Source organism: Osmerus eperlanus, chromosome 11 (assembly GCF_963692335.1).
Source record: "Osmerus eperlanus chromosome 11, fOsmEpe2.1, whole genome shotgun sequence".
NCBI lineage: Eukaryota > Metazoa > Chordata > Actinopteri > Osmeriformes > Osmeridae > Osmerus > Osmerus eperlanus.
This window is the reverse complement of record NC_085028.1, coordinates 2,050,210-2,122,298: the sequence shown is the minus strand read 5'-3', so window position 1 is coordinate 2,122,298 and position 72,089 is coordinate 2,050,210. Positions and strand designations below refer to the sequence as shown.

The 72,089-nt window shown below is 42.6% G+C and overlaps 1 protein-coding gene and 2 long non-coding RNA genes across 3 annotated transcripts; 2 read left to right on the top strand and 1 right to left on the bottom strand.

The window, feature by feature from the left end:
• Positions 1 to 36,148: 36,148 nt before the first annotated feature.
• On the bottom strand, positions 36,149 to 36,639 carry LOC134028973 (uncharacterized). Its single transcript, XR_009931598.1, has 2 exons — positions 36,520 to 36,639; positions 36,149 to 36,376 (listed from the first exon to the last, which is right to left on the bottom strand). It is a non-coding gene; the product is annotated as an uncharacterized LOC134028973 (long non-coding RNA).
• A 13,500-nt stretch (positions 36,640 to 50,139) lies between these two features.
• LOC134029464 (uncharacterized) lies at positions 50,140 to 50,558 on the top strand. The gene is made up of 2 exons (XR_009931636.1): positions 50,140 to 50,171; positions 50,320 to 50,558. It is a non-coding gene; the product is annotated as an uncharacterized LOC134029464 (long non-coding RNA).
• Positions 50,559 to 58,478: 7,920 nt separating this feature from the next.
• LOC134029324 (glutamic acid-rich protein-like) lies at positions 58,479 to 70,295 on the top strand (the record flags this gene model as incomplete). The annotated part of the gene is given in 5 exon segments (XM_062473412.1): positions 58,479 to 58,483; positions 68,067 to 68,361; positions 68,364 to 68,393; positions 68,746 to 68,855; positions 70,241 to 70,295. Coding segments are annotated over 5 exon segments (495 nt in total), but the record flags the coding sequence as incomplete, so codon positions are not given.
• Between the last annotated feature and the right edge of the window lie 1,794 nt (positions 70,296 to 72,089).

Here is a 72,089-nt window from a genome sequence, read left to right as displayed (position 1 = left end):
GTTCTTGCTTTTTCAACCACATGTAGAAAAGATTAAGACTCAGTAGAATACATCATGCAGATTCAAACATAAAACAACTTACTTAACATGCAAATATATATATGAATGAGAGAGAGTATTTGTATTTTAAAATATAGTTTCCTAGCTTTGGGCCATGTATTTTTATCAGGGCACTTCTGCTCTGCTTCAGCATCCTTTCTAAGATTCTTTCCCCCTTCACACTCTCCCCCTCTCCTCTCCTCCTCCTCACATACTCCTATTTATCCTTTCACACTATGGCTGAGATGATAACAGCAGACCACAGACGAACACGAGAGGTTGGAGGAAGGAGGGACAGGAGAGGAGAGAGGCAGAGGAGTGGTATCCATGTTGACCGTGCTGTGGTTTTGCCCTCCGGCATGCCTCTTAACCTTAATTGGCCCTTGCAGAATGGAATGCTTTGGAATGTTTCCAGTAGAAAATGGTAATGGATTGCAATCTTTAATGGATGTGTGTGACTGTTTGTGTATATGTTTTTAAAGTGCAAAACCATGCCTGTTGGTGTGTGTGTGGGCACGCGTGCATGCATTCATGAAAATACATGTGCTACCCGTGGAAGTTGTCCAATCATTAGCCTTCTTTCTCAGCTGGAGACCCTGGCTTCTGGGAAGGTTCACCGGGCATGGCGTAGCTCCTCAACCTTCCTCATCACAAACGCTCCACAGATGCACAATAACCGTACTCGGAGAGGAAAGCACCGTTTGCCACTGTCCTCGTTAGCATTTCAGTCATCGGCGTCACCACAATCATCATTACAGTCACTACCGTCATTATCGTCATCGCTGCCACAACGTGCTACTTCCTATCTTCCTCTGTTGGTCATAGCACATTGTGTGATTGGGTTGGGAGGTGCAGGACATGGATTAAAGACCTGCCGGTTCCCCATGTCCCCTGACTGACTTCCTCACTCCCAGTCTCTCCCTTATCCGGTGAGAGCTGAGAGCACAACTGTTTTCCCTGACACGAAAGAGCATGGAACTTTTGGTAGAGAGGGAAATACAATTCTCGAAGAAAGTGATTTAGAGGGGAGAGCAAAAATCCTTTGCCGTCCTTGTGCTTTCCCTTAAGTAAAACGACAAAGTTTTAGAGAGTCTGCTCAATATTTTACATTTCAGAGCAATTACAGTTTTTTAAATGAGCATGGCTTAGTTGAAATATGCAAGAGCTCTGAAAGGCATTAGGGACAGTGCCAAACAACTGGGATGAGAGTGAGACCCAATTACCTCATCTATACATCTGTCCGTCTGTTCGTCTGTCCATCTGTCTGTCTGTCTGTCTGTCTGTCTTGTGGCCTGCTTGCCTGCCTGCCTGATGGTTTAGTTATTTAGATACACACATACACACACACAGAGAAGAAGAGGAATATGATTTCATTGTTTCACAGGCTCTGACCCTTTGCAGAGCCCCCTGTCAATCAAGTGTGGACCAAATCACAGAGCGGACCTAAACAAAGGACAGGGTCAGCACTTTCTGTTCTGCTGACCACACTGGCCATCCACTCAGGCCAGTCCGGCAGGGATGAGACACCAACTGCACACACACGCACATGTGCACGCACGCACAGACACATGCACTCACAAACTCTCTCTCCCTCACACGGGTCTATAAGCACATACGCACATCAAAGCTTTGGTGCTGGATTTAGAGGAGTTCTGCTGGATCAGTTTAGTTTTGTTTGTTGGGGGGAGGACAGGGGGGCAGGGTACAGTATCTGGGACAAGCCCCATTTATGAGGTGCGTCTGCATGCTCCAGCTTTCTCCCCTACAGAGGAGACCACAACCCAGTTCATGTATAATTCATCCTGCTGCTACTGTGTCTTGAGAGAGACAGAGAAAGAGAGAGAGAGAGAGAGAGAGAGAGAGAGAGAGAGAGAGAGAGAGAGAGAGAGAGAGAGAGAGAGAGAGAGAATGAGAGAGAGAGAAAGATGTACAGCGAGAGAGAGATGGAGATATGGAGAGAGAGAGGCAGAGAAAAGAGAAAAAGAACATGTAGAAGTGGAGAGATACAGTACCCGGGATGCAGGAACGAGAGGGATGACAGAGAAGAGAGGCAGACCTGGGGAAGGATGTACTGTGCTGTAGCAAGGTGAACGAACAGGCAAATGGACAATGTGAAACTCTGAAAGAGATTACTTTAGAAATAACAGTAATTTCCATCTTAATGTTATTGTCCACATTCTGCACTCACTGCTCCCCAGTGCCTTTATCTGAGTTCAGAAATGTTAAAACAATTTCCAGATATTGAGTCAGACAAGAGGTCTCCCGCATTAAGCTTTCGTAATAGAATCTTGACATTTGAAAACAATTATTGGTGTTTGTTTTGTCGTCCTGACCAGCAGAAGACCAGGCCACATGATACACGACGCATTACAATCATGGATCGGGCTGGTAACAACCGATACGTTTCAGAGGTTGAAAAAAGCTCAGATTGATGCTCTTTATCCTCAATAGTGAACAGGAAACCAATCATGTCTGTTCATGATTGGTGCAGAGACACGCTCTCCCTCCTCCGCTCAGTAGGAGTAGGGAAGTGCCGGGAGCATCTTTGGGATTTGACCCTCTGAGACGGGAAAGTGCAAGAGTAAACTGGATTCTGGGATGTGTGTGCAGGTGTATGGGTTGTGTGTCTGTGTTGGAGTGTGTGTGCGTGTGTGTGTATACATGTGTGTGGACTGCATGCCTCATGCCTCCCTTCCGTGGCCGCAGAATTTAAATGCAAAGCCAGAGTTGTAAATGCTGGACCACTCAACTGAAGTCAAGCATGTACAGTGGCACACGTGTGTGAGTGTGTGCTTAAGTCAGACTTCTTGCGTGTGCCTGGTTGTTCTGTATGGGAAGGATTTAAAATCTCCTTGATGCACAGGAAGGAAAAATGTCACTGGGCTGACTCTGCATTCGTTATTTTTTTCCTTCTATTTTGCCTCTTACGACATTTTTGCTTCCATTCAACAACGACCAGAGAGATTTTCCTTGGTCCTCATAAGTCAGGAATTTCCTGCAGGCTGAGAATTCATTGCTTTAGAATTATCACGGCTGTGTTCCGGAGTGCAATGAGAACGAAAATCTACGGAAAGGTACTGAGGGTTAGTATGTAGAACACTCTCCCTGTGACTTTTGCGTACGTATGTGTGTGTGACAGGAGGAGGTCTATAAATAGGCAGTTTAAATCATGCCAAATGACAGGAGGGACAGGGAGCAGTCCCATCTGAAATATGTCTCAAGCAGAGCAGGGTGTGACACCAGAACACTAAAACAAGCACATCTGACTGAGAGATTTATCCAGTGTCAGTCTTTGAATTATGTTTGTCATTATGTACAAGCTGGTGCAATTGCATACATTTGCACCTTATTCTGAGTACAAGACCAATACATGTTTTTGTGTGTATGTGTGTGAACCATATCACCCATCCAAATTTAAATCCTAATGATTTCTTACACTCATGTGCGTCTGAGTTTATGTGTGTGTGTGTGTGTTTGTGTGTGTGTGTGAGATGTCTGTACCCTTGTGCATCTGCATTGCTTGCAAAATACTTGAATTTTTTATAAATATGTACAACGGAATTAGCAAATTCAAATGAAGCGTATCCTATGTGTGTGTGTGTTCATTTGTGACTCATTAAACATTCTCCAGTGGTGGTATTTGTTTCGCTGCCCAGCTCATTCCTGTTCTCAGGTGGACTTGGCTCAGTCTCTGTCTCCTAATTCTCTCAGACTAATGCAATGCTGCTGGATTCTCAACAGGCACACACTCAGCATCACTGCTGTCCACTCGCCAGGACAGAGCTGGCTAATACACCACCTCAGGTACTTGGCTGTGTCTATGTGTTCGTGTGTGTGTGTGTGTGTGTGTGCACGCAGGAGCATGTCTAAGAGTGTGTTTGAGCGTGTGCCAGACAGCCTGATTTTACAAGGCACTGTAAGATTAATCTATGAAGTCTCCGTTCAGGCACGTCAGCCCTCTCTCTCGGCCATCACCACGGCACAGGTCTAGCTTGCACTGCCACCCTCATGGCTTTAGAGTGAGAGCTACACATCAGTCTCTCACCCCCATCCTGCTTCCCCGCTTCTCCTCTTTGTCCTGCCTCTGATCCAGCCTTCCGCCCGTTCTTTTTTCGTTTGGCAAAGCCGAACCCTAATTTCACAGCCGACGAGACAAACACAGGCAGTTCTTTGTCTTGGCTCAAATATAGGAAGGTGAACCTAGACTTCTTGTCAGTGTTTAGACGACATGATGATGTCCACTGCAGGTGTGAACCTGTCCTTGGATGTCCACCCACACTAACATACTTTTAGTGCTGTTCCATGCTATAAGGCGTGCATCATGACATCTCAATGGATGCATCTGTCATGCTGTATTTATAGTATATAGGCTTATGCAAAAGTTTGCATCCAGTATGTATACACAATGTGGTACATACATCAAATATAATATAGTGCATTGTATGGATTAGTGTGCTTGTCTGTGTGTGTGACTGTTTTGATAGAATGTTGTGCTTGTTCATGTTTATATTTCAGGTATCCCCAATGTTGCCTTTGCCATCTGGTGCCATGTATACATTATAATATCTCTGCCTGTGTGTGTGTGTGTGTGTGTGTATGCATATGTGTGCGTGTGTTGCAGGCATAATCCCCCTCATGTCCAAGGGCTTCTGTCATTGTCATTCAGATGCCATACATATTTCTCCTCTCCATGCTCTTGGGATGGCTTATGTTACTTTGCTGCCATGGCCCAAGGTCTCTGTGATTGATTGGCGCAAGCCAGCCTCTCCCAGCGTATTTATCAAACGTCCGGCTCTCAAGATAGGTATCTCTCTCTCACACATACACAAACACGCACACACAAACACACACACCACCTCCACTACTCAGATATGCATCTGTCTGCTTTCTCCAGTGACCTTTTTTACGGCCCTCAGAATTGAGAAAGATGGTGAGAAGTTTGGATGTGTGCATGTGTGTGTGTGAGTGTGTGTGTGTGCATGCGTATGGGGTGTAATTATGGGGTGTAATCAGTGTTAGCGTAGCTGCACACAGTGCGTTCACCGGGTACCTGATCCGGGTGAATTACGCGTAGGCTACTCTGGAGAGTTTTAGAACGCGCGGAATACTACACCATACAGTTTGATAGGAAATTTGGTGTGCGTAAAAACAGGTGAAATCTGTGCATATTACATTTGATAAGCGTACGCACAGGTAGGTGACATGTGTGCATTAAAAACATAATTTTGAAACAGCGATCTAAGCCATGCCTTACAGTTTTTAACAAGTGTTAACACACAAAAAACAATTTGGCACAATTTTTACAACCTTCACTTCATGTACCAATTGGTCGACCAAATTTGTCACTACTTCACACTCCCTTATCTGCATTAGACTCTGACTTTCCTTGTTTACACACTGATGTCAATTACACAACACCTTGTTGTCAAAACACTACACACAATGTTCAGTTGTTGCACACACTTCTCAAGTAAAGTCTCAAAGCATCAACCTACAACACACAACTATTCAAATCTCTAAACACTCAGGTCTGGTGAGCAATTTGCGATCAGGACTGCAGCATAAAAAGGGCCTTGAGCCTCTGTTTTGTTTGGTGAACAATGGAGAACATAGAACATATCGACAACCAGGGAAGGAGGGGTAAGAGTGAGAGGAGGACAAGGAAGAGGACAAGGAAGAGGATGGAGAGGAAGAGGAGGACAAGAAGGAGGAGGAAGAGGAGGACAAGGAGGAGGAGGACAAGGAAGAGGAGAAGGACAAGGAGAAGAAGAAGGAGGAGGAGAAAGAAGGAGAACGGTTGTCTCTAATGAGATTCGGGCCACTGTGGTAGACCATGTGCTCAGGTTTGAGCATGAGGGAGGCTGGCCAGAAGGTCCAACCAAATCTCAGCCACTTCACAGTTGCTGCCATCATTAGAATCTTCAGGATGGAGAACAAGTACAAAATCTATTTGCCTTGTGTGCTGTAATACTGCAAATCAATAGAATACACAGTGTGCCGTATTTTGCAGGACTGAAAGAGAACCACACTGTGGAGGAAGAACACACACTTTCACAGCCGAACAGGAGACTGAAATTGTAAATATGGTTAGTGAGAACAACGCTATCACACTCCAACAAATACAAACTAGGATCCTGGCTGACCATGCTACATTCAGGAACGTCCAGACCGTCAGCCTGTTCTCTGTGTGTACCGAAATAAAACTTTTTTTTTGCTGCATATTTATGTGCTGTTTTATGTTTGACTATGAAAAAAGTAGGCCTACACTGAGATATTTTACAAAAGGAGAAATGGCTCATTCTCCAGAGCCATTGTCATTCATATGGTGTGTTCCATTTATATAACAGTGTGCTGTGAATGCTTGGTAGTGTGCAGCAAATGCTTAGTTGTGTGTACTGTTATGAATGGTATGTGTGTGTCATTTGAAAATATGGCTGTGTGTACCAAATGAGAAAACGAGTTCCATTTTGTGAACAGATAAGAGATTTGATGGCAAAGAGTCATCTTGCAAAGGGAGTGTCAAAGGGAGTGGTTTTCAGTTTTGTGTGTGCAGTTTTGAGAAAGCCGTTATTGTTTTGAGAAACGTGTGTTAACAATTGTGAAAAACTTTAAGCCAAAGAGCAGAACACTGCATCCCTGAGACCAGGAAGTTGCAGCCTAAACACACGCACACTGACACACGTTCGCGCTCGTACACACATACTCGCGCACACATTTAGCAGTCCAACAATATCCTCTTTGACATACAAATGAGGTACTTCAAAGGTTTTTTTCCTCTCAGAAAGCTACTTCCTCTGATACCTTAAACAACTCCCCTGTGCCCCTGACACTCACACACTTTCACACACTCTCACAGACACCCTCACACACTCTCACATATTCCTCTATCTCAGCAAAATATCACTGATTGGTCCCTGTGCTGAGCCATTGAGAGCAAGAAAGAGAGTTGAGCGAGTGAGTGTGTGAGCACGTTTTGAAGTTCTGTTTTTTACATTCACTTTCTTTCCAACAGCTTCATCGTTAGCTGTTCTCCCCAAAACTCAACGGTGTTCCTTTTCTGTATTTTTTTTCTGTTTCTAAATTATAAATGAAGCTGCTCTTATATGCAAAGCCAATTCAATTTCCTGCCCAACTTTCATCTGGTCATGTTCGGTGAATTGGATCTCAACCGTGACTTTCCAGAAGTGCCTTAGGGTGGTCCGCTGTCATTGCCCAGAGCTGGTCTGGTTCTGGCACTTCGAAGATCCGTTTTGGATTGCCACCTGGTCAATGTAAAATCTATGAAAACAGAGTTATGGAAAAAAAACAGAGCATGATATGGAAAAATTCTAGCGGCACTGTGTAGATTTGAATAGTCAAGAGATGGCGGTTACAATAAATTTATTTTGCTTATACAGATCATGATTTAACAAAGTACTTTGTGATCAGTCATAACAAAGGAGGTGCTAGCCACAGGTCGTTCGCCAGAGTGATACAGAACAACCCTAAAACCCTGCCTTATATAAACTTTAGATCAAATGATTCCTCTGAACTCTGTTGATTGGTCAGCACTGCTCAGTGACAGTTTGAAACAATACATCTCTGGTGACAGTTTGACTTCATATCAAGTTCCCACGGTTCTTTAATGTGGCCTCTCTCCCCAAACCAGTAGATAGTAAAACCACAGGGGTTCACCAGTCAAATGGTCAACTGTCCTTTGTGTGGGCACTTCAAACAAGTATTTGATTAACCCCACCCAATGCAACAGGAAGGGTCAGAGCAGCAGATCACAATAACAATACAGTTGAATCCACATTGTCTCCAGACCAGCCGTTTCTTCCCCCCAGGTGTCATAAACTGCAAATGGCATCTCTACCAAATGGAGTTGACTCTTCTTAGACTTCCGTTCCTCATATATGAAACACACACATTATAACTGTATTCCAAAATTTCCACGACAAGCAGCATCCATCTCAACAGCTGCTCTGTGGGTTTATCACTATAAATGTCCCTGGCTCCGGCTTCCTGGACTCCAAGCCACTCCTACATTCTTTGTTGCTGTGTCACTCCCCTGGGAGGGATGTTACTGTTGGCTACAAGGTGCACCATGGTGAGTTGCTGGTCCTGCTTCTGAAAAAGAAAGTGGGCACAGGAAGTAGGCAAAGGAAGTGAGCACAGGATGGTTGGATCAAGGTAGAGATGACAAGTTCATCACAACATGGAACACAACTAACAATCTCGCCTAATCACACAATTTGTTATCACACAGTCTTGAAAACAAAATCAATTTTATTTTATTTTTTTATATATATTTATTGATTTTCCAATGAATAAACAGGAGCACAGGTACATGGAATGTATAACAAAAAAGTATCAAATACCCCTCCCACCTACTTACCCTCCCCAGCCCACCCAAGTCCCTCCCCCCACTCACCCCCCCCAACCCACCCAAGTCCCTCCCCCCCACCCCACCCAAGCCCCTCCCCCAGCCCACCCAAGCCCCCCAGCCCACCCCCAACCCATCCACAGGTTCACTGGTTATGAGCAGTGTACTGCCTATTGACTCAGACATTCATACAAAAAAAATAAAAAATAAATGTGTACATATTTTAAGAGAGAAAGAGAGAGGGGGGGGGGGAGAAAGGGGGTCACCACTCCGCCAAGATGTGCATGTCTAAACTATGGGCCTTGCCTAATCATTGTCAAGGGGCTCCTGTAAGGAGTCGTAGAAATCTAAAAATGGCTTCCACGTTTTTAGAAAAGCTTGTGAGGTTTTCCTAAGTGTGTATTCTATTTTTTCCAGCTTCAAGAAGAACATTACATCTTTAACTCAGTACGACAATGAGGGAGGGGCGCACTGTTTCCATTTTAAGAGAATCAGGCGCCTGGCCAGGAGTGTAGTGAAGGCTATTACCACATGAGCTTTACTTGGAAGATTATCACGAGATTCCTCAGGTGTTACACCAAAGAGGGCACAGATTGGGTCAGGGTTGAGTTGGACACCAAACATATCGCTAAAAGCTTTGAAGATATTTCCCCAATAGTTATGGAGATGTGGGCAAAGCCAAAACATATGCATTAAGTCAGCTGGCTGACCACTACATCGAGGGCAGGAAGGATCAATATTGGGGTAGATCTTTGCCAAGCTAGCATTGGTATAATGAACTCTATGGACAATTTTCATTTGTATCACTCCATGTTTAGCAGATGCAGAGGAGGTGTGGACCAGGTCCAAGATAGAATTCCACTGATCGACCCTCAACGCAACCCCCAGGTCGGAGTCCCAAGCCTCTTTCACCTTTCCCATGGCGTCTGGGGTGATATTGTTAATGAGCTTATAAATCTGGGAGATCAATCCTCTACTGTCAGGGTTAAGTTCAAAAATGCAGTCAACAAGTGATTTGGAGGGTTTTGCTGGGAAGGAGGTGAACATCTTTTTGACAAATTGTCTGATTTGTAGATAACGAAAAAAGTGGCTATGTGGCAAACCATACGCTTCAGAGAGTTGAACGAAAATATGTCTTTAACATAAAGATCCTGAATAAATGTGATTTGACTTAATGGGAGAGAGGATCGATGCACCCTGTAGCCCAAAATGTCTTCTGAGTTGAGTCCAGATCTTAACGGAGTGTTCAACTACTATACTAGAACTGCGGACATTGACAAACGTCAGGGCTGCACAAACCACAGAACCCAAGTTGTGTTTGCATGAGGCAAGTTCCAGTTGTACCCAGTCCGCCCTTTCCGCAATGGGTCTGTCCTCAAACCAATGAAGCAGTTTTGGGATGTTACACGCCCAGTAATAGTAGAGGAAGTTGGGCAAGGCCAGGCCTCCTGCACGTTTTGACCTCTGAAGGTGGGTTTTATTAATTCTACTGTGTTTGTTCTGCCATATAAAGGGGACTATACTTTTGTCAAGCGTTTTGAAAAAAGACTTCCTAATTAAGATGGGGATGTTTTGAAAAATATATAAAAACTTAGGTAGGACAATCATTTTAATAGGGTTGATGCACCCAGCTAATGAGAGTGGTAGGGAAGTCCATCGGGCCATATCCTGTTTGCACCGGGTGAGAAGAGCAGTAAAGTTTTTAGTAAAAGTTGATGTGTAAGAGCGAGTTACTTCTATTCCTAGGTATTTAAAGCCATTCTGTACCTTTTTAAAGGGGAGAAGGTTAGAGGGGATAACACCCGCCTCAGAGTTCAAAGGAAAAAGTTCACTCTTTTGCAGATTTAGTTTGTATCCAGAAATTGCCCCAAACTTGTTTAGGATGTCTAGGATATATGGAAATGACTGCAACGGGTCTGAGACATACAGAAGCAAGTCATCAGCATAAAGTGAGACTTTGAAATCTAGCCCACTACGAGTAAGACCTCTAAAGCCTTTGCAAAGACGAAGTGAGATGGCCAGAGGCTCGATGGCCAGTGCAAATAGAAGAGGGGAGAGTGGACAACCTTGTCTTGTCCCTCTTCCAAGGGGGAAGTAGCTGGACTGAGTGCTGTTAGAGAGCACAGATGCCAGGGGACCGGAATATAGTAATTTGATCCAGGCAATAAAGTCTTCTCCGAAGCCGAATTTCTGAAGGGAACAAAATAGATAGTTCCACTCGACCCGGTCAAAGGCTTTTTCTGCGTCCAGCGAGATTACTACTTCTGGGTTTCCTGACCGGGTCGTGTGGACAATATTGAATAGCTTCCTAAGATTTGAGTAGGCGTGTCGCCCCCGAATAAATCCTGTCTGGTTGGGTGATACGATATCTGGAACCACTGTCTCCAACCGCTTAGCCAGGACCTTAGAAAGGATTTTAAAGTCCACGTTGAGCAACGAGATTGGACGGTATGATGAACATAACAAAGGGTTCTTGTCCTTCTTGGCCAACAGAGATAGACGCCTGTCTCAGAGTCCTGGGCAGAATGGCCGAGATTAGGGCTTCCCGAAACATAGCTTGGAGAACTGGTGCCAATTCCTGCGCAAATCTTTTATAAAATTCGGTCGTAAATCCGTCAGGGCCAGGACTCTTGTTGCTCTGCATGAATTTGATTGCGGTGATAATTTCAGGGATTGAAATCTCAGCACTTATCTGGGTATTTTGCTCTTCCGACACTGTGGGTAAAGTCAGGTTCTCAAAGAAAGCGTGCAGGCGATCAGAGTCATTACTACACTCTGATGAGTAAAGGTTAGAGTAAAAGTTGTTTATGCCACCGTGGTCAGTCAAGACGTCGCCTGTGTCTGATTGGATTTTAGTAATTGAGCGTGCGGTAGCTGCTTGGCGTGCTTGCATAGCCAATAACCTACTTGCTTTATCACCAAACTCATAAACGTTATGTCTAGACCTCAAAATAAGACGCGTTGCCTCATCTGTGGAGAGAAGGTTAAATTCAGTCTGTGCTTTTAGCCGATCTTTGTATAGGTCAGGTGTAGGTGACTCCGCATATTTTTCGTCAATGTCCTGAATTTGTTGGGAAAGGTCAATTAATTTGGAGTTCTTCTCTTTCTTAGCTCTGGCAGAATAGGCAATAATTTGTCCTCTGAGATATACTTTTAGAGTCTCCCATAGTGTGGCTTCGGAGATCCCCGGGGTAGAGTTGGTGTCTAAGAAGAATTTTATTTGGTCTGAAATATAGTCTGTACATTTTTCATCTGATAGTAGAAGAGGATTGAGTCTCCAGATTCTGTTTGGCAGAGGGCGATTTGGAAGATCTAATTCAAATACAATGGCACCATGATCCGAGATAGTGATGCTAGTATATGAGCAAGATTTAATTCTGGGTAGCAATCTATTATCGAGTAAGAAATAATCTATGCGAGTATAAGTGTGGTGTACATTAGAAAAAAAAGAGTAAGCTCTGCGTTGAGGAAACCGAAATCTCCAGACGTCTGATAGACCACATTGGTCCATAAAGTCAGTTATAACTTTGGCAGACCTGCTTAGATTTTGAGTGACGTTCGAGGATCTATCTAAAGTGGAGTTTAAAACAAGGTTGAAGTCACCTCCAAGGATGAGGAACCCATCATCAATCTTATGTATTGTCATAAACAATTTCCTGAAAAAAGTACTGTCGTCACAGTTGGGGGCATACACGTTTACCAAAATGATTTTATTGGCAAAGATCTGACCAGTGACAATGATAGGGTCACTAATCACCTCTGTAGGTTGGAAAGCTATATTCTTGTTTATTAAAATGGCCGCCCCTCTAGCTCTCGCGTTAAATTTAGAATGGAATACTTGGCCGACCCAGCCTTGTTGAAGCCCAGATACGCTGGCTTGACGAAGGTGGGTTTCCGATAGAAAGGCAACGTCCACCTGCATCTGCTGTAGCCGAGACATGACCTTTTGTCTTTTAACCTGGTCATTAATGCCCTTCACGTTCCAGGATATAAATCTAGTTGGGTTGTTGGTCATTGTATTGGTTTGAACCACCATAGTACTTCAGGAGAATAAAAGGGAAGCCACTTGTTTGGATGGAATGTAGTGGGGGGGGAGGGAAGAGAGAGAGAGAGAGAGAGAGAGAGAGAGAGAGAGAGAGAGAGAGAGAGAGAGAGAGAGAGAGAGAGAGAGAGAGAGAGAGAGAGAGAAATACATTCAAAAAGAAAACCTGCTTATTAATCCCTAACCCAGTAAACCCTAACCTAGTACACCCTAACCCAGTAAACCCTAACCCAGTGAGCCCTAGCCCAAGTAACCCTAACCCAGTAAATCTTAGCTCTTGAGCTATCTCGAATGTTGTGCTTGGTTCTACCTGCACTTGAACTCTGTCTATATGAAATATATAGAAAACAGGAACACAAATAACACATATAGGATGTGGTGAACCATCCTTAACTAGGTTTAAGTCAATATTCAAAATGACTGTCAGAACAGAAATAAAATCCATAGGTTTCAGGCTCAGGCATCAGTGATATACAACGTAAACAGTCCATGTGTCGCCCTTACAGCTGCCTAGTCTAATCTTGGACATTCTGACCGCTAGGTGGCGGTATGGGAAAATGATCAAGCTGTTAAGGCGGGCATTGAATGCCTATGGATTCTGAACAAAAAACCCAGGGCCTATGCGAGTGCACGTCATCAAAATTGGATAAAAATAGGCCTACACCAATAAATGGTGTCACCAATGCTTCGTAAAATGACCAAATAAGACTACGTTAGCTGAATAGAATGAGCTTCTGCGGCTCACGTGTTAAACTTGAAAATAAACAAAGAAATAGGGGGCTGCCTCATAACAGCGTTGACGCCGCGGGTTACTTTAGGCGTTCTCAACATGCAACCGGGCCGAACGCAAAACCAGAGGCTGCTTTTCTAAACATCAGCACTGAGTATAAGAAAATGTAAAAAGGGAAAGAAGTAGGTTACCCAATATGCCTATTCATAGAAGACATAAAGGCTTAATGAGCGTGATCAGACTGTGTTTGAAATGAGCGAGCTCAAGAAATGTTAGGAAATAAAATAAAAACAGCAGTAGTCTAACATGCCGTATTACACTCACTGTTGCACACTGATGAAGAAAGTGTTTTGTCCGTCTCTTCATAAACGGAGTGACTAAGTTCAGTTGAGTTCTGGATTTTAATAAGTATTATCAATCTGCAGATTGGGAGAGAAAACCAGACCTCTGACAATAAATGACCACACAACACCAGGCTTAGGTCTCAATCATGTCTCTCTCCGCTCTGAAAGCCGGAGGACCATCTTTTATAGGGCACAGGAATGTAAACATAGATAGTGACAGTCAGGCAGTAATGACGTTACATTAGTCTCAGAGGAAGAGATTCACAGCTCCCAACACATGACCACTCAGACTAGAGAGATCATAGTTGGCGCTCTCCTTGTAGTCATGACCAAGGACGTTTACCCAGTACTTTCTCCTGATCACGAACATCTATTAACCCTGACACATAGACACCATCTACTCTTATTAATAGCAAGCTTACATGAGAACATACTAACTAGTATCCAATGACTAGTTATATTGATTAGTGAATAATGTAAGCACACCGGAAATCGCAATTTCTTCCACAGTCCCCCCATTTTGACGTTTAACGTCAACACAACAACCATTCATCAACTGTTTATCTGGGGCCTGCTGTAGTGCCTTACATTTCACAAGTTTCATACCATTTAAAAACCTTAACAATCAAACAATACAGTATCTGTAACTACTCAGCACAGCATACATGATTATAGGATTTGAAGAAATATTAGGTAGTACCCAATCACAGGTGAAAAGGTACAAAGTCATTGAAGTGAATAGCTTTTTGCTTAGTTTATCAATAGTTCTAGAAACATAGGCATATTTCTCTGCTGGACATACCCACTGGTCATGCTCTCGTGAGCTCAACACATCAGGGTATAGGTCAAACACTGTTCATTAAATTCAGAGTATTTCAAACAGTATAAAAAGTAATAAAGTAACCATCTTTAATTATTGTTAACTGATCTGTGGTCAAGGACAGATCTATTCACATTGCATACAGCATTGTATATCAGTTGGAAAATAGAAGGAGGCAAATGGCCATCTTTATTACATTGGCAAAATAGTCACTTGGTACTTGAGATTACATATCAGACATTTCAGTCATTCCCAGGGCAATAAAGTTATCATCAGTCTTGCTTGCTTTTGTCTGTGGCTTGATTTGGGCTACCATAATCTTACTGGCAGCCTTACGAAAACCTACTGCACAGCACTGTACACAGCAGGCAGTACACATCTTCCAAGCGCAAACCACAATCAGCACAACAACGATTAACATGCCCAATCCAGTGATTCCTATTTGAATGATAGTCGAAAAAGAAACCCCGAACAGAGGAGGTCAGTCAGCACAATTCCTAGCTTCAGGTTCCCCCAAAGCTGACATTATGTTTTAATGTAAGCAGCCATACTTGTGATATTAGCAGATTCATCATGGATAAAAGTACAACAGTCATGACCTATCACAGCACAGCTACCTCCCTGAGCTGACAACAGATAATCCAGTGCCATACGGTTCTGGAGCACTACCTGCCTCATGGCCTTCATCTCAGACGCAACTGCAGTTAAGGCGTCGGCTGTCTCATTACCAATGGACTCCAACCCTACTGCTAAGCTCCTAATATCTCTAAAGGTAGTGATAACACCATACACAGGGAGAATGGCAACTGAAAACGTGAAAAGTGACTGAGTACTATTGAATCCACGTGATGTGATCCCAGCTTCTTAGCATCTGCATTAATAATACTTCTCTTGTGGCGGTGCCACCAATGTTTAGGAAAGGGGTGCAGGGGCAACCCATCTACAGGTCTGAGGGCTCCTACAATAAACCCAAGGTAACACGTTCCTGACCAGACGGCCGGCAGGAAATAATAAGCACTCTTAACACATACCCACATGGTGCCATTGTTAGCTGCACGACGAGACCAAAATGGTGATGCCCTTATACTTACAGGTCCATCTGCAACAGGCAAATCATGCAACAGGCTGTTAGCATACATACCACAGTGTGGTTACATGTCTTTTTACCAAATACCTTCCCATAATTATTTAAACATTTAATCAACCATATACTACATCTTCTGTAGTATGCTAAAAGTGTAGGAATAGCATAGTCAGCAACATCAGGAATTTATGTCACCCGCCCAAATGGTATACAGGACAAGTAACATTGAACTCAGATACAATTGAACTTACAAATCATCCAGTAGAGTGTGAGCATACATAGAAACCGTATCCTTGCATGTATTTTTTCACTCTCACTGTACCACTATGCCATACACAAAACAATGCAGGTGGGGCATATTCAAGAGATGACTGACTTGTTCGACAGAACAGTCACATTTGTTACATCCAACCCTACACAAGGCCACTTCTTGACCTTACACATATCAGCCATTGACAGAGGGACAGATATCCCTGGATAACCTCCAGAATGCTTGGGACTCTAACCACAAACCCTGCAAGGTCTGTCCCCTCTAATGCTGCGTCCAGTCATTTTTTCCCGTCCACGGAAAGGTGTTGTTGCACAGATTGTTCTTCATGTGTGCTTTATGATGAATCTCAATGTTCACATCAGTATAATTGGGAGCGTGCAATAGTGACTCTCGGTGTGGCTCATGTATGCGATGTCTGTGGACTCGTGCGTCCAGTATCAGTAAATGTCTGTCAGGTGTGTGCGTCAGTATGTCTGGATCTCATCTCTCATCGTAGCTCCGGCAGCGGCCTCGGTTTCCTTGAAACAGCCGAGGGCCTCCACCACAGTATCCTCTCGTCCCCATTCTGGGTGCTGTCATCTGCTTCATGTAGAGGCCGGAGGAAGACTGAAAGTGTCTTCCCCTCTCCAGGCTCCTCTCTCTGGTTTCCCGTCTGGGTGCTGTCATCTGCTTCATGAATCACACATGGGGGAGAGAGGCATGGTAGCAACAGCAGCCCCTCTCTGGCTTTCTCCTCATGTGACTCACCTTTCGACGTCTTCAACACCTCCGGGTGGGTGCTCTTTGGGACCTCCTTCTCAGCGCCCCTGGATTGGAGTGCTGGATGGCGGGATCCTGGTTTTGGCTCAAATCGGTCAGCTGGACTGGAGCCTGCTCCCGGATCAGCCGCTGCAAACGGGTCTCCACCCCCCTTGGTGTACTCCTGGAGGAGTAACCCAGTGGGGATGAGACAAATGACAAGTTGGAGCAGGCACCATTTGGAGGTGCACCTGCTCCTCCACCGGCCCCTGGCTCTCCGTTGGGACCCTCCACCGTGTTGTTCGGTGGAGGGGCCATTTTGCACTCCGTTGCATGAATCCATGTCGGACGACCTTCCACTTTTACAGCTGTGTGAGTCACCAAGAGAAAACCAGGTATGGACCGGTCCATCTTGGTGAGAGGGCAGTCCTCCGTTTGTGCACTTTCACATAGTCTCCCGGTTGATAGGGATGACATGGCTCCCCAGCGGGCAGCTTTCACCTGTGAATGCACAACCCTGGTTGCTCTAGTTAGGGCAAAACAAAAGTTTAACATTGTATCATCCATCTGGTGGATATCCATCTGTTTCAATGATAGTGGGGGAGAGACAGGCAATTTCATTGGTCTCCCTAAAACTATCTTGTGTGGGGAAAGTCCATTCCTCCTCTGGGCTCATGGCCATATGAGCTAGTGGGAGTGCATCAGGCCATTTTAGGCCAGTCTCTTCACATATCTTGGCTAGTTTGTTTTTCAAAGTTCCATTTTGCCTCTCCACTGCCCCTGCAGACTGTGGGTGGTAGGGACAGTGAAAATGCTGGTTGATCTGGAGCGCTTTACAAAGTTCCTGAACAATTTGACCCGTGAAATGTGAACCTCTATCACTGGACAGTCTTGTGAGGATCCCATATCTACAGATCACATCTCTAATAATAAGAATCTTGGCTATCGTGGTAGCATCAACTTTCCGACATGGGTAGGCTTCTACCCATTTCGAGATCATGTCAACAATTACAAGTACATACTCAAAATTACAACACTTGTTGTTGTACAACATTTTGTAAATTAATAAAAGGACCACTTGGTGGTGGGTGGGATCTTCTCTTTGGTCCCTTTTCGGGATTATGCTGCTGGTAAATATGACACTGAGCACAATGTTGCTAAGCCTTTGTGGAAAAAACAGGTGCAAACCAATCTGTATTTACTATTGAGACCATACCCCCCTTGCTCGTATGGGCACATCCGTGCGCCATGCGAGCCAACCAAGGGAACAATGCACATGGAATCTTTCGCACAGCCAACAGATAACCAATCATCCCTCTCAGTGTTATCAGCAGCGGCTCAAAGGTCCGCCACAACATGAAGAGAGGGAGTGCGTGTTTCCGGTTGCTGAGACACAAACAAATAGAGACCTGGGACACATCAGAGGAGTTAGCCTTTGCTGCTAAATCAGCTCTAGCATTTCCTCTTGAAACATCATCTGTATTGTTAGTATGAGCCTCACACTTAGTAACAATAGCTAGCTTTCTCTGTAGTAGTATTGCAGACAACAAATTATCAATCATCTTTCCATTCTTGATTGCTCCACCTGAGGAGTTAATGAAACCTCTTTCTCGCCATATGGCACCAAAACCTTGAGTCAGTGTGAATATTTACGACCTTGCCTTCTGACAAACAACATGCCCTTGTCAAAGCAAAACTCTGCCTGCTGTGCAGTGCATTGTGGAGACAGTTTACCAGATTTGAATGTCTCACTGTCCGTGCAGACCGCATATCCGGAGTTTAGAGAGCCATCCCATTCTCGGGACAAAGATCCATCTACGTACAACACAAGTTCAGCATTATCCATAGGTTTGTCAAACATATCAGGTCTGGGTGTTAGCACTTTATCGACAACCATCTCACAGTCATGTGGTTCACCATCATCAGGGGTGGGCAACAATGAAGCTGGATTCAATGGGGAGCATCTATGGATTGTAATGTTACTTTGAGTCAACAATTACAGTTCATACTTTGTAGCTCTAGTGGCTGACAGGTGTTGAGTTTTGGTGCGTAACAGAAAAGCACTTACTGCATGAGGAACCATCACTGCCAAGGGCGACCCCAGCACTATATCTGAAGTTGCTTACACACATGTTGCCGCAGCACAGACTGCTCGTAAGCACGGGGGGAAACCTGCTGCCACAGTATCTAAAGAAGAACTCACATAGGCAATAGGCCTCTTAAGATTACCATACTGCTGGGTCAGTACACCCTGGTGTAGTCTGGCAGACCGGGAGCTGGCGCCTGGGCCCAGGCCTGCTTGAGAGATACAAATGATTTATCAGCTTCAGTTTTCCACAACAAATGAGTATCAGTCTCCTTCCTTAAGTCAAGGATAGGTCTAGCCAACACAGCATAATCAAGGATCTACTAACGACAATTCCCTGGCTGAACCTAGAAAAAGACTTGAGTTGTTTTGGTGTTCTAGGCTTCGGTATCCATCGGATGGCCTCCACTCTATCAGGCGTCAATAGATGCTCTGTACCTTTGAGTGTATGGCCCAGATACTTGACCTCCTAAGACCATAACTGCAGTTTTGCCTTTGAGGCCTTGTGGCCCTTCTCAGCCAGTGCCTGTAGCACAGCAATAGTGTCCTGTTGGCAGGAGGCAAGATTCTTAGAACATATCAAAAAGGTCATTAATATACTGCACCAGAGTAGAGCCGGCTGCTAAGGTGACATCCTGGAGGTCCTCTTGTAATGCTTGACTAAACAACGTAGGTGATTCGGTGTACCCCTGTGGTAGAACTGAAATGTATAGTGGACCTGGCGAAACGTGAATGCAAACAGATACTGGCTCTCTTCTGCAATGGTAACAGAAAAGAAAGCAAACAATAGTAATTCACAGAGCTAGAAAGTAACAGGGTTACTTGCTAAGTATCGTAACAGGGTTAGGCACAACAGGATGTATAACACAGGCATTACCTGCTTATAAACCCATAATAAACTTCCAAGTATTTTATTAGCATTAAAGGATCAAATTGACCTAAAGTCTACCTATGACTCCTTGTTTCAACAAAGCATTAATAACTGGGACAATACCTTTCCCTACTTCTCTATTACTAGCATACTGAGGTACGGTTCTCAAGAGTCGTACTACAAACAATGATAACAACTGGGGTAGCATTCTTAATGCGCCCAATATGATAAGCGTGTGTGGACCACAGTAGCTCAGGCCCAGCTTCTAGCAAAGCCACATCTGCGGTCGCTAAAATCTCTGCATTCCACTGCTGGGGGATGTGTATGGGATTGCTAGGCCAAGTGTTCTTTATCCTAAGGAATAGATAAGAAAAAGTCAGTAGTGCATTTCATTTCGGTTCAGTTTGCACAACAAATTCCTTTCCTACAGATTTACTTGTTACTTACTTTTACATAGTTGAAAGAAATACATGTTCATCTTTCAAAGATCCATCTATCCACCCATACGAGCTAACTGACAGTTGTGTCCACAGGAACCCCAGAAACTACCACTATCATCTCATTGATTTGGGTACTGTATACTGTTGAACTGGCTAACCTAGTAGCTCTGGGTCTTACTTGAAAAAGAGAAGCTCTCTGCCTCCCGTATTCTTGATTATTATTATTATTATTTTTAGAGGACTCTAACCTCAAGGATTTGAACCTATTTTTTTTCTTTACTTTAGAGGACTCTAACCTCAGGGACTCTAACCCTATTTTTTAGAGGACTCTAACCTCAATGATTTGAACCTATTTTGTTTTTTTTTGTTTTTTTAGAAAAGAAATTACATATATTATTCTCCGTAAGACATTCATTTGCAATGTCATTAATTTCTCAACTTTCTTTCCTGCATTCTCCTGCATCAATGTACAATTATGTTTGACATAATCCATAATCATATCAACAGTTTTTATTCTCCCAATTTAGAACCTGTTTCTTAACTTCTACCTGGAGTTCAGGAAGCAATCCACATATGAACACATGATAAAGTGGCATGGGGATGCAGCTGCTGTAAAACCAGAATGTTTTTTTTCAACAAAAAAAATCCTAGTAAGTCTTTCCAGATCATCTGTAGGATCCTCATCTTTTCTGTTTGCGATCATACACTTTGCTCCAGTCAAGCAACACCCCTCCAGTATTACTGCCATTAAACACCATCAGAAACCTATGCTTTAAGTTTTCTCAACATACCGGTCTGGAGTTCACCCTCTAAGCCTTGATTCAAATCAATAAGAGTAGGTATGTTGGCATTGATAGCTATTTTCAAATCTCTTAGAAATGTTGCTGAGTCCTCTTATGTCAGGAAATCCCTTTCCTAGCTCCCTCAGCTCAGTCACTGACCATGGGCGATAAAGGTACATAGGCTGTCATACATCAGGACCTGGATATGCACACATAGGGTTCATTGATACCTGGGGGTTCAACTGACAGGCCTTCCTGATTAACCTCACCCATCATGTTTTGCTGTGATATAAACCTTCTCTTGTAGGTTCTGTTCTGGCTGCACCTGACCCGCTGCTTCCCCTAATAATGCATTTTCCCTGTCTCTGGCTCTCCTCTGCATAGCCACAGCTATAGCAACAACATCATCTTCATCGTAGGTAAATAGGCTACAAATCTTTGGTAGACTCTCGTTTCCCTTGAGAATTAGCGCTACCTTCAGCCTGTTTCACAACTACTGACTTCTCACAATTAGTTTTGGCACTGTTAGTCTGTTCAAGCATCTTCATGTTAACATGTTCGAGCAATGTCTTGAGTTCCCTCACTTTATGACTTTGTTCAGTCTGATCATCTTTTCTCTGTCTCAAGACGCTCCGGGTCATTTCTTGCTTCTCTATCAGAATCCGTTTTAGCTTGATTTGATTGTATTTTCTCAAGATAGACAATGCCACGTCGTCTCGTAGCTTCAGTTAACCATATCATAAACATTGGCCAGCTGACAAATTGTTTACACGTCCGACTTGTTTCCTTGTCTTTCAAAAACGCTTTTAAACTATCCTATATATATATTTTTTTTTTTTACATCAAACGTTCACTCCAGCGGAAAACAATGTCTCGGGTCATGATTAATCCATGCATGCCATCTCTCAATGCTTGACACTGCTTGAATTCCATGTAAATCAAATCATATATCGGGCTGGACTAATAACGTCTCTATCGCTCCTGTACTGGAAGCTAGATTACCCATACTGAATTACAATGTATCTGAATACAAAGTATCTGTAACAAATCTCATAACGGTAGGCTATGTAGCCAACTCTTATGATTTACTGCAGCAAGAATCACACCGCACTTTAGAATATAGTCACAAAATCACATGGCACTATAAAACAGTCGCACAATCTCATAGCACTGTAAAACGGTCACAATATTGAAGAATAAAAGAACTACAATATCATGTGGTAGTGAACTACAAATATGGCCTTTTTCAAACCAAACTATCCTCGCCCTCCGGCGCTCGATCATGGGACGCGCCTACAAAGACCCAACTCTTTGGGAACGCGCATACAATAATTTCCTCAACTCCATAAGTAACAAAATAACCACAATTCGTGCTTAAAAGGGACGAGTTAATTCATAAACTGCCAGTCTATATCTTTCCCTTAGTATTTGATTGTGTCCCTCGCTGATAATTAAATGCCAAGCTTGTCAGTTAAAAGCCTAACTGCCCCTTTACATTGTCAAAGTATCCCTAACTTGTTTAAAACCACTTTACCCTTAAAAGTTGGTCTCTCGCATAAAGCCTGTGACCCTGATACATTATGACCGCCCACCTACTGTGCTTGGTCTTAAGAAAAGCCCAAAACAAAACTTAATACAGTTACAATTCAAACAAAAATAAAAGTCCCACTAAGATCTCTGTTCAAAAGAGAAAAGCCCAACACAAAACTTAATACAGTTACAATTCAACTTAATACAATTCAAACCAACATAAGATGTCTGTTCAACTAAAGTTTTCAGCTGTAAACGTGCATTTTAAAAGAAACACATACCTTTCCTTGTTTGGTTCACCCCTGGTCTGCATCTGTAAAACCATACTCTCTGTTATCAGATCCTTTTCCCCAGATCAAGAGTATGGGACGTATTCTCTTAACAGATCCTTTGCCTCAGATCAAGAACACAGATTGTTTTACATACTTTTTCAATACTTCACACGACCAGAGTTCTTGTACGCTATCAGAGTTTGCCAACTCTGACCAAGACAAAGTAAAAATAGCAAGTCAATTAATGACCCAAATTTACTAAACCAAAACTCTAATATTATCTTCCTCCTGTTGAGGCCTAGCAGACTCTGGTCTGCTAAGACCAGGCTCCCAACTGAACGTCACAATAAAAGGTTCTTAAATTGTTTACGTTACCAGCATCGCAGAGGGACAGCAGGCGCACCAAGCATAAAGCAGTCCGTGAATGGGGTTTTGGAAAAGGATCCCCTTACCATTTAGTTTTGTGCACCACGGGTTATGCTTTATACTGGTGCTGCCGTGGGTCTCTCCTGGATCTGGTTCTGCAATCCTGCTGCTCGACAACGCCAATTGATGAAGAAAGTGTTTTGTCCGTCTCTTCATAAACGGAGTGACTAAGTTCAGTTGAGTTCTGGATTTTAATAAGTATTATCAATCTGCAGATTGGGAGAGAAAACCAGACCTCTGACAATAAATGACCACACAACACCAGGCTTAGGTCTCAATCATGTCTCTCTCCGCTCTGAAAGCCGGAGGACCATCTTTTATAGGGCACAGGAATGTAAACATAGATAGTGACAGTCAGGCAGTAATGACGTTACATTAGTCTCAGAGGAAGAGATTCACAGCTCCCAACACATGACCACTCAGACTAGAGAGATCATAGTTGGCGCTCTCCTTGTAGTCATGACCAAGGACGTTTACCCAGTACTTTCTCCTGATCACGAACATCTATTAACCCTGACACATAGACACCATCTACTCTTATTAATAGCAAGCTTACATGAGAACATACTAACTAGTATCCAATGACTAGTTATATTGATTAGTGAATAATGTAAGCACACCGGAAATCGCAATTTCTTCCACAACACATATCACATTGAAAAAAAATTCACAGCACACAGTAGTTCGTATATGGCCACTCACCAATAACGAGAAAACCTACTGTCATTGTAATGGATTATTCATTGCTACGGCGCAAGAGAAGCCTTTCACCCGGATGCCTGGCGCTGTCTGCGGCCTGTGAGGAAGGTGGTAGCCTCGGCTGGAGTGGTGAACTCATGTTTCGATCCGTTGTCCATCACCCGGAGCTTCGCAGGGAAAAGCAAACTGTACTGCAGACCAGCTTCTCTCAGTTGTTTCTTGACGGGTGTGAAGGCGGCCCTCTTCCTGGCTGTTTCTGCGCTGTAGTCGTTGTAGATGTGGATCTCGGCGCCTCGGTATGACAGGTGGCCCCTCTCTCGTGCGAGCTGGAGGATCCGTAGCTTTGATTGGAAGTAATGGATTCGGGCTATGAAAGGGCGCGGCGGACCATTCTCTCTCCTCTGGATAGCCACTCGGTGCGCTCGGTCCACGGTGGGAGCCTCAGGGAACCTGTCAGTGAATAACTCCCCCAGGACGGTTTCGACGAATGCGGTGGGTTGGGTGCCCTCCGGTATGCCTGTTATACGAATGTTGCACCTCCTGGACCTGTTCTCGAGGTCATCAGTTTTTAGCAGTAGCTGAGTGTTCTCCTTCAGAAGTCGTGTGACTGTAGCTTCCAGAGACGTCACTCGGGTTTCATGATCAGTCATGGCTTCTTCTATACCCTTAATCGTCTGGTCGTGCTTGGCTATGGTGGCGTGGTTGGATGCTATTCGCGCTGAGAGGTCGTCAATAATTCGTTTCTCCATGGCAGCGAGTAGTTTCTCAAGTTCAGTCACATTGCACGTGCCGCCCTCCATGTGCGTGGAGTCCTGGCTAGCTAGACGAGCTGACTGGATGCTAGCGGCGTCCTTCTCATCGTTTTTCCTTGCCCTCGAAGCTTTTTTGTCCATTTTACTCGTTTTATTGGATTCTCTTTCCTTCTAATTCAAGTTATCCCGCAGTCTGGTTGGTTTTCCACGATTTATATGTATGAATGTCCCATAAATGTCAAATTTGTGACAGAGCTCCTCCGGCTTGCTGCCTACTCTGCCATTCGCCAAACCGGAAGCCCCAAAAACAAAATCAATTTTTGATAATTAAAAGGTTACCAATGATGCAAAATAAGTGGACAAAGGAAGTGGGCACAGTCACAGACCAGGTGTTAGTTAATACTAGGTGTTAGGTATTACTACTTCAAGAACAGAATTCAAAATCACAACTTAATTGTCTGGCACTTTTGTCTGGCAGACCTGTTGAGCTTGTCTCTGTGTCTGAGCAGTCAGAACATAAACCTGCTAGCCAGAACCAGCTAGACCCGGGTTTGCCATGTCATGAGAGGACAGAGGCTTTCTGTCGGAACACTGTGTTACAACACAGACTGGAACAAGGAACAAACACATTTGGGCTTCAAAATGGTGGTGATGTGCCAAAGACATTGAAGAGAGAGAGAGAAAGACAGATAGAAAAAGAGAGAAGACAAAAGAGAGTGAAGAGGATGACAGGAAAGGATGAGAGAGACAGAAAGAGAGATTAAGACAAAACATTTTAGAAGAAACGAAGGGAAGGAGAAGACGAGAAGGAGATTAGAACCCTGTAATCATTATGTTACGTGCGCACCACTTGCTGAAAAGAACACTGCCAGAATCCCATGTAGAGCCATGCCACACTGCTTTGTTACACAACATCACTGCCCTTGGCTTCTATACCCTGGTTTATAGTCAAATCAATGCATGCGTACACACACACACACGCACACATTTAAGGAGACAAAAATACACAACCAGACAGACAGCAAAAACAAACAGATGACACACCGGCATCACAGAAACAAAGGAAGCACATACAGGATAAGTTGCTCAGTCAAGTGAGTCATGTTGTTTTAACAAACAAGCTCCAGTTTCAACGCCAGCCATCCTTGGCCAATCCTCCTTTTAATCCTGTTTCATTATAACAGCGCTTTACAAAGCCTTGTGCCACACACACGCCAACACACACACTGGCACACATACACACGCACATGCTGTACACACAAGCAAAGACACACACACACACATGTGCTTCACACTCAAGTAAAGATACACACAAACATGATCAAATGTACACATAAACACATACTAACAAAAAGACAGAAACGCACATACACGTGCATATACACACACACACACACACACACATATACACACACACTTCAAATCACAGTAAATAAGCTCCCTGGCTCAGTACACAGCATACTGAGACACTCTGGCTGTGGGTGGCTTTAGCGCTGAAATGATTTATTTTTACAATAAATACCATCCCACTTCTCCCTTGCCTTCCAAGAGAGGAGAATGAGAGAAAGAGAGACCAAGACAAGCAACAGAGCATGAGAAAAACAGAAAGATGAAAATCAAAGATACAGAGAGAGAGAATGAGAGAGAGCAAAGGAGAGAGAGAGTGAAAGTGAGAGAGATGACAGAGATAAGGGACACTGACGCAGATAGAGCGAGAGACACAGATGGAGCAAATAGTAACAAAGTGAGACTGTACTGGTTAGAAAAGAGGTGACTATGACTCCAGAGTTATTAGAGCTTTAGAAGTCCCCCTCCTCCACACATCCCCACTTTCTCTTCCCTCCTACCCCCTTCACCCTGTCCACCCCCTTCACCCTGCTCCACCTTCCTCCAGCCTTCAGTCATTACTGTACATCAGAGAGCAGTGTTGGTCCAAGACCAACGTTGTATAACTCCAAAATTAGAAACTCCATATTCTTGACTTTTAAAGAAAACATTTTGTAAAGTAAAAAAACAATGGTGTTGTTGGTTATACTAGCATCTGCATGCTGCATGGAGATCAACAAGGCTAGACTCTCCTCTGATTCCCAGGGTGCATCGCAAATGATCAGTACCATTTTCCCCCAAAGTCTCGAAAGCCTCCCCCCCTCTCAGCTTAATGCACGCTGAACCCCAGCTCTTGTCTCAGAGTTCTCTTTAACATTTCCTCTGTGATAAATAACAGCCACTGCCAAACCACCTTTAGCTGGCCACTTTGGAGCTGTTTCTTCCAGCCTCTTCTGAGCCGGATGAGAGTGATGGGACTGAAGGCCAGATGCACTCTATTTTACCTTGTCATTCCATGTTAATGGACCAACACTCTGAGAGTGGCTGACTGCACCCATTGACACTAATTTGTTAGTTGGCACATTTTGGGCTTGCATGCTGTCAAAACACATCGGTGTGATGCTGCGTGTCTCTACCACTAACACTACCAGGCATAACCTTTGCGTTCAGTTTCATTTTCTTTCCTTTTCCCCCTCTGTCAAACCTTCTATTGCTCACTCTTGCACTCGTCTTTCTTATTTTTTTTCCATCGTTCATGATGTTCAAAGTTTTACAAAAGCCTGCGTTGTCCGAGCGATGCAGAGAAGCATTGGACTTAACAAAAGCATTTGTAGGTGTTTCGTGAACATGGCTCTTGTTTTAGATTTGGGGTTGAAGAGTATGAGTTAGACGCCCTGTTTGTTGAAGCAGAACTGAACCGTCAGTGGCTTTCCGAGACGTCGGATCGTTCAGTCCCGACGCACAGGAATAACACAGTGTTTTCTTTTTCTCCACTCCCTCTTCCCTCTCCTCCTCTCGTCTCACCCTCCACAGAAAACACTGGGCCTAGTTGTCTTTGTAGTCAAATAGCCATGCTGATGTCTACATCCTCTGCCATGGATAATTCAAGCCAACGATTCCGCATGGCCTTTTTATGTTTTCCCTGCTGTCTGTTTCTTTTTCGTTACTCCCTCTCTCTCAACAGTGGGTCCTCCAGGATATAAACTGGTGCTTGACCTCCACCCCTCTTTGACACAGACACACAGTACACCTGCTATTTGCATACTTCCTCCAAACACAGATAAGAACAGATAAATACTTTCCCTTGTCACCATCTCTCTGCCTTCAGGCCAGAGGAAGAAAGAAAAATATGGTTATTTGTCTGAAAGAGTTGCACAACAGAGGATGCACTTCCTTCGGCAGCTGAAGAAGTTCAACCTGCCAAAGACAATGATGGTGCACTTCTACTCAGCCATCATTGAGTCCATCCTCACCTCCTCCATCACCGTCTGGTACGCTGCTGCCACTGCCAAGGACAAGAGCAGGCTGCAGCGTATCATCCGCACTGCTGAGAAGGTGATTGGCTGCAATCTGCCTACCCTCAAGGACCTGCACACCTCGAGGACCCTGAGGTGAGCGAGGAAGATTGTGGCCGACTCCTCCCACCCTGGACACTCCCTGTTTCAGTCACTCCCCTCCGGCAGAAGGCTGCAGTCCATCAGGACCAATACCTCACGCCACAAAAACAGTTTCTTCCCTTCCGCTGTTGGCCTCTTCACCAAGGCCAAGGGTTCACACTGACTCTAATAACTTCCTGCTTAAAACACACTGCTTTTTGCACTGCATTACAAAATTGTATCTTGTACATTTGTATTTTTTGTAATATTTTTATTTTTATATTGTAAATTACGGCAACTTATATTTTATTTAATTATAATTCCACTTAGTACTGCTAGTTTATGTACCCTTAGTATAGATAGTCCACATATTTAAAGATCCTGTAAAGTGGACCTGGAAATGAATTTTAAGTTTGCCACACCACAGAATAATGTGTTATTAACTACCCATCCAAATTCTAATGAAAAAATAATACCGACAAGTATGTTAAATTAGGCTTTGAAATCGTGAAAAAAACTGCAGTCTTCTCTGCTTGAGACTGGGGGGGCGTGTCGCCTGAAGGAGCTGAAGCTCCGCCCCTCGCTGCCTAGTGCCTACCTCCGACCCAGATAATGGACGCTATGTCAAGCCGAACAAAAACGTATAGAATTAGAATTTATTTGTTCAATGAGTGAAACATACAGATGCATATAAATGAAATGTTCCCCTGAGCTGTAACAGTAAAAATGGACACCAGAGACAGCAGACAGTGAGCTCTCCAACTAGGCTACTTCTAACACATTAGCTACCATTTCACCAAAATACCATCATTCTACACCGAGTAGCCTAATATCAATTTAGCGGTTTGCACTAACTCATAGCAGAGATACCTCTGGAAAAGTTATCTAGTATAATTATAACAAGCACACAGAACAGAGTGATGAACTGCTGGCAGCGGTGGATTGTCCAGGTGCGACCGGAGGAGGAACGGCCGGGAGGGCGATGCTCGGTACGGCTCCGCGCTGCAAGAGAAGCCGTGTGTCCGCGAACCCCGTCTGTCTCTGGTCCATGTTAAAACTATCCGCTGTGAAATGGTCAGGGCAGAGGCGGCTGTTGGAGTTTATCCGAAGCTTTCCATGAGCATGGCTCTTCACAAAATCTATCCACCTATTTTTCCTTTCATTATCAATAGGGAACTTAAATGGCGTTGCAGCGCAGCTAGAGTTCTTGCATCCAGGGAAGATGCAGTTGCGGGTGGTGGGAGACATTCTGAAGCTAGCTAGCTAGCTGATGTAGGCTACAATAACAGTACAGCAGGAGGAGCCATTCAGTGATCTGACGGAGGGCGAAATTACGTAGTGTTAAGGAAGAATTCTAGCGGCACTGTGTAGATTTGAATAGTCAAGAGATGTGGTTTTAATACAATTTATTTGGACTATACAATTACGTAATATTAAACAAAGCTTTGCTGATCAGTCATAACGAAGGAGGTGCTAGCCACAGGTCGTTCGCCAGAGTGATACAGAACAACCCTAAAACCCTGCCTTATATAAACTTTAGATCAAATGATTCCTCTGAACTCTGTTGATTGGTCAGCACTGCTCAGTGACAGTTTGAAACAATACATCTCTGGTGACAGTTTGACTTCATATCAAGTTCCCACGGTTCTTTAATGTGGCCTCTCTCCCCAAACCAGTAGATAGTAAAACCACAGGAGTTCACCAGTCAAATGGTCAACTGTCCTTTGTGTGGGCCACTTCAAACAAGTCTACAGGAAGGGTCAGAGCAGCAGATCACAATAACAATACAGTTGAATCCACATTGTCTCCAGACCAGCTGTCTCATCCTCCCCAGGTGACAAGAACTCTCTCAGGCCACCCAGACTTCCCGTCTCTTAGACTTCACGTCTCCTAGTTATAAAACTGCAAATGGCATCTCTACCAAATGGAGTTGAATCAACATTCATTGTATTAAGCTTCTTAACAAACTTTTAGACTTCCCTTAAAACACATTATAAAACACACATATTATAACTGTATTCCAAAATTTCCATGACAGTAGATAGGGCATTTTTTGGCTCCGCCCATTAAAACCTGATCTGAAAACGGAAGAGAAACTGTTCTTCGGTTTAACTCCACATTTCAGTGTGACAACGTTTTAGCGCTTTGCACATGCTTTCAGGAACTCATTTCACACTTATATAATGTACTTAGAAGCAAAACATGGAATTTACTTTACAGGATCTTTAAATTTTAGGTCCCTATATGTGTATTGTATGCACCTTCCTGCCAAAGCAAATTCCTTGTCTGTGCAAAATTTCATGGCGAAAAAATCCCATTCTGATTCTGATTCGCGTTTTTTCGACGAACAGTTAGTCATACAATCCTCTAACACCCAGAGCAGATACTATACGTTTTGTGTTTGCCCAAAATTTGAATCTTAGGGGGTAAAGATGGCCACTGTACCTTGACATTGATGACCAAGCAAACCAAACAAATACTCACACATCCACACATGCATGCACACACACTCACACATACATACAAACACACACACACACGGATGTATGAGGTGGAATACTATGGGATGTAATCAGTGTCAGCGTAGCGGCACACAGTGCGTTCACCGCGTACCTGATATGGGTGAATTACACGTAGGCTTGGAGGCCAGGGGTCTCATTTATAAAACTGTGCGTAGGATTCTTACTAAAAGTGTACGTACGCCCAAAAGCCTAAAATGGCGTACGCACACAAAAATTCAGATTTATAAAACCATGCGTACGCACACCTGTACGCAATGTTCCTTTTATAAATCACAGATTACCCACAAGTGTGCGTACGTGAATCAGCATTGTACCCCGCCCTGAACACGCCCATTTTTAACCATAAATAGTCAATGCAAAGCACCTCATGAATGCTAATCTAGTATCTCATCATGACCCTGGCATGCGATTGTTCTTTACGGTGAATCATGGCGCATGACAACTTCTCAGACACTGTTATCCTATTGGTGGAGCCCAAAAACTCTGAAAATGTGGTGGCCGGTAGATCACCAATTTAAAAAAAGCGAGTGGCATCAACTGTGCCAGTGATACCGCGAGTCGAGATACAATTTGAAAACAAAAGCGTTTTGTTATGAACAGTAATCTATTAAAGTCTGGACTGATAACGAGAACGTGAAGTGTAACGATTGCGCGGGAGCTTAACGACTGTATTTCCAGTTTTTGACATATGATGATATATGTACAGTATTAAAGACATATATTTAGTTATACAATGTATTCTGAAGTTATTTAAAGGTAGGATATGTGATGTTATCTGCATTTCATGCAGTCGGGCATTTCTCCCTCCTGCACTCCGGTAGTGGACAATATGATGGTTAGACAGCACTGAATTTTGATTTAAAATTTGAGTTGATTGTACAAGGTGTTTATGGAACAATTATCACTCAGTACAAGCTCAAATAATACTGCTGGATTGAATCTTCATGATAAAGATGAAATCAAGTGAAAAAAACGTGTGTGAGGAAAACGAAATATATAAATATTACGAGTAATCGTTCTTTTCACATTTACTTTCTGCAGTCTTACTACAGTCATCTGCGTCGCCAATTCCAACTGTTTTCAAAATGTGCGTAGGCCTACGGGAGGGTCAGAGTTTGCGTGGAGGATCGCATTCTCCCGTCAAGTTTGTTTTTTATAAATCACAACCTTTGCGTGGAAAGTACGCAAGCTTTATAAATGAGACCCCAGGAGTTTTAGAAAGCGCTGAATGAATACTACACCTTACAGTTTGATAGAAAATTTGGTGTGTGTATTAAACCATAGACCAAGCAAACCTGCTCTTTAAAGATGGTGTCCCCATTCATTTCAATGGAAAGTGCTCAGTGGTGCAGTGAGGCAAGCGACAGCGTGAAATGGACCGCGCCGTCTTTCCAGTTCCGGCCTGGTCTTGCTTAGAACAGTGGCTCACTATGCTCTTAGCTCCGAGACTTGTACACGCTTGCAACTAGCTGTACACGTCATACTTTGCAACAACCAGTCGCAAAGCTAAGGCATTGCAGTAGAGCAGGGGTGGGGAACGTCGGGCCCACGGGCCATATGCGGCCCGCGAAATCATTTGGTCCGGCCCGCCATGGCACTGCAGGAACCATATTATTAGGTGCATTATTCGTTGGCAGTGAAGGATTCAAAATCTATGTGTCTATTCCAATATGTAATGATGGTATTCAATGACACAAATCTGTGTTCTAGAAAGAGTGGTCTGGAGTCGCAGAGGTCCGATAATATCAGCTTTAATGCAGCAGTTGGAAATCAACAAGTACAGAGCTCTGGGGTTGTCTACGTTTCCCTACCCGCAACAGAGTTTTGTCTGGTTCACGAAGTCCAACTGGCTATCTTTCCCTGCCCCAGCATATCATATACAATGCAATTAAAAACACAAGTATCAAAAAAGGGTTGAGCTTGTTCTCTCGTGCATCAGGGAGTTGTTCTTGCCTACGCGTCCCCCCTGCTCGGGTGCCATCTCCACCCAGATTCAAGGTTGTTTCTGAAAATGAAAAGATAGAGACACAAAGAACAGCCTGCTTCCCACACTCAGTGTGAGACCCTATGTTTAAGCTTGAGCACACTTCTAAGTTTCACAAGACATAACTTTAATAGGCACAATACATAACTTTAAGACATGCATCCTTCATAAATCCTGTTGTTATATTCACTCGTGCACAGTGCCTGTGATGCATTCAGTGATTAAAATGCCACACGTATTAATAACTGGGATTATGGTTAGTGCCGTGCCTGATATGCAGCTGGTGATTACAGTTCTAGAATATGTGTTATAATGTATTATACATGTATTAATTCCACACTTAATGTGAGCGCGCGAGCGCACATTAAGATATAAGTGTGGAATTCCTTTCTAGCAAATCAAACCCAGAATACGTTGTTGGTTTGGGCTAAGCCCCGAATGTTTACAACGTATGGCTCTGCGCTTGATTAACACTCAGATCGATAAGCAGTCTCAAAAATGGTAGTAATGTAAAAAATAATACGATCCCTTTCCGTAATCATGCTACCCCCCAGGAAATGTTCGATGCATCCCTTGTCAAAGCAGACTGCATCCGTGCCAGCTAACATCACAAACCTCACCAAAGAGAAGCAGTCAGCCATCACATTAGGGGTGAGTTAATTAAATGTTTGACCAAATATAGCAGGCACATTTTTAAGTTGATAATTCTGTACGGCCCCCGAATGATTTTATAAATATCCAAATGTCCCTTGGCAGAAAAAAGGTTCCACACCCCTGCAGTAGAGTTAGAAAACTGGCTAAATGGGGTACAAGTCCAATCAAGAAGCAGATACATCATGTGAACTTTACGATAATCAATGCTATTAGTACTGTATAGTATTTCTTTCACTTGGTTTTTAGAAATATAGGCCTATTCTAGATGGAACATACGTTCCACATACGACTCAGACTCACCACATATACGTTGTTATTTTTGCTTCGTGTTTTTAGTATGACTACTTAAGAATTGTGTCGGATTAAAGAGACTTGAATATCTGGCTCCGTCGTTGTCGGCAAAGCAAGCTAAGTTATATAGCCTGATATATGATGATGATGATGAGTCTTGCTTTACTATTACTATCTTTGTGGTGTTAACTGACATAACGTTACATAATCAAGCGGAGCTGGTTCATGCAGGGGACGCGAGACCTAGCGCGTCACTAGCAATCTTCATCAAGCGTCAAGGCACACCTTCCTAATAGGCAGGGCCGCGTTTGTGCAATGGGCAGGAGGGGCTGCTGCCCCGGCCATTAGGGGGCCCCGGCACGGGAGATCAAAAAAAATAAAAAATGGATGCATTTACCCACCCGTAGTGAAGTCCACGTTCTCTTAGCATCACGTGTTGTTGCCGGTATCAAAGCATGCAAGACAACAATGGCTTCGCATGAAGGTGATGTCAAACGAGTTTGACCTGCTTCACCAACGATTTGATTCGTGACTTTGCCTTCAAAAAAGTAAACGAGTGGACTTAAACTAGTCCCACACTGATTATCTAGCTTGATTATGTTCTTTTCAGTAGGCGGCCACAGCCTGATCATTAAATTGTTCAATCGAATTGTTTGTATATATGTGTTCGCTGGGCTGTGTGTGTGCACGCTAGACTGCATGTTCCAATTTATTTGACATCTTGGCTGGCTAGGGGTGCGTGTTACAATGTATTACAACGCTGGGCTTCCGCGTGATGATTGGAGGGTCTGTCGAAAGACTGCATCTCCTTTTGATTGACAGTAATTTTGTACTACAAAAAGTCACCGAAGCTATTCTAGCTCAGTCCCATCGCGGATTTTGCAACTGTAGTTGAAAGACAAACTGCAGCAACCTATTTCTTGGTATTTGCTTGGCGATTGCTAACCAATTTTCATCATACATTTCATACAATACATACACCACGTTCCTTGTTTCAGTTTAACCTAATTTCCACATTTCCTCCTTGATTAATATTGTTTTGTTAGATCGTTCATTCATTCATTCAAATGAGCTTCCCCCCTGTGAAAGACCAGCAGCCGCGGAGCCGCCACTGATTACAATGTATCACATACTGATATTTTTGTCTGTCATAATTTATTTACCAATCCCTCTCTCTCTCTCTCTAATATATATTGATACAAATCATAGTAATAATAATATATATATATTAAAAATATTTTGCGTGGGGGGGGGGGCCTTGGGGAGGCTTCTGCCCCGGGCCCCAGATGACCTTAACCTGGCCCTGCTAATAGGGCGGGGTATATAGCAGGGATCCCGGCACTTGCATTGCTAGTGCTACACAGTCGGTCTCCTGCGCCTCCACCCTTTGTCTGGTTCTTCTTTCTCAGGGGGAATACGTTCGCTGCTCTCTGCCCGGATGTCGAGACGGTGTCTCAGGACACGGTTTCTCAGTTGGGTGGGGCAGGGAGCCACTGCGAGCACAATCATATGCCAAATCAAATATTACAATAATGAATTGTATTGTGTGGAATAAAGTATCAAGTAGCAACACTACTGAGTCCTCCTGCCTGAACCATAACAATATTGGAGTTATCAGACATGATTTACTCATCTTCGTCTTTGCTCCAGAAGAACATGTCAACAATCTATAATGAGCCTTAACATGCCACAATATCACTAATTATATTAGGCTGCAATTACGTTTGTCATGCCATGAACATACAAAATTGTGCTCATTCAGCTCCAGGTAAATCGGCAATCGGCTAATGTTCCCTAACTAACACAGCTAACACACCTACTAATACGAGTACATCCCCCAAATGAAAACCCTCCCCCAAAATTATGAGTCAACTCACCCCAAATGCGATGACTTTTTCACCTCCCCCGAATACAACGACACGATCCCCCAAATTGGAAACAACATTACGTAAAATCAAAACGGAAAGAGTAGGTACAACACTTTCGTTGCTGATTGGATGCATAGTAACTAACAGGAAATACGACAGAAGTACGAAATGCAATATGACAGAGTTACGTGCACCACGACAGGTTATCGAAGCATGTAGCAAGTACTTATGCAAAAGTATAAATTGTTACAGTGTTACAGTTTTTCACAATTGTTACAGTAAGTTGGTGGGTGGTTAACCATGTTTCTATCATTAACATTCTTGTGAATATTATACAGCTAATTGCCATTACAAATACATCCTTGACAGATTTTTGGGGGGTATTAGATAACTTGCCTTTCTTGAACTTTCTCACGACGCGGAACATACCGCTACGTAGCTACAATGAGGTGATTGAACCAGCAGTGTACACTGCCTGGTCACTCGCGCTGTTTCTTGAGTTGTATTGGGCACTTGTCACTCGCGCTGTGTTTATTGAGTGAATTTTGACTAGATGGCAGTCAGTGTAATACTGTGTGTGATATTCCCTGCCATAAAGTCAACATTTCTGTGTATCGCCAACCTGTTACTGAATGAATATGGTAAATATATTGTAATATTTACTATTACAGGTAAGAACGAAATGTATCGACCCCCCCGACCTGTGGTTTTGACCTCTTTTGGGGGGGTCCGAGCCTTAATCGGGGGGGTCAGACCCCCCCAAACACCCCCGTAATTCGCACACTGGGCCCAAGGCCATTTTTATGCTGCAGTCCTGATTGCAAATTGTTGACCAGACCTGAGTGTTTAGAGATTTGAATAGTTGTGTGTTGTAGGTTGATGCTTTGAGATTTTACTTGAGAAGTGTGTGCAACAACTGAACATTGTGTGTAGTATTTTGACAACAAGGTGATGTGTTATTGACATCAGAGTGTAAACAAGGAAAGTCAGAGTCTAATGCAGATAAGGGAGTGTGAAGTAGTGACAAATTGGGTCGAGCAATTGGTACATGAAGTGAAGGTTGTGAAAATTGTGCCAAATTTTGGCTTTTTGTGTGTTAACAATTGTGAAAAACTGTATTTATAGTGTCCATATAAAAAGCAGGTGGAACTAGAAGCTAAAATGTTGTTTCAGTCCCAAGTTGAAACTCCATCCCATATCCATTAAACAGTATATGCAATCATGTAGTCATTATGGATAATTCAGCCACAGTGTACCATAGATGATTTGCATAGATGGTAAGGAAGAATAGTCGATCCCAGAGTAATCTCCAAGTCTGTTCAAGAGTTAATCAAGTACAGATCCCTAGAGTGAGAAAAAACAATCATTTATATTCCTATAAAAATCATGTCACGCTTGTTGTAATATAATTTGGTCTGAGAATAAAGTAGTCTAATTTTGGCTAATGACTTTTCGATTTTAATTTGTTTGCTAATAAGCATGCTTACATCTACACCGAGTGCTGGCCTCTCTCCTTGTGTTCCAATTCACACTGCTTCACAGCAGCATTTAAAGTTAATTGATATGTAACTTTAATTTGATCCTCATTTCCACTTTATCTTATGATTATTTTTGTCTTCTTCCTCCCCCCTCTCCTCTCTCTCTCTCTCTCTCTCTCTCTCTCTCTCTCTCTCTCTCTCTCTCTCTCTCTCTCTGTCTAGCTCATTGAACAGTTGAGTCTTGGGAAAAGGTTAGTTTATATTCTTTCACGTATTTTTGTTCCTCTGAGGGGTGTGGAATATTGCCACTGTTGCCAAGCAACCCAAAGCCGATTCTTTATCCCAGCACGATTAGAGAATGATTGCAACAGATACAAAAATAAAACAAAAAATATTCACATGGTCTCCATTTTCTTTACACCATACACACACAAATAATTACTGTTCTGACACACACACTTTCATTTGCCGAAGTTCAAACCCGAATATAAGAAATGGTGTCAGCTACAAGTGTTCATAGATTGGGTTATTTTAGGCAGTGATAGGGGTGGATTAACGGAAGGACACACTAGAAGGGAGAGGGGGGTGAAAGATCAACATGTTCCATCTTTTTCAGGCTGGTCACAGCACAAGTCCCTGTGGTTCAATGTCAACCTCCATGGTAAAATAGATCCCTCCACTCAGAGTATAGAGAGAAAGAGATGAAGAGAGGGAGAGCGAGAAAGAGAGAGATGGACAGTGTTTAGTGTGGTAATTCATTGCCAGGACGGTTGGTAAGGTTTATAACCTTCAGAAGGCTGTTTCAAGTGTAGGAGGTGAGAATAGAGCTTGTTTCACTGTAATTACTGAAAACTTCCCAGGGGAAATGAGTGTGGGAGAAGGTAGGAAAAGGGGGATGAGGGAAGAAAGAGGCACGGAATTGGGGATGAGAGGAGAAGGGCTGTGTGGGAGAGAAAGAGATGGGGAAAAGTTAAGGTGAGCAAGGCTTGGTATGGTTGAATAGGTTTCTTGATTGCAGTTCAATTTAGTTTATTAAATTGTTGATGAATGTGCTAATTGATCAAATTGGATTCAAATCCATAGTTTTAATGGGCTATTACCTATGGAAACAGACATGGCTATGAGGTCCTGTGAGCTGACTCATCAGAAAAGAAGAGCTGGAGAAAGATGAGAGGAAGAAGTTCATACAGTTATCCTCAGTCTGACTGCCATACAACAAAATTAAAAAGAGAGAGGAAGACTGGAAGAGAGGGAGAGAGAGACATGGAGAGATATAGAGAGAAAAGGGGGAGAGAGGGAGGGATGAGAGTCTACCAGCAACAAAATGAAAAAGAGAGAAAGAGAGAGGTGGAGATGTCCCATCCTATTAGTAGTCTCTCACTAGTAAGGCGCTGAGGTTTGGCCTGTGAATTATAGATAGCTGTGTATTAAATATGGATGGGTCCCTTCTCTCTACGCTACAAGAGTGAATGAAGAGCAGGGAGAGAAGCACATATACACACCCAAGTTCACACACACTCACATATACACATAAGCTCACAGGCACACACATACAAGCTCACACATACTGCCACACACTAACACGCACAAGTTCACAATCAAGCACACATACACACACAAGCGAGTGCACACACACAAGCACACATAAAAGCATGCACACACAGGCAGAAAGACACACACACACAAATAGGCACACAGACAACAACCCAAGTCATACACGCACACAGATGCAGACAAAGGTGATCACATACAGTAAGCACCTACAGTAAGCACAAAGCCAATCAAGCACACTAATACACGCACACACGAAAACACACACTCACCATCAGCATGACACACTAGTCTAGACTACACACATTTAGAACATATAGTGGGACACTCGTCATCAATAGTTAATTGTTTATAGAAAGAGGAGGTGAAATTGGATCATGGCTGAAGGTAGTTTCTTTTTTTTCTCTCCTTCACCCTGTTGTTGCCTCCCTCTTTCTCTCAGCATACCACGGAAAACATATGCAATCACATCACACATTTGTGGTTACAATGACACAACACACACACATATAGAAAAAACACACATAACAAGTGTGCAAACACACACACACACACAGAGACATGTCTACTAAGGCTAAAGCTTGTTTGAGGTGTTCCTCAAACAACCTCCAGCATCATGTAGACATCTGTACATCTGACTGTACATCTGACTGGCTCATTACTCATTGAAGGGTGTCAGCTGGTCTCTCTTCAGCCTCTTGGCCTCCTCGAGGGTCTGGCCCTGTTGTAACCTTTGAGGGGGGAGGGGTTAAACTGAAAGATTAAGCCCCTTGTGTGTGCATCCTGTCAAAACAATGTTCCCCATCATGGTGTGTGTGTGTGTGTGTGGGGGGGGGCATATGTATGGGGGTCACAGATATGTGTGTGTTTCAGAGCCGACTTATGCCAAATAAATTTACTTTTACGCATCAGCACCTCCCCGCACTTTCATTTCTTTCACTTTCATCAAATCTTAATGTGACATTTTCAGATGTGTCCTACGACCCCCACCACTGACTCATGCATACGTGTGGGGGTGTTTAGTGTGTAAGGGTGTGTGCGTGTGTTTTGTGTGTAAGGGTGGAACTGTGTGTAAGTGCCTTGTGTCTCTGTAAGCATCATGTACTCAGTTTGGGGGTCTGCTCAAAGGTCCCCTCATTTATACTTTGTTTGGAGGAAAGGGAGGGAATGTTATTTACAGTTTTTCTCGATTGCTTAAGCACGATTTTGATCGTTTTGTTTTGTTTTTCAAAACACCTCACACAATTAGCACAACCACACACCCAATGAGCAAAACACCTCAGATCCTTTGCAAAATGAAACACGCTTGTAAAAACTATACACTAATTTAACAAAACCATATTTTGTTACCATATGAAACACACACGTTGCATATGACTTAATTCTGTTTGTACCAGTTACACACTGCTGTTGCAAACCTAAAACACTTTTAGCAATTCTACTTATCAGTGATTAGAGTAGTGTAAGTGAAGTACACAGAGAAAGTGCAAATATACAATAAATTCACCACTAAATTCAAGACTACACAAGACCGATGCTGCAGACTGATGAAAATATAATTTATTTGTCTCCATATACCCAAATTTGTCAACATGGAGAATCACAACAAAATATGTCTAAGTTTTCATAACTGCATACTGTGTAAGCTATCGGACAAACATAACATTGTATCCAGTACCAAAAAAACGAAACTACAGTACAGAAAATGCTATACATCATCTCTTCGCCTAGCTGGATCTGGCCTGAGAATTTTATCGACATCACAGGCAATATTCTCATTGGCAAGGCAACGTAGGAAGAACCGTCTGGAATGTTGAATCCATCCTTGTACTGCCGCAGCATCGATTTGGTCACAGGCCTCCTCCATGGCCTGAATGAGGGGTACCTGAGCCTGGGGCCGGAGATCGTACACCTTCCACCGCCATGACGAGAAAAACTCTTCGATTGGGTTAAGAAACGGAGAGTATGGTGGAAGGTAAAGATTTGTGAACTGTGGATGGTGTTGAAACCAGTTCTGGACCAGAGCAGAGCAGTGGAATGACACATTGTCCCAGACGACAATGTATTGCATCTGGTGCATGTGGTTTACTGCAGTGATGATGTTTTGCAATCGGTCCAAAAATGTGAGGATGTGAGCTGTGTTATAAGGGCCCATATTGGCATGACGGAGGAGGACCCCATTCTGGGTGATGGCAGCACAAAGGGTGATGTTACCCCCACGTTGCCCTGAGACATTGATGATAGCCCTCTGGCCAATGATATTTCTGCCTCTCCTAACTTTTGTGAAGTTGAACCCTGCCTCATCTATATATATAAATTCCTGAGGGATTGCCTCATCATCCATCTGTAAAACTCTCTGAAATACAGTGAAAGACAAGATTGTGTAGTTCAGCATAGATTTAGTATACAGTACATTTACATGTAAAAAGGTATGCAACATTAGAATGCTAAAGTGAACAATACATACCTCCACATACACATGCCGCAGACGTTTGACCCTCTCTGAGTTACGCTCAAAAGGCACTCGATAAATCTGTTTCATCATAACCTGATTTTTGGTCAGGATGCGTGCCAGTATAGAAAGAGAGACCTGATTGACATCATGGAAAATGACATGGTCGCCAATAATGTTGGCTTGGATTTCTCTGAGCCTTATTGCATTATTGGCCAGAACCATGTTAACGATCTCTCTTTCTTGCTCTTGGTTGAAAATGGGCGCCCCTTCCTCCTTGTCGTGCTCGACCCTCAATCCTATGTAGAACAAAATACATGTAACCTACTGTAAAATGTCACAGGAAGGGGTATCAAAAGTGCTGATATGGTGCATACAATAAGCAGCTGTAAACATATTATTTTGTACCTGTTTTCTCATCGAAAGGTCTCATCGAAAGGTCCTAATGACAGATGCCACTGTGAATCTGCTAAGATTTGGCTGATCTCGTAGTCCAGCCTCCCTCAGCGTCAACCCATGGTTTACTACATGGTCAACAAGTGTGGCGCGAATTTCATCAGACAAGTTTGGTCCTCTTCTTTGAGCCTCTCCTGCTTCAGGTCTTCCTCTTCCTCCACCTCGGCCTCTACCTCTGGCACAGCCTCTGGCACGGCCTCTTCCTCCTTCTGCACCGCCTCCTCCGTGGATTCCCCCTCTCACCCTCACTCCTCTCCAGGGTCGGACTGGGACCAAAAAACAGCCCGGGACTTTGAAACGCAGACCGGCCCGCGACCTGTGTACAGTTGCTTAATACAAATAGGCTATATAATAATAAAGTATCATGCAGTGCTATCGAAGACTGTTAACAAAATTAGATCTAATACAGTATCTAAAAATGAATATGGCAATTCTCCCTTAGTTTCTTTTTCCTTGCTTATTTCTGTTTCTGCATCTGCTTTTACAGTTTTTTTGGATTGCTTAAGCACGATTTTCAAAACAGGGCCCGTGTTTTCAAAACACTACACACAATTAGCACAACCACACACCCAATTAGAAAAACACTACAGATCCTTTGCATAATTAAACACTCATGTAAAAACTATACACTTTTGTTTAAAAACCACACTTTGTTACCATATGAAACACACACGTTTCACATTACTATACTCTGTTTGCACGAGTTACACTCTTCTGTGATAAACCCAAAACACTTTTAGCACTTCTACTTCCCTATGATTAGAGTAGGCTACCATCAACAAAGTACAAATATAATGTAAATTCACCAAACACTACACAAGACCAATGTTGCAGACTGAAGAAACTCATTTATTTCTCAACACGCCCAAAATGTTGACATGGAGATTCATAATACTGTAACAAAATGTCACTTTACGTATTGTACTGTAAGTTTACTGTAAAAAACAAACACAACAAAACTAGACATTGTCTCTTCGCCTAGCTGGATCTGGCCAGAGAATTTCATCAACATCGCAGGCAATGTTGTCATTAGCAAGACACCTTGGAAAGAAACGTCTTGAATGACGAATCCATCCTTGCATTGCTGCTACCTCCATCTGGTCACAGGCCTCCTCCATGGCTTGGATGAGGGGTACCTCAGCCTGGAGACGGAGATCATATACCTTCCACCGCCATGCCGAGAAAAACTCTTCTATAGGGTTGAGGAATGGAGAGTATGGTGGAAGATATAGAACGGTGAAATGTGGATGTTGCTGAAACCAGTTCTGAACCAGAGCAGAGCGGTGGAAAGACACATTGTCCCAGACAACAATGTATTGCATATGATCGATTTGATTTGCTGCGGTTATGTTGTGCAATTGGTCCAAGAATGTAAGTATGAGTGCTGTGTTGTAAGGGCCCATATTGGCATGGCGGTGGAGGACCCCATTCTGTGTAATGGCTGCACAGAGTGTTATACCCCACGTTGCCCTGGGACATTGACTATAGCCCTGTGGCCAATGATGTTTCTTCCCCTCCTTCGTGCTCTCGTCAGGTTGAACCCAGCCTCATCTACGTAAATGAACTCATGCTGGATCTCCTCTCCATCCATTCGTAAAACTCTCTGAAGAACAGTGTCAGGCAAAATTGTGTAGTTCAGTGTAGATGTAGTATACATATTACAGTACAGTAAAAGATTATGAGACAGTATGCAAGATCACACTGCTAAAGTGAATACATACCTCTGCATAATCATGCCGCAGTCGTTTCACCCTTTCGGAATTGCGCTCGAAAGGCACTCGATAAATTTGCTTCATTTGAATATGTTTTTTTTTTAGGATGCGTGCCAGTGTTGATGTTGAGACCTGATGGATATCGTTGAAACTGGCGTGGTCATTGACAATGTTAGTTCGGAGCTGATTGAGTGTTATAGCATTGTTGGCCAAAACCATGTTTACTATCTCCCTCTCTTGCTGTTCTGTGAACATAGGAGGCCTTCCCCCTTGTCGTTTCTGACCCTCAATCCTATGTAGAAAAAAAAAACTGTATACAATAGTACAGTAATTTCACAGGAAAAGGTAACAGAAGTGCTGATAGTGCATAGAATACAGTACTGTAAGCAGTTACTGAAACCGTGCAGATGTGTTTGATATGATGATATTTTTACAATACCTATTTTCCAGTCGAAATGTTCTTATCACACTTGCCACTGTGTATCGGCTTAGATTTGGCTGTACTCGCAGTCCAGCCTCCCTCAGCGTCAGGCCATGGTTGACAACGTGGTCAACCAGTGTTGCGCGGATCTCATTTGTCAGATTTGTTCCTCTTTGAGCACCTTCTTGTCTTCCTCTACCTCTACCTCCAGCATGGCCTCCATCTCTTCCTCTTCCTCTGTTGATTCCTCTTCCTCCCCTTCTTCCTCCTCCTTGTCCTCCTCCTTGTTCTCCTCCCCGTCTTACTCTTTCTCTGACTCTTTCCATTGTGCTTAAAAACCGATGAACTCACCTGCTGCTTTTTATAGTGCTTACACACCTGATTGGTGTGTCTACAATTAAGCAAACAAGTGTTTGCACACCTGATGACTGTGTTGAACCAATTGGTTGGAAGGTGCGGTAATTTGACAGTCAGTGCTTTGGTATTGCAAGGAAGTGACTTCATGATAGATTTTTGTGTGTAATGTATGTTAAGTGTGTTTAGTGTTTTGCAAATCACTGTGTGTAGAGTTTTGCAACAAGTGTGAGGTTGACAATGTGCTTATAGTTGTGCAAATATGGGCTGATGTTTTGCTTCTTGAGTGTAAAGTTTTGCTAATAGTGTACTACTTTAAATTTTTGTGTGTAAGCTATCCAAAAAAAACTGTAAATGTTGTAAAAGAACAATAATCAGTCAACTATAGTCAATAATGAAAATCATTCAACAAACTAATTTCCATATAATAACCCTGTTAACATATAGTCTACTGTGTACAGTTGCATTGCTGCACCTGTCAAAATCTCTACTGGACCCTGTCACCACAGCCTCCATCTCTTGCCCCGTGTCACCTGTTGCTGCACAGAACAGAACAAATAAGACAATTGCATTTGAAAAGCACATTTAATTTTAAAGCCAAAAAAACATGTTGTGCATATTTGAAAGAGTGCCTTTTTCTCTTGGCCATTTATTTTCCTTCATTTACAGTAAAATATATAGCCTATATATTGCCTAACAGTAATACCAAATGTATATGTTTTTAGAAAAATGAAAACAATATGGTTTGGATATTTGAATTTTCTAATGCAGCTGTTTGCACCTGACGCCTCTGGTAGGCTACTGCCGCATCTTCGGGCTGCACACTGTCTCTCTCTCACTTAGCATGGCTTTTGCCAGTCTAAACATTTGTTCAATGTTTTTACATTTTGCAGCATTTTGCAGGAGTGCCCGTTTTCCATTTCCTTTCCATTTCTTTGCAAAAGAAACAACAATGTTTTTAGCAATAGCTAAATATGTCTCGGATGCAAATGACTTTTAAAACACTGCACGCCATCTCATTGCTTCCACCCACTCCAACTAACTGGCCGTACTCGGAAAACGATTGATTTTTGACCAATCGCGATCTGTAAACCGGACGGACAAGTTCACCGTTCAAGTTTACACAGGGGGAATCCCCACCCCCACCCTTCGGATTTTGGATCGCTCCAGTTAAATATTTTCTTGGTATTCAGGCAGTCCTCAAAGCGTAAACTATTAGGCTATATTTTTTTGTTGCATAGTGCCGTGGCCATAGCGGCCGTTACTTGGACAGGCCGTTTGGGAAATCTCCCGATTCTCCCGATGGCCAGTCCGACACTGCTCCTCTCCCTCTGATTCCTTCCATTTTGGTTGAAGATAGGTGAACTCACCTATTGCATTTTTATAGTGCTTAAACCTGATTGGTGTGTCTACAATTAAGCAATCATGTGTTTGCGCACCTGATGGCTGTATTTAACCAATTGCCACATAGGTATGGTAATTTGACTGTCAGTGCTTTGGAATTGCAAGGAAGTGACATCTTGATATACTTCTGTGTCTAATGCATACAAGTGTGTTTAGTGTTTTTCAAATCACTTGTGTGTATTGTTTCGCAAAAAGTGTGATGTTGACATGTGCTTATAGTGGTGCAAATCTGAGCCGTTGTTTTGCTCCTTGACTGAAGGTTTTGATAATTGTGTAATACTTTTGATTTTAGTGTTTATCCAATCGTAAAAAACTGTAAGGCACAGCACCGCCATACACACACGCACAGGGGGAACATACACACACACAGGTAAACACACGCACAGGTAAACACACACACAGTGAATTACTGATGGAGCTGCCTCCTCTTCTGCATGCTTTGTTCTCTCCCCCCCTCTCTCTCTCCCTTTGTGCCTCCCCCTCTCTTTCCCTCTTTTTTATTCTTCACCCTTGGGTGAAGACACTCAAAGTTTCCTTTGTTTCTAACTGTAAATGAAGTATGTGTGTATGTGCGTGTGTGTTTGTGTGCGTGTGTTTGAGTGTGCATGTGGTGAAGGGGGACTGCAAGGATAGAGACAAGAAGAGAGAGGGAGAGACAGAGGGAAAGACAAAGAGAGAGTTAAAGTGATATAGAGAGAGATTAAAAGAAAAAGAGAATGAAGAGAGAACTCTATTGTTGGCATCCATTGTCTCTTGTTTCTTGCTGAATTAGATCATCACCGTTCACCTCCTCCACCTCATCAAAGTCACCTTCCGACCTGAAGATGAAGGAAGGTGGAAAAACGAAGAAGTGAGAAGATGATTGAAAGGGGAGGGGATGGGAACAGAGAGCCAGAGAGCAAAAGAGAGAGAAAGAGATATAAAAGAAGGAATTGCATTACCCGCTCTTGTTTTCCAGTGTCACTTGATCTTCCAGAGTCCATAGTGTCCTCTGGCCAGCACTGCCTTTGTGTAGCCACTTTATCAGCAGCTGATACCACACTCTTTATCTCGCCCCGTTCCACCCCAGACATTTGGGGTATTTTTTTATTCCGGAACCTCACCGCAGAACCAGGAGCGACGAGTTGAGACGCCGGAGCCCATTTCCAGCCGACCTTCCGATATCTGTAGTATTCGGTGAGAAACATTTGTAATAAAATCTTTATCGCTCGCTCTCTCAAAATACCGTAGCATCAGAGCAGGGTTGTTGAAATGAATGTTCTCTGCACATGTACACAATCAGGGATGTAGTGGGGGCTAAACGCACGTAATCGCCATTTACGCACCTCCCAAAATTGTGAAATAGCGTTTATCCACCTCTAAATTGCGGAAATTGCGTTTATCCACCTCTAAATTGCGTTTACGAACATCTAAGTTCCCTGCGCCTCATATTCTTCCATTGGAAAAATCCGAAATAAATTTGGTGTAATTTTAAAACGCCAAAAACTAAATTTCATATTGTTGAACATATAAACGCTGTAGTCTGAATCATTTCAACTGCGCTGTATATGGTCTGTGACCCTCCAATCAATGCGTTGCGGCGGCAAAAACAATCAGGATCCACGAAGTACTATGTAAACACATACACGTTGTGGATTAGCCTACCTGAGGCCTGTTCCATAAAGCGAGTTTACCGAATAAGCCAGACTTATGTCAGTTAGTCGGACTCATTTCTAGTTCATTCGGTTCCATAAAGCTAGCTCAACGTAGTTCAAACTCGGTTACTATGGCAACTTAGGCTGCAAAACTAGTCTGGTCCGGGGCAGGTTAACTGTCAGGCTTAGCGTGACTTGGTGCTTAACCAGACCTTCCTGTAACACTGACCCAACGGGAAAACGATGATTTACCACGGATAGTCTCATTTTCTTATTCTCATCAGTTCAATATGTTCAACATTGATAGAAAATCAACTTAAATAGCCTACATAGGCTACAACATTTAGCCTAATGTATTAAACGATGATGAACAATGATTTGATACACGCCACGTTAAACGTAGCCTATGGCTAGCCTAGTTTGTGATTTCAAATGTTTAGGCATCAGGGATAGGCCTATCTCAATCTAAATTATCCGAGTATAATTATCATAGCTGTATAGTTGTTGACAGTAGTCTACAATTGCAAAACAAACCTAAATCCATAGGCTACATCTATATCCTCCATTTTCCCGACACAACCATGTTAAAAAGTTAGGCTACTGGGTAATGTATTGATTAATAGTAGGCTATTTATTTAAAACAATGTCAAAAAAGTTAATTTACATGTGTTTAGAGGGTGTCTGTTTTTTAATCAACGAAGTAAAGGTCTAAAAAAGGACCTCGACCTACGTAGCCTATCGTTCACGTCAATCATGGCGTGTCGTTTCATTTTGATCAAGTGGTGGATGAGGGAGCTGTCATAGTACAATGCTTAAAGGGAACATTCTTTCTGGAAGAAGTCACGTGGCCGTGTGCATTGCTTTTTCCGTGGTGGATTGTATGATCCATGTTTTACCTCTCGGGCTGCTTAACCCTCGTGCTGCCTTCGGGTCACATGACCCAAAGGTTCATAACGAACCATCGTTGTGTTTACCCAATTTTACCCAATACAAAAACAAACAAAAATAATTTTCTTTTAACCTTCGCAATGTGGGGGGTCTGAGACAGCCCAACGGTTAAAAGAAAATGCTTCACTTTGTTTTTGTATGCGGTAAAGTTGTCGCAATACGACGGTGGGTCATAATGACTGATGGGTCAGAACGACCCGAAGATAACACAAGGGTTAAGAATAGGGTGCACGCGCAATTAGCTTGACTACTTAAATCTGACTTGAATTAGTAGGACTGCGTGAGCTGAAATTGGCCTTTATGGAACCGCTTTAGCCCCGCTTGACTTGTTAAGCTAATTCAAGTCTGGTTTGGGACTTTAAGTCCAACTTATTTGAGCGGCCTTTATGGAACAGGCCCCTGTTCGGAATGGATTAATTAGCCAGGAATATCAGGCCATTTTTGAAGAGACCATCGAGTGCTCCCACTCCCACAGATGCCCGCAAAAGGCCTCAAGTACAGAGTAAGGTCAATTCACGTTTGTAAATGTTGTTTTGGTTCGCACAACATCGCATTAAGACAGGGACAAACGCTAGCGGCTAGCCTAATAACGTGCTTTCAAATACGATGATGCAGGTACAAGCCAACCTTACTGGTTCCATCTAAATAGGCCTAATGAAACGTAATAATAAATAAATAATAAAATTCATAGTTTACCCACCTCTAATTTTACCACTACACCACTGTACACATTGATCTGAACTCAGTCTGAAATCACTCATTTCTGAATGAAAACAGATCCTAGTTCTACCAGACAGTAACCTTAAGAGCATTTATAAATAAATATGCATACATGTACATAGATACATATGTATCAGTAAAGTATGGTACTGCAGCATCATAGCTTATTGTGACAATTTGTCCCTGATCTTCTAGACATGTGGGAGGTTACATAACGTGAAGTGGCTAACGATGCAGTGGGTAATATAATAACTGGCTCCGACTCACTGGCGACTAGGAGATATCAATCACGCTTAACAAAGGAAGAAGGAACATCTGGGACCTATTGTCTGCTGTCACTGATGAGCACGCTTCACCTACCGCTGCCTGATTTGCTCTGACTATCCGTCTGTCTCTCCCCCCATCTCCTTCTCTTTTTCTCTCTCTCTCCAGGATCATGTAGGCCCATTTCTCTTTCTCTCCCTCCGACTCTCTATCTCCCTTACTCTATCTCTCTTGCCTTTCCTCTCTCTCTCTTTCTCTCTCTCTCTCATATCGCTATCCCTTTCTCTCCCCCTCGCTCTCTTTTTCTTGCTTTGAAGATGAGGGATTACAAAATGATGGCTGACTGGGTGATAGAATGACACGGTTGACATTTTCCCCGTCACTCGTACATAGTGGAGGGGGACCACGATGACCTTCAGCGCCAGATTGCGGTATTGTGCCACCATTGTAGCTTGCCTTTCTTCTGGCGAAGACGTGCTTTAGAGGCACCGCTCGTCGCCTTTTGTTGTCGGAGAGCAGGTGAGAGGATTTCCGGTGTTCAGGTGCGGGCCGGCAAACTGCCAGTGTCAACTTACGACGACCACGGACAATACAAAGATAAGCTGAGAGAATTTGAGATTCCTGTATACTAGTTGTCTTTATTTGTTGCCAATGGAAAGATGCTTCTATAGTTTTTACATATTACAGTTTTTCACAATTGTTAACATACAAAAAGCAAAAATTTGGCACTATTTTCACACTCCCTTATCTGCATTAGACTCTGACTTTCCTTGTTTACACACTGATGTCAATTACACATCCCCTTGTTGTCAAAACACTACACACAATGTTCAGTTGTTGCACACACTTCTCAAGTAAAGTCTCAAAGCATCAACCTACAACACACAAATATTCAAATCTCTAAACATTCAGGTCTGGTGAGCAATTTGCGATCAGGACTGCAGCATAAAAAGGGCCTTGAGCCTCTGTTTTGTTTGGTGAACAATGGAGAACTTAGAACATATCAACAACCAGAGAAGGAGAGGGGTAAGAGTGAGAGGAGGAAGAGGAGGACATGGAAGAGCACAAGGACGAGGACAAGGAAGAGGACAAGCAAGAGGACAAGGAAGAGGACAAGGAAGAGGACAAGGAAAAGGACAAGGAAGAGGAGGGAGAAGATGACAAGGAGGAGGATAAGGAGGAGGAAGAGGAGGACGACAAGAAGGAGGAGGAGGAAGAAGAAGGAGAACGGTGATCTCTAAGGAGATTCGGGGCACTGTGGTTGACCATGTGCTTAACCATGCTTTGAGCATGAGGGAGGCTGGCCAGAGGGTCCAACCAAATCTCAGCCGCTTCACAGTTGCTGCCATCATTAGAACCTTTAGAATGGAGAACAGGTATGAATTATATTTGCCTTGTGTACTGAAATACTGCATATCAATAGAATACAGTGTGCTCACTGTATTTGTATTTTGCAGGACTGAAAGAGAACCACACCGTGGAGGAAGAACATGCACTTTTACAGCCGAACAGGAGACTGACATTGTGAAAATGGTTTGTGAAAACAATACTATTACACTCCGACAGATACAAACCAGGATCCTGGCTGACCATGCCACATTCAGAAACATCCAGACCGTTAGCCTCTCTACACTGGACCGTGTTCTCCGCAGGAATTCCATGCGGATGAAACAAGTGTACAAGGTCCTATTCGACCAGAAAACAGACACAACGACATCAAGGAGTTACGGCAAGAGTTTGTGCTTGTAGGTCCCATACATTCAGCACTGACACATTCATGTATTGTACCTGTAATCCAATATTGTTCCTTTTCTACAGTGTCTCACTGTAGCCCACTGTGTTGACCCATCTATGTCCATACTATAACTTGCATTATCATGCTGTCTGTTCCAGCGGATCCAGGAGCATGACACAGCTAATGAGCTATATGAATACATATTCATTGATGAGGTTGGATTCAACCTGGTGAAGAGGAGGCGCCGGGGCAGAAATGTCATTGGCCAGCGCGCCATTGTTGAGGTCCCCGGCCAGCGTGATGGGAACATCACTTTGTGTGCTGCAATGGGTTGAGCAGGCCCGTTGACAGTACTGTACTGTTCAGAAATAAAACTTTTTTTGCCGCATATGTGTGCTGTTTTATGTTTGACTATGAAAAAATTAGAACACAAGCACAAACATGCACACCTACACACACACACACACATTTTCCAGTAACAGACATTCCCCTTCACAGTGGCTCAAACTGATCTTCATTTGGAGCTTCTGAATGGTGTTTTCCATAAGTTGAATTTATTCATTTTGAAAAGAAAACCCAATCCCTTCTCGCTCGCTCTCTCGCCCTCTCTCTCTCTGTCTCTCTCTCTGTCTCTACACACACACAAACACAAGTATTGATGTATTATTGGGCAAATGATGGTGAGATGTTTCCTCTGCTGGCATATCTGTGGAGAGGAGCCCCAGGCTTCCTTCCCCCCTACACTCTGCAGTCCTACCTTCATTAAAATGAAGACAACTTTTACAATGAGATCCTCTTCATGTGAATTCAAAATAAAATGTATAAATATTTTTTTTTTTAATGTGAATTGTGCTTTTATTCAAGTTATCAACGTTCAAGTTGCAAGAGAGCAGGGGGTTGTTATTTTGTCCCCCACTGCTACTTGGAGGAAGTGATGCATATTAATTACAGCTTGCTAATGATGTTGTAATTCATCTGAACAGAATGAATTCAACTGAAATTAACAGATACCTGAGCCCCTTGGTGGGATGTTCCTTCATGAGTCTTCCTCCTCATCCACTCCTCCTCTCTTCCTCTGCTTTGGTTTCATTGACTAAACATTAGCTATTGAACAGAAAGTGAGTGCAACAGTTCTGAGTCTTGTAAAATACTGTGTCTGAATTGGATCGTTGCTTTGATTGTGCAAAACAATTCTGTGAGCGTGCCTGTGTAGTTGTGAATGAGCGACTTGCAAACAAGTGTGCACATACATGGTTTTCTGCCATCTCTACCTTTCTTTCACACTCCATCTGCATCTTTTCTCTCTCTCCACCTCTTTCTCTCTCTCTCCACTTTCTCTCTCTTGCCCTCTCTCTCTATGTGTGTTAGTGATATTGTGATACAATATCCTTTATTGTCCCCTTGGGATAATATTTATTGGGCAGTGTCGCTGCATTTGAGGTTCTACATTCCTCATACAGTTACTGCAGACATGACACAGGCAACCACATGGCAGTATTCATGTGCCGTATTTTCCTGACTATAAGTCACACTTTTTTTCATAGGTTGGCTGGTCCTGCGACTTATAGTCAAGTGCGACATATATCAAAGTATATATATTTTAATATGAGGTGGAATGAGATCGGGAGCTTGGTGAACTAGCTTACCGGTAACTTGCTTGTTGGACTCGCTAGCTTGTTATGGTTATTTACCTATTCAGCCTCCCAGGTATGTTCTGCTATTGTGTAGCTGAATAACTGTTACGTAATGTGTTACGTTAACATATCGGACACCTATTCAGTCTGTTGTTCTGTGTGCTATCGTGTAGTTCAATAACTTGCCTTTCGAGATTACAGTAAATTTCTGTTCTTGATCTTGGATATTGTGAACTACATTTCTAAATAAATGCGATTTATAGTCCAGTGTGATTTATGTTTTCAAAAAAACATAGATAACGAAAGATAATGATTATTCACATTCATCTGTTTAAGTTGTGTTATGATGTATCTAGTAATACAAAAAAAAAATTATATCAGTAAATAGTAGCTATAACATATTTAAACTAGAGAGGGTACAATTTCTGGGGAAATTGTAGGGTGTGCTTGCTTGCGTCGGTTGCACAGGGGTCCGTTTTTGAATGACATTTTTACAACTGATTTCTGCATATTTTATATGAAAATGCATACTTATTATTTATAAAGATTAAATAGATTTAAAAGCTTTTTTTTTTTGCTGCTCATTTACAACTGAAAATACGAGTGAAGTGTAGAATGAGATGTCTTCTCATTTCCCCTGCAAGAGGCAGCCTCATCGTTGAATCAAAACGAATAAATTTGGCAGACCGGTGTAAAAATTGACCTAATCTCTATGACTTAAACGTCATTTTAAGTTTTTCCCTTCTCGTGATATTTTCAGGCATGTAGCCTACTCATTGCATTCATTCATTAATAAAGAACCCCCTTTGAAGATTATTCTACGACGTTACCCGGCAGTAGAAGATGGAATCGCGATTCAGACAGTCCCATCTGCTAACTGAAAATATGCCCCCCAAAACGTAAATAAGCTTGACATTTATTTAGTGGAAAATCGCTAATTCATAAAAAGCTCACTGGTAGCGATCATTGTCAGTAACAACGCAAAATGCGATATAGCCCTGTGTGGAGAAGCTGCCCCGGTAAATTCTACTACTACGGTACAGTACTAGTAGACTACTGCTGTGTTCGTCTTGGTAGCGATTGCGTTGGTTGAATTGGATTCTGTTGTACGGTTTAGGCTGAAATTAATTATTTTCATGAACAGATTGACAACGTTTAGGCTGTGGCAATGAAGTTCAGGTTAGTAGTTAGATAGACTTTTGATTTAAGTAAGGGGAGTGCCGAACATGTTCTGTCGCCGTTTGACTTCCTACAGCCGTGTAGATGTTTTTGTAGTGTCTCGCGTAGGCTACAGCGTTGCAGTGAGCAACACTGGTTTGAAACCACAGGTAATGATCATTTCACCCACAAATCGTTTACTTGTAATGTAATGTCATAATAAATCCTACAACGAAAATGTATTTGTGAGGAATGTTTATTTTAAAGATTGAAAACAGATGCATCATAGACCACTGTAGTATGTGTTGCCCGGGCAACAGAGGCTAATGTCATGATGCTAATGCTTCAGTGAAATAGTAGACTACCGTTTCCAAAAGTAGATGTGGGCCTACTTCCTTAATAATATCAGCTAATATTGTACATTACATTTCATAAGTGTTTCACGTCACAAAGTAAAATGAGTAAATAGTTATCACCCTGGCCTCTTTGCTTGTGGCGTTCTTGCAGTAAAGCTATAGTTAGCCTAGCTATCCCCCAAGTTAACAGATGTGAAACGAATGTTCTGCTACAGGTAGTCACGCGTGTTTTCGTGACGTAGTGATGTTAGTAACGTCAGTGACTGTGGCTAGCAAATTAGCCACCGTTAGCTTCACATAAAAATACAACCAACGCAATCGCTACCAAAACGAACCTTTTGACACCGCCGTTGTGTATGTAGTCCAAATATTGACTGATCCTTAGGGGGGCGAAAATTTACAACTGAAAATACGAGTGAAGTGTAGAATGAAATAGATGTCTTCTCATTTCCCCTGCAAGAGGCACCCAGCTAACAAGGGACGTCCTGGGGACATTCGGTGATGTTCCTATTTGGTCCCCTATAGGTTATACCGTAACGTTATCCCTAGGAAAGTTCCTAAAAGGTCACAATTTAGTCAGTTATAGACATTTATTTTTAAACTTTCAGGGGACGTTCCAGGAACGTCCATGGTTGGTTATGATACGACGTTATGTTAAAAAATTTCGGGGACATTCGGGACGTTCCAGGAACGTCCCTGGTTGGTTATGATATGACATTATGTTTAAAACTTTCGGGGGGTTCCAGAACGTCATTCGTTGGTCATAACCTAACCATCTAAATTCCGAACGGATATTTTCGTTTGTGTGTCATTCTGTGATGTGACTTGCTCGAGCTATAGCCTACTGTCACTGTGGAAACTGTACAGTATTAAATCAATTGTTTATGTATGGTACCAATAACTTGCATTTGAGCGAAGTAATACATTAGTAATAAATAATTTGGTGATGTACCATCACTGAAACAAAACATCTAAGCTGGATCCAGCCTATCCAAGCACCAGCTGCGTCTCTAGAAATGTTCCATATAGCCTATTACAGCACATCTCTCGCGGACGTCACCGCTCGTGACGTGAACCCTGTTGTTGAGTGAAGAAGTCGTTGAGAGACAGCAAAACTTTTTGATCCTGCATCCTTAATTTATAGCTATAATACCGTGTGATAATCAATTCGTGTAAATATATCTTCAACTTAAGTTTTAGTGTTGATAGTATAGTTCTTTGTTATTGTGTTTTTAATGGTGTTTTTTGTGTAGTTGGCTAGTTTAGAGTAATTTAGCGCACTCCTGTGAATGTGGGCCACCCGAAGGACAGAATTTGAGGTAAATATGTTTTAATACAAACTTTAGCTCTGCTACAGTATCTATGTATTTGTATGTTTATCCAATGTGAAATAGCCATATCGAACATAAATGTATATTAATTTCTAGCCAATTTGAGTTGGCACTGGTTTTCTAATTCGGCTAAATTGAGACGTCGTACAGTACTGTATCGTCTTAATGTGTACAGTACAGTACTGTAGCTAACAATCTTATCGATAGCACTAGCTAGCTCTAAATCGGATGCCTACACACTAGTGGTGTCGTCTCTTTAAGGATACAGAAAATACAAAACAGCTGAAGCTACTTTTAGACAGGTGAAGGCTACAGCTCTAGCTAGTCAAGTAGCTCTAGAGTAGCAAGCTACTTTTGGACAGTTAGACTAGAGCTACTGTACAATGAACCAAGACGTTTTGCAAGAAAAGTAGCTATCATAATGACAGTTGGCTGTCATTGCCACTTAGCGTCATTGTTGTCCTGGTTACGGACTCAGACGCGCATGATCTCTACTTACTCTTGCTACGTCGGACAAGCTCTAAATCGGATGCCTACACACTAGTGGTGTCGTCTCTTTAAGGATACAGAAAATACAAAACAGCTGAAGCTACTTTTGGACAGGTGAAGGCCACAGCTCTAGCTAGTCAAGTAGCGTTAGCTCTACTGTAGAGTAGCAAGCTACTTTTGGACAGTTAGCTCTAGACTATAGCTACAATAAACCAAGACGTTTTGCAAGAAAAGTATCATAATGACATGCTACGTTGCTACGTCGGACAAATGTTCACGATGAGTAGATGAAGGAAAGTTGATTAGCATTAGCTAGATGGTTGTAAATATCTGGATACTGAAGGTCAGGGAAGCTTTCCGTTTCACTTGTTACGGTCCTAAAAATAACTCCAGGAGCATATGGATACAATACACTTCCACTTAATGTTCTTTGCATTTGATCTGCTGTCTACTGTAGCTAATTCATGTTGCAGGTGTTGATTCCGGACGTACTGGTGGAGGACGAGGAGGAAGAGGAGGGAGAGGATGAGGAGGGGTTGACACAATTAAATATAAGAAAATTAATTCAGGCTTTTAAAATGCATTTGAATAAAGTGTTTGTTTATACTGTAAATCGTGTTTTTTCTTCTATAAGCATACACATAATAAGTTACAATACAGCCTGTTATACAAGTTGATTTTTTAAAATAAAGAAGTTAAATTACATTGTTGAGTTTAAGTGAACACATTCAGTTTAGTTTTGCACTATAGGCTAATATGCATTGTATACAATACATATCCATTATATGCATAAATGAGACTATAAATTAAGGTTCAGAAATTGATTCTGCATTTGGTATGCGAAAGTTATCAGAACGTCGCAAGGGAACGTCCCCATGACGTCGCAGACAAACGTCCCCTGAACGTCCCCTAAATGTTATGAGGACGTTACATGGACGTCCCGGGGACGTTTGTCTGCGACGTCCCCGGGACCTTCAGGGGACCCTACAAAAAGACGTCATGGGGACGTTCTCTTGCGACGTCCTGATAACATTCGGGGACGTCCTGGGGACGTCATTTTGTTAGCTGGGCAGCCTCATGTTGAATCAAAACTAATACATTTGGCAGACTGGTGTAAAAATTGACCTAATCTCTATGATTTAAACGTCATTTTAAGTTTTTCCCTTCTCATGATATTTTCAGGCATTTAGCCTACTCATTGCATTCATTCATTAATAAAGAACCCCCTTTGAAGATTATTCTACGACGTTACCCGGCAGTAGAAGATGGAATCGCGATTCAAACAGTACCATCTGCTAACTGAAAATATGCCCCCCAAAACGTAAATAAGCTTGACATTTATTTAGTGGAAAATCACAGCAGTAGTCTACTGCTGTGTTCGTCTTGGTAGCGATTGCGTTGGTTGAATTGGATTTAACGTTCCGTTGTACGGTTTAAGATGAAATTAATTATTTTCATGAACAGATTGACAACATTTAGGCTGTGGCAATGAAGTTCAGGTTAGTAGTTAGATAGACTTTTGATTTAAGTAAGGGGAGTGCCGAACGTGTTCTGTCGCCGTTTGACTTCCTAAACAGCTGTGTAAGTTAGATGTTTTTGTCGTGTGTCTCGCGTAAGCTACAGCGTTGCAGTGAGCTACACTGGTTTGAAACCACAGGTAATGGTAATTTGACCAACAAATCGTTTACTAATGTCAGAATAAATCCTATAACGAAAATGTATATGTGAGGAATGTTTATTTTAACGATTGAAAACAGATAACGCTACATCATAAACCACTGTAGTATGTGTTGCCCGGGCAACACAGGCTAATGTCATGATGCTAATACTTCAGTGAAATAGTAGACTACTGTTTCCGAAAGTAGATGTACTTCCTTAATAATATCAGCTTATACTGTACATTACACATCACAATTGTGTGTCATATCACAAAGTAAAATGAGTAAATAGTTATCACCCTGGCCTCTTTGCTTGTGGCGTTTCTGCAGCTGCCTTGCAGTAAAGCTATAGTTAGCCTAGCTATCCCCCAAGTTAACAGATGCGAAACGAATGTTCTGCCAAAGGTAGTCACGCGTGTTTTCGTGACGTTAGTGACGTAGCGACGTTAGTAACGTCAGTGACTGTGGCTAGCAAATTAGCCACCGTTAGCTTCACTTTTCGCCACAAAAACTTAACTTAAGCCTAAACCATGCAACGGAATGTAAATTCCAATAGAAGCAACTCAATCGCTACCAAGACGAAACTTTTGACACCTACGTTGTCTATGTAGGCCAAATATTGACTGAGTTTTAGGGGGGCGAAAATAAACAATAATAAATAATAATATATATGTGAGAGAACAAAGGTTGTGCTCTCGCTGAAGGCTTGAGCACACCCAATAAATATATATGTGAGAGAACAAAGGTTGTGCTCTCGCCGAAGGCTTGAGCACACCCAATTATAGTATTAATAGCTGCACTAAAATCAATAAAAAGTATGCTTGCACATGCCTTAGTTTTCTCCAGGTGTTTCAGGACTAAGTAGATGAAACTGGTGATTCATCTGTGCTCTTTCCTTGTCTATAAGCAAACTGCCATGGGTCTAAGGCCGTTTATTTACCTAGGTTATCGAGAAGTCGGAGAAAATGTACAAATTAGCCGTTTCATCAATAAAATACGCACATTTTCAGCAACTACACTGCCCATTTCTTGTCACATTTTAATTCAGATGCTGATTTACATGCACTGTTTAGCTGAAATATGAATTGTCAAAACTTACAGCAGTGGCGGTCAAAGGATTCTGTTCGTCCTGTTTATCACGGCAACCCCGCCCCTGACGCAAGCGGTTCTTAATACGGACCAATCACAGCCAAGGGGTATCCGTAAAATGACGGACAGACGGATAGTCAGGAAAATCAGGAGGTGCACGTAGAGCTCTCCGAGGGGCCCGGAGAGGGCTCGGAGAGGGAATTCCTCGTCGGAGAGGGCGTTCCCTGTGTCCGTCTCCGTAAAAACGGAGAAGTATAAATCGGCCTCATGGGTTTACCTCAGTTTTCAGTAAAGACACAATCTACATCTCAAAACATTTCATTACAATTGAGAACAATGTTACTTTACACAGGTCTGTAAAAACTGTTCTCAACTGGCCTATACCTTTTTGGAGCTACAGTGATAACTGGAGTGTTGTGCCACACGTCTTGTTTCTGCCCAATGATGGGAAAAGAAGAGAGTGCTGTCCTCCAGCCTAAAGGGTCTGGCACAATGTCATTGTGGCATATGGTAGAGAGGGGAGTAGTGAGCCATTCCCCTCCACTGTTAACAGGGTTACACAGTGGAGGGGAATGGAGAGAAAGCAACTTCAACTCAGGGACATGAGGTACTGGTTATACTTTTATAATTTTCATCATTATTATTTTGCGTTTGCTTGCTTCTCTTTCTTTCTTTCTCTCTCTCTCTCTCTCTCTCTCTCTGTCTCTCTCTCTCTCTCTCTCTCTCTCTCTCTCTCTCTCTCTCTCTCTCTCTCTCTCTCTGTTCCCCAGACCCTTTCTACCTTTCATCATTATGTTTTTACTGCTCTCTACTCCTGCTCCACCTCCTGCACCCCCTTCCCCTCCCCCACCTCACTCTGGCTTTTCTTTCTGTCCTTCTTTCTATTTATCTTAGTTGTAATCCTCTTTTTCCTCCCCTCTCTCTTTGTCCAATACTCTTTCTCTCCCTCTATATCATTCAATTTTCCTTCGAACCACCCCTTCTCTAATTTTGTGGTTGTGCTGCTGTCCGTATGGCCCAGTCTTAGCACCATCTGCTGGGTGCTGGATGGCTCCATGTTGGCTCTGAGGAGATGGCAGTGGCACACTGCATATCACACCGTAGTTTAATGGCAAAGACGGAAGCCAGAGGGAAACTGATCTGCACCAGCCCAAAATGGCTGCAAGGGAAATGCGGTGGATTGGAGGGTGGCCCTGCTACAGTAGATGTATTTGACTTGCAGGTCCTCCACCTCTCAGAACTCCAGTGTCCACTCATGTTTATTGTTTCACCGTTTCTACATGCTCTTATGCCCGGGGACTAAACAAGTTCTCAGTGGCGGACTGCGCTAAGAAATATCTAACCAGGGCTTAAGTGAGTAAAGAGTGAGTTTTAGCGCTAACATCAGTCACCGTATATGGAGCTACACTGGTGTCTTAAGCCAATTAAACACATTTAATTCCAGAGGGTGCCAGTAGCAATGCAACTGCGCCAACACAGGGTGATTAGAGCAACATGAGAGGGGGGAGCGTGCTGGACGAGTGGAAGGAGAGAGAGAGATGAGAGAAAACTGATCAAATGGGGATTATCATGCACCCTGTCAGCAAAATGTTCAAATGTTTGATTTGGGTTGGTTCTGGTTCTGGCCACTTAAGCCTTGTGTTAGCCCTATCGTTTCTCTAAACCCGCCTCTAATCCCTTCTGTAGAGGAGCGAGAGGTGAAAAAGAGAAGAGAGAAAGGAGAGAAGGAGGAAAGAGAGGAGAAAGGCTCTGACACTCCCAATTAGTCCAGAGAAGAGTGAAAGCTCAGATGCCTCTCTCTACTCCTTTCACTCTCCTTCTCTCTCTATTTCTCTTTCTGTTCCTTTCTCTCTCCTAATCTCTCCTTGTGTGAGCATTTTACATTCCATTTCTTTCTTTGTTTCTCCTCTTTTATGACTTGTTCTCTTCATTGAGTTTCCCCTGGCCAATGGAACAGGCCTTCTCCCAGTCTGCCAACTACAAAAGCTGTCAGACAATCTATCCCTCCTTTTTACTCTCCTCTCTGCAGTTTTTTTTTCTTCATCTCTTTTTCAGGCACTAATCAGAGAGACTTGAAGCTATATCCCAGCTAGAAGCAATTAAGTTGTCAAAATAGAATTCTTTATACTTTCTGTCTAGCTGTTCTAATGGTGAAACCCTTTTTTGTCTCCTGTTGAGATATTAGCATAATTCATATTACCGAACATTAACTCTGAGACTGCAAATAATGTGCGTGTGTGTGTGTGCTTGTGTGTGATGCGTGTGCAATTATGTGTGTTCCTTTCATTAAGTAACGTTTCTTAGTGTAGCTATCATCTCACATACACACATTGTAGTTTGAGACATTTGTGACTGACAGGATGAGGAGATGCAAGAAATGAGAAGAGAGAAGAGGAACGGAGAGAGAGGAGCAAAGGAGGAGAGAGAAAGAGGGATGGTTTTGGAATGAGGAGAAACGGAACGGTATTAGTGATAATCCGGTTAGCGCCAGCTTGGTGTAATCTGACTCATTAATAGCACATTCCATCTGTAATCTACAGTCCATCAAAAGAGGGAAATTTTCCATGCGGAACTTCAGACGTCTTTCTGAACGATGATAATTCTTGACGGCTCGTTTTTGCTTCAAACCACTTCAGATGAGTGACGGGTCGGAGAGAAACACACTCGGAATAACACATATCATATGATACATTCATTAGACTAGAGTAAACAAACTTGTGAGAAAGAAAAAAGAAGAAAAGAGGGGCGGACAACTTGTCAAGGAAATGTGATGACGGAGTCGTCGCTCCCCGAGGATGAAGTGCTCAAAGGCAGACTTTTTTTTAAAGACAATCGTCACAATTGGGAGAATTTAGTTGCATAAATTGAAGGAGAGTTTGTAAATTATTCTGTAGTGACAGGATTTCTGTAGGCCTACTTGAAGGGCACTACTCATGAAAATATGTTTAAGATTAATGTGTTTTGGAATTGAGATAGAATGGTTTAATACTGATGAGCATTTGTAATGGCGTAATTGTTTAATTATTATAACTTAATTGGCTGATCATTTTCTGTACTTGTGAAACTGGTGAAAGTAAAGAGTAAGTTTGGGGTTTAACATTGGATGGTGTGAGGTTGGGGTTAGGTACAGTAAATTGGAGGGCGTTCAGCACCTTCACAGATTCACTGTACCTAGGTTATCCCTTTCTTAATTGTAGTTCATTTCAATAGACGCCTGTTTTTATGTTAATTTGTCTTGGGCCTGCTTTCTCCCTGTCCCTAGCTCTCCCCCTGTAGACAGCAAAAGGCAATTCACATAATAAAAAGCAGCAATCACTTCCAGCATTTACGCCAAGCCTCGCTAGGAGACACAGTGGGATTGCATTCCCTCTGCATTTATCAGACACAAATTGAGATTGTCTCTAACCCGAGCACACACACGGGCACAGACATGCTCGCTCTCACACACATTCATTCATTCTCTCTCACTCACTCACACACACACACACACTCGCACGCCCATCAACACGCTCACACGCACTAGCACACATACACACTCTCAAAATGAGTTTGTCTGTAACAAAGCTGACCAGATGCGCAAGGCTGGAGCCAATGTGGGCCACCCTTTCTGCAGTGAACGTTAGGAGAGCCAATATGAATGTATCAAATGAGCAGCATCAGAGACAGAGAACGAGGGATGGGCTGAAGTAGGAGGTGTATGTGTGAGTCGGGGGAGGCTGTGTCAGTGATTATTCTAGTGTTCAACATTACGGAAACACCAGGCTTTAAATTGCGCTTGTATCGGTCAGTCAATTGCCTTGTTAGCTACAGCAAGAGACGTGTATGCACCTGGGTGGAAGAATTAGCTTTGTAAAGAGAGCGTGGAGACACACACACACACAAGGACGAACGGACAGTCACAAAAATAGGCAGAGATGAACACACGCTACTTTCTCGCACACACACAGACACACACACACACATAAACTCAGCACCCCATTCCCCGAGCAGACTTTACCCATCTCAAGACTCTATTCCCAGAGGTTCTGTCTGCCGTGACACCTGTTGTCTCTGCAAGGCGAAATTGAACGTCGGAGCGCTTCAATGAAAGAGATAACCGCCAATTCAGAGCGCCGAGGAAAATGTTGGAGCGGCTGTGTTCTTGATGAGGTCACTGAGTACCTACTGAAACAGAGCAGCCAAACTTAATGTAGCTGCTCTGTACGCTGGCCCTCCGTTGGATGAGACAGAGGAGTAAAAAGAGATTTCGAAATGTTTTTTACGGTCCACCAGGGATTAATGAATAACAGAAAGAAAAAATGTAATAATGTGTTTCACTGGGCAAGGATGCCAGTAGGAAAGACTTCATGATGGTCTAGGAAGACTTAGAGGTAGGCTACACTGAGTAAGATATTTTCAGTAAAATAAAAAAAAGTTTTGCTCCCTTTACATGTCTTGTGTAAGCTAACTAGGTCCTCTGAGAGTTGTTTATCAACACAAACAGCTCAATTCCAAGGGAATGTCACTTTCAAATTTTGAAGAGCCCGCTACTTTCCAGCCAATTATGATCCAGCAATCCTGTTCCAGCCAATTGACTTTGTTGAGGCGGGCCTTCCATCTTATGCATATTTTGTGAAACCACTGTCAATACAACCGTGCTGGAGGAAAACGTGGAAGTTTAGACAAGAATTGAATTTATAGTGTTACCTATTGCAGCTTTAATGCAATTTGCTAGGAAGAAACAAACAAAACCACACATATCCTCATTCACCTGCACGCACACAAACACACTAACTTGTGATAAACAGTTGGAGAATATAAGTCACATGACCTTTACACTGCTCTAAATAAAATGAGAAGTTACTTTCAGATCTTGACTGACCTATATCTGCATAGTTGGCTCACTACCCCCCTGAGGGAAGTTATTCTGAGAAACAAGCTACCCCATGGGGCTTTCCCAACCATGACACATAAAGTTGAGAATATAGTTTTGTCATTCTCATGACAAACGTTGTTTTTTAATAGAACCCTGGGGGTAAAAGTGATGCCTTGTTCAGCGTAATATCTCTTGATGGAGGGTAAAGTCACAATGAGGAGCTTGTCCTAAATGCACCAGAGGGGCAGTGCTCGTCAGGCCTTTTCTAGGTCATTTCTTTCATCATCATCATCATCATCATCGTAATAATAATCATCATCATGATCATCGTCACATTTTATTGTGAGTCACTCTTGTCATTCAGGCACTCTTCATCATCATCATCATCATCATCATGTGTTTGTAAGCAAGTAACTCAAACCTCAAACCTAATCCACCTTCTTCCAAACCTTCTTACTCTCCATTTGTCTAATCCTCTGTCTCTGTGTTTCTGGGTCTATTTCTGCCTCTGTCTCACTTCCTCTAGCACACAGACCTGGTCAGTGAGGAAAACATTCCCATCAGTGTGGATGAAGTCCCCTGTCACCATGACACCTGGGCCCCTCCCTGCATGTCTATTATGATTGGACAGCTGTACTAACAGGGACCAGAACGTAAACACACACACACAAACACACACACACAACGGCTAGCTATCAGCCAAGACAAATCACCTGTGTTTGTCAGACACTGGTATCTCCATAGTGCTTCTGCATATTTCCTCTTTCAGAATCTGTACACAAACTGGCAACGTGCCGTCAACACTGACCGCTCAGAATAAGTGGCTGCTGTTGGCAGCCATGTTTCTTCATTGCCCTTGAGAAGAGTATTCTGTTGTGAGGATGGGCACATGTCCCACATCTGAGGTCAACTAGACACTGCCATCGGTGTGATGTTGTTAACTGTGATACCTAATTTGGGATACTTCAGTGTGTGCATCTGTTTGTTTGTGTAGAGAAGGAGGTGTATGTGTGTGTTTAGACTGACTATGTCTACAGTAGGCTTCACATAATGTTGCAATAGTCCTGCATAATGCAGTCGGAAGAGTTTAAATGTTTTTTTCTATGCAAAACTTTTGTTGGCATTATTACATCTGGGGGCATATTGGGTTAATATAATGTTAAGGAGAGGGTGAGAAAAAGTGTACCATATCCTAGTCCTATTTACAGTAATACTTTATAACTTGTTTTTCTCCATGCTTTATTCAGCTGATTATTCATAGCATATGAGGTCAACTGAGGCCATTTGTGGTCAGGGTTAATGTGTGCACATGACTCAACTGTATCATTTTACGAGTGTTATATAATGTGTTCTGTTTCAGCTGGTTGAGTCATTGCCTTGTCTATAGCAACAGATTGACTATAGACCATGACACTGGTTATTATTTTGAATTGGGGACATTTTACCCTAACCCCTGAGAGAGTGTCATTATTCAAGTGGAAATATTTCCATGTGCTGGCTTTAAACAGATATGCAATATATTACTTACATTAAATGCTCTTTGTCAATAAATCATTTAACATTTTGCTGAATGTGTTTAGCTGAGTAGCATAAAGAACATGATACATGTTAGCATGCAGTAGCATTAGCTGTTCTCCAAAGCTAATGGTTTGGCTGAGGAACATGGCTTGTCTTTCCTTCAACCAAAAGAAGGAATACATTCACTTGAATCCAGTTGCTGAAATATGCAATAGAAACAATAAAACATATATATTTCTTTGAATTTCCAGCTACAAATTCATGAAATGTATAGTTGAGCCCACTCTTGACTGGTTCTCTCCTCTTATGACCTTTATCTCTCTCTTTCTTTCTCTCTTTCTTTCTCTTTCTCTCTCTCTCTCTCTCTCTCTCTCTCTCTCTCTCTCTATTCTCTCTTTGCATCAAAACCACATATCTGAATAAGTTACAGAGTATTGATCTGAAATAAAGTATAGCTCCATATGCTTCTCTTTACTCTAACCATAATCCTTTCAACCCTAACACACAAACCTCCAACAGGGTGAAATACTTTTTTCATTTGAACGTTGAAAGTTTATAAAGCTGAGCGTATTTTAAAATACTTTCGATTGTACGCCGAAACAGAACTGAAGAAGAAAGGAAGGGAAAGGAGGTAGATGAGAAACAAAGACAAGATGTTTGGGTTACAAAGGAGGCAGAATGATGAAAACAGCAGCAAAACAAACAAACAATACTTGAGAGAGAGGTGAACGAAGGAGGACCCTCCAGGAGAACAGAGAGAATGGGGGAGGGGGGCAAAGAGAAGCGAAGGGGTGAAACGAAGTCGGGAGCGGAAAAAAAGACGGACATGAAAAGTCGTTAAACTAGTTAAGCTTCCAGATACGTACGTGGACAGGTACTGTAGCACACATACACTTAGACGATACATAAATCCACCCAAGATGACGGAGGTAGTCTCCCTCAAAGTTTAAAAAGAGTAGCCGAACGGATTATTTAGGAGATAAAACTTCACTTTTAACAGCCCAATAAAAACCAAGTGTCATTTCAATCAAGAAACTACCCCTGGAGACTATCACCCTTCTCCATTTAACTTCGTAAAGCAACACCCTTAACCTTTTCATGTTCCTGTTAAATTTGCCTGAAAACGCCTAAACAGCATACCCAAAGTAAATTGGAAGCTGTTCTTGAACCATTTGGAGTACATGCATGTAAATGATCTCTTTTGAAAGCTGACACTCTGAAGTTATGTCCCCTGTTGTCAGGACCCCTGTCAGTCCTTCTAGTGTTGAGTAATAGAAGCTTGAACACAAGGAAAGTGAAAATTTCTATTTCCGCCTAGATTTTGTTTTGAAAACAGAGGCCTGAAGAGGCCTAGAGGTGGTAGGTATTATCTGGAAGACTAAATTGGACCACAGGTTGAAGCCTTACCCAATTCAAATCAAAAGTCAAACATAATACCACAATATATTCATATTTGACACATGTTTTTATAAGAGTACATCCAGGAATTTTCTAAAAGGGTCTTTTGGAGACTCCAAAATGACCCTTTGTAACCAAGGTCAAGGTCAAATAAAAAGGTATTATTTTTCATAATTGTTATCTCTGGCCCATCTCTGGTACTTAGAAATATCATATATAATAGCTAAATCCCTAATTAGTAATACTGAAACACAAAAACTGAAGCATGAACACATTGGAGTGCTTTATCTGATTCCAAGGATTGGCGCACAAAGAACACTGATTCTGTCAACCATATTGCGCAATCGACTGTTATTTTGAAGGCTCCACAGACGCATACAAATGAGGTATTGGCATTTTCAGCTAGCTGTCAGCTACAAGGCTAACGAGCTAATTTCAGAGCCAGTCGAAGCCAGTTCGAGAAATTTGTTTAGAACGAGTGTGGGGGGGGGGGGCGGGGGGGGGCAGGACGCACAGACCTAGTTGGCTTTAGAGGGCTGTCAACGGGGCATGGAAGCTCCTATTGGGTCGAACAAGGTGTCAATCAAAAGGGGAGGGTTCAACGGACATTTTGAGACCTTCATTTTGTAAATACTCCGTTGATAAATCGGAGAAAATAACACTTTTATGTGAACAAGTTGTTTCTTCCGTCGGCTAACTTGCATAATGAAACAAAGGATAATGGCTATTCATGAACGTAAAACATTGTATTTGGACGAATTACTTTACATGGTTAGATACTTTGAACCCTTGGGACTTACGCAGATCAAGTTTTGATGGCATGATTTGCACACCTGGACCTATTAGAACAACTTAGGGTGAGTACAACTTTTTTCTTTGGCATTGTTGAAGGAATGTTCACCGGAAAAAGACGTTGACTTTGCTTGCTATTGCGACTTGATCTTGAATTGGTTTATTTCAATGGAAGCACAAGAATCGTAGCTTTCCAACGATGTATAACATGTGTAGCGTCTAAAAAATATATTTTTTAGAATTTAGTGCGTCGTAACTGAGGAAGGGGGAGGCAGCATTTTTGTCTCGCGGGCGAAACAGGAGCGTAAACAGGTTAAAGTCTGCTTTGTATATACCTCCCCACATCTGTCTCTCACTCCCTGTCTTTACTTTTTCTCTTTCTTTCTCTCTGTAACTTCTGTCCTGTCTCTTTTCTCTTTCTTGATCTCTCTCCTCTCTTTGACTCTCTCACTCTCTCTGCTCCTTGTTTACTCTCCTACACACGTAACCCCTGTGCTTCTCTCTCTCTTTCTCTCTCTGCTTTCTCTGTTGGTCTGCCAGCACAGTTACACCAGGGGTCGTTCTTCAGTATTTTCATGACACAGTGCTTTGAAAGAGGGAAGAGCTTGCTTTTTGGAAGTTCACCATCTATCTGTTTGCTGTTGCTTCTTGTTTAAACCACTTTATGTGTTCCACTATGTGTCACCCCATGTTGGATGAATGCACTGTTCAACCAATGGAAAAGCTTTCTCTAAGACAGCATTCCTTCAGATTTAGAAAGGCATCAATATCCCAGTCATGCAGCTTTTCACAGAGATTAACATTGTTTTACTGGTGGCCTTTCTAATTCTGGTGTTAAGTTTGTGCAATATCACACACACTTACTTTACCATCACACATACATGCCATCATACACACACGCACACACACACACGCACACACACAAACAAACAGTAAAATCATACAGACACACACCATTACCGGGGCGGCTGTGGCTCAGGGGGTTGAGAGGGTTTTCTGTTAATCGTCAGGTTGGCGGTTCGATCCCCGACTCCTCCTAGGTCATGTGCTGAAGTATCCTTGAGCAAGACTCTGAACCCCAAATTGCTCCCGATGGGCAGGCCGGTGCCTTGCATGGTAGCTCGATGCAGTCGGTATGTGTGAGTATGAATGATTGAATGAGAGGCAAACATTGTAAAGCGCTTTGAGTGCAGCTAAGGCAGAAAAGTGCCATATAAATGCAGTCCATTTACCATTACACGCACACACATGCAGTAATCATCACCCACAAACACATACACCTTTTTGCAGAGTCAAAGTCCTGTGGATGGGAGCCAGCATGGCTTGACAGTAACCAGGGACAAAGAGAGAGACTAGAGACTCTTCAGGAAAAGCATCAGTCTGGGCCCGTTTCCAACAATATCAAGTTATTACAGTTTTTCACAATTGTTAACACACAAAAAGCAAAAATTTTGCACAATTTTCACAACCTTAACTTCATGTACCAATTGCTCGACCCAATTTGGCACTACTTCACACTCCCTTATCTGCATTAGACTCTGACTTTCTGTTTCTTGTTTACACACTGATGTCAATTACACATCACATTGTTGTCAAAACACTACACATAATGTTCAGTTGTTGCACACACTTCTCAAGTAAAGTCTCAAAGCATCAACCTACAACACACAAATATTCAAATCTCTAAACACTCAGGTCTGGTGAGCAATTTGCGATCAGGACTGCAGCATAAAAAGGGCCTTGAGCCTCTGTTTTGTTTGGTGAACAATGGAGAACTTAGAACATATCAACAACCAGAGAAGGAGAAGTGAGAGGAGGACAAGGAAGAAGACAAGGAAGAGGACAAGGAAGAGGACAAGGAAGAGGAGGGAGAGGATGACAAGGAGGAGGAGGAGGAAGAGGAGGACGACAAGAAGAAGGAGGAGAAGAGGAGAAGAAGAAGGAGGAGGAGGAGAAAGAAGAAGGAGAACGGTGATCTCTAATGAGATTCGGGGCACCGTGGTTGACCATGTGCTCAACCATGGTTTGAGCATGAGGGAGCCTGGCCAGAGGCTCCAACCAAATCTCAGTCGCTTCACTGTGCTGCCATAATTAGAACCTTTAGAATGGAGAACAGGTATGAATTATATTTGCCTTGTGTACTGAAATACTGCATATCAATAGAATACAGTGTGCTCACTGTATTTGTATTTTGCAGGACTGAAAGAGAACCACACCGTGGAGGAAGAACATGCACTTTCACAGCCGAACAGGAGACTGACATTGTGAAAATGGTTCGTGAAAACAATACTAGCACACTCCGACAGATACAAACCAGGATCCTGGCTGACCATGCCACATTCAGAAACATCCAGACCGTCAGCCTCTCTACACTGGACCGTGTTCTCCGCAGGAATGCCATGCGGATGAAACAAGTGTACAGGGTCCTATTCGACCGGAACACAGACCACATCAAGGAGTTACAGCAAGAGTTTGTGCTTGTAAATCCCATACATTCAGCACTGACACATTCATGTATTGTACCTGTAATCCAATATTGTTCCTTTTCTACACTGTCTCACTGTAGCCCACTGTGTTGACCCATCTGTGTCCATACTATAACTTGCATTATCATGCTGTCTGTTCCAGCGGATCCAGGAGCATGACACAGCTAATGATCTATATGAATACATATTCATTGATGTGGTTGAATTCAACCTGGTGAAGAGGAGGCGCCGGAGCAGAAATGTCATTGGCCATCGCGCCATTGTTGAGGTCCCCGGCCAGCGTGATGGGAACATCACTTTGTGTGCTGCAATGGGTTGAGCAGGCCTGTTGACAGTACTGTACTGTTCAGAAATAAAACTTTTTTTGCCTTTTGTGCTGTTTTACTCTGGAGAATGGCTCATTCTCCAGAGTCATTGTCATTCATATGGTGTGTTCCATTTCTAGAGTTGTGTTTTCAATTTTGCACTACTGTGTGCTGTGAATGCTTGGTAGTGTGCAGCAAATGCTTATTGTGTGTACTGTTATGAATGGTATGTGTGTGTCATTTGAAAATATGGCTGTGTGTACCAAATGAGAACACAAGTTGCATTTTGTGAACAGGTAAGAGATTTGATGTCAAAGAGTCATCTTGCAAAGGGAGTGTCAGGTTTAGCATTTTGTGTGTGAGGTTTCCAGTTTTGTTTGTGCAGTTTTGAGAAAGCCGTTATTGTTTTGAGAAATGTGTGTTAACAATTGTGAAAAACTGTAATTAAAGTGGATTACACTTGCATCTTCAAAGGCACACACAATCGAGGACACGTACACACTTACGTACACACAGACACATACAGACACACACATGCACACACATGCACACACGTATGCACAGACCCACAGACACATTCATGCATGTACGTGCATGCGTCTCCCACTCTCTCACGCCAATGTCTTTAACGCAGTGGCAAGTTCAGGTTTTTATGAGTGACCGTTAAACCAAGAGGATGAGCCAATCTCATTCCAGCTCATAAATCTATTCGGAGCTCATCCCTCTCTCGCTCTTATGCCTCTGTTTCCTCCATTTCTCCATCATTCAGGTGACCAGAGGGGGTGGAGGGGGGGGGGGCAAGGTGCAGAAATAATGGGATTACATACTTTAATCGGATTAATTGATTGGGTTGATTCGATTGGGGTGTTCATTAGCAACCTGAGACAGTACGTCTCAACAAGTCCATGTGGGATGTTTCTCACTCTCATCCAGGGTATTTGTAGAAAAAGAGAAAGAGAGAGAGAAAGAGAGAGAGAGAGGGAAGGATAGAGAGAGATAATGTAAGATAGACTAGTGAGAGAGAGAGAGAGAGAGAGAGAGAGAGAGAGAGAGAGAGAGAGAGAGAGAGAGAGAGAGAGAGAGAGAGAGAGAGAGAGAGAGAGAGAGAGAGAGAGAGAGAGAGAGGGAAGGATAGAGAGAGATAGTGGAAGATAGACTGGAGAGAGAGAGAGAGAGACAGAGGGAGGGAAGGAAGGATAGAGAGAGATAATGGAAGATAGACTCTAGAGAGAGAGAGAGAGAGAGAGAGAGAGAGAGAGAGAGAGAGAGAAAGAGGGAAGGATCGAGAGAGATAATGGAAGATAGACTGTAGACTGTGGAGAGAGAGAGAGAGAGAGAGAGAGAGAGAGAGAGAAGGAGAAAAATAAAGAGACAAAGAGGTAGAGAGGGGGGGGGGAGGGAAAGAGAGAAAGTCTCTGCAGGGTGCGATGATGTTGTCTCCGTCGTTTCAGCTCTCTGATGGAGCAGAACATTATTTTTGGTTTTACAGAACTATGGGAATCTGGATAACCAAAGAGCAATTGTTTGAGATACACAACCGCTCCAGTGTATAGCTGGTGAGATGGGAAACATGAAGTTCTGGATTGACATACTGTCACATGGTTCTTAGGACTACTTTTAGGTTCACATTCAGCGAATCTGTTCTGATGCAGGGAGGAAACCGATTGAAACTAGAGAGGGTACAATTTCTGGGGAAATTGTAGGGTGTGCTTGCTTGCGTCGGTTGCACAGGGGTCCGTTTTTGAATGACATTTTTACAACTGATTTCTGTATATTTTATATGAAAATGCATAGTTATTATTTATAAAGATTAAATAGATTTTTAAAAAAAACAGACAAAAATGCTGCTCATTTACAACTCAAAATACGAGTGAAGTGTAGAATGAAATAGATGTCTTCTCATTTCCCCTGCAAGAGGCAGCCTCATAGCTGAATCAAAACGAATAAATTTGGCAGAGCGGTGTAAAAATTGACCTAATCTCTATGACTTAAACGTCCTTTTAAGTTTTCCCTTCTCGTGATATTTTCAGGCATTATTCATTAATAAAGAACCCCCTTTGAAGATTATTCTACGACGTTACCGGCAGTAGAAGATGGAATCGCGATTCAAACAGTACCATCTGCTAACTGAAAATATGCCCCCAAAAACGTAAATAAGCTTGACATTTATTTAGTGGAAAATCGCTCATTCATAAAAAGCTCACTGGTAGCGATCATTCATTGTCAGTAACGCAAAATGCGATATAGCCCTGTGTGGAGAAGCTGCCCCGGTAAATTCTACTACGGTACAGTACTAGACTACTGCTGTGTTCGTCTTGGTAGCGATTGCGTTGGTTGAATTCGATTTAACGTTTAACGTTGTACGGTTTAGGCTGAAATTAATTATTTTCATGAACAGATTGACAACGTTTAGGCTGTGGCAATGAAGTTCAGGTTAGTAGTTAGATAGACTTTTGATTTAAGTAAGGGAAGTGCCGAACATTTTCTGTCGCCGTTTGACTTCCTAAACAGCTGTGTACTGTAGATGTTTTTGAAGTGTGTCTCGCGTAAGCTACAGCGTTGCAGTGAGCTACACTGGTTTGAAACCACAGGTAATGGTAATTTCACCAACAAATCGTTTACTAATGTCAGAATAAATCCTACAACGAAAATGTATATGTGAGGAATGTTTATTTTAACGATTGAAAACAGATACATCATAGACCACTGTAGTATGTGTTGCCCGGGCAACACAGGCTAATGTCATGATGCTAATACTTCAGTGAAATAGTAGACTACTGTTTCCGAAAGTAGATGTACTTCCTTAATAATATCAGCTTATATTGTACATTACACATCACAATTGTGTGTCATATCACA